The sequence below is a fragment of the Chenopodium album genome, chromosome 14 (assembly GCF_948465745.1).
Source record: "Chenopodium album chromosome 14, dcCheAlbu1.1, whole genome shotgun sequence".
Lineage (NCBI taxonomy): Eukaryota > Viridiplantae > Streptophyta > Magnoliopsida > Caryophyllales > Amaranthaceae > Chenopodium > Chenopodium album.
Window position 1 is genome coordinate 43,307,039 of NC_137847.1, and position 71,776 is coordinate 43,378,814.

The window sequence follows — 71,776 nt, forward strand, 5'->3', positions numbered from 1 at the left end:
TTGAAGTTTTTGGAGATTAAGGAGGAAATGAAGTCCATAAACACGCAAGACAAAGATCTAGAAAAATGAGAATGATTAGTTTCTTGATGAGCACTTAGTTAAATCACTTTGATTTTTGTTTAAATAACTTAAGTGATAAATTATTGTTGTTTTGACACTTTAAATAAAAATAGTAAATTTATCCATGTAGTATTTAATTTTGTCGTAAATTAAAGACTAAAAATATAATTAATTATTGTTTTATCACCCAAGAGATCTATCGGATTTTATTTATTTTATATATTGTCCCTTTTTCACGAATTTGAATAATAAAGAATAACGACATTCATTTCAATGTAGACTTTATGTGATCTTCGCTTGTGAATAAAATCAACTAATTTAGTTTCAGGTATCACGTTGCACATAATTTCCCAGTAATGAAATTGCAAATAACAAGAGCTAGTAAGTGCACCTTTAGGGCTAGAATGATCGCTTTGAAAAACTGACACCCTCGCTCCCAAATCCGACTTTGATTCAAAAGATTGTTGCTTGGGAAATCCTTGTAAAGGGTTACAAGGAAATCTCGTTCTTTATACTAACTTAGTTTTAGGTATCACGTTTCACATAATTGCCTAGTAACGAAATTACGAATAAGAAGAGCTAGTAAATGCACCTTTAGGGCTAAAATGATTGCTTTGAAAAACCGACGCCCTCGCTCCCAAATCCGACTTTGGTTCAAAAGATTGTTGCTTCGGCAATCCTTGTAAAGGGTTACAGGGAAATCTCGTTCTTTATACTAACTAGGGCTTGTTGTCATCATTTTTTGTTTTCAGTTTCCTGTTTTTTTTTAAAAAAACTAAAAACCAAAAATAGGAAACCAGAAAAAGGTGTTTCCATTATCCTTCATGCATGTTAACTTAATTTAGGGTAATTCACCGTACCTATTATGAAATTCAAACAAGAAAAATAATCTAGCTGTTATTATTCATTGTACTTTAAAAAAAAATACTAGCTTAATGTGGACACCTAAAAATGTCTCCCCAAAACCAAACCCGATGATGAACAACCTTTCACCGCCATTATTGGTCGGGTTGAGTATATAATCTTGGAATTCTTAATCCATATTTCCATTCAATACATTTCATAAACCAACCCAATTCTTAGCTTATTTCCCCAAGCCATTACTTATTTTCTTCTTTTCGTGTCCACATCACAAAACCGAGAGAAACTGATTTTGTGGCCCTATAATTTTGATCCAAATATTATTTGGTTGGATAGGCCTTTAAATAAGCTTTCCAATGATATATCAAAGCCCAATTCTGATTTAAAATTAAGAAGATATGAGCTAAATACTAAACTCAGTCCAAAACTGATACCCTTTCACTAAAACGGCCATATCTTAAAATATAAAAAATATTTTTACCTGATGCCAATCGGGTTGGAAAGTAGACTTGATAAGATTTCCAACGGATCAAAAGTTATCATAGTTTTAAAAACGCGTAAAAAAATGGAATTACTGCGCAGCAGCTTAAACACCGCGTCCCGATGCAAGATGACGTGTCAAGGTGCCTTGTACCTTAACATGGTACTCTTCACCGTGTCACGGTGCTTTCACGTGTCTTCTCCGCGTTTTTTCTCACGCGCTTATGAATCTGGACGCATTTTTAAACAAATTATACACCGCGACACGGTGTGCTTCACCGTGCCACGGTGGACAGTACCGTGTCACGGTGCCCAATTAGAATTATTCTGCGACTCTTATCTCTTCTAAGGTTCCGTGCATCCCCCTGTTCGTCTCCTCTATAAATACAAACCTGATTTCTGCAGTTTTGGGGCACCAAAAATCATTCTCTCTCCCTCTACACCATCAATAATTCTCTTCTCTCTCTCTCTCTCTCTCTCTCTCTCTCTCTCTTTCTCTCTCTCTCTCTCTCTCTCTCTCTCTCTCTCTCTCTCTCTCTCTCTCTCTTACTTTAGCCTAAACCCTAGCCACCTTATTCTTCCATACATCCCTTAAGCACTCCAAGGAGTCCATACTTGACCAGAGGTTTCTTCCTTAAACCAAGGCGTGAAAAGTATAATTAACTGAGGGTTTGGACCAAATTAACTCTTCTTTTTAATTTAATTGTTTCAATTTGATTTATATTTTTATTGAAGTTACTAACAATTTATTCATGATGTAGCAATTTAAAGGAGCGCGCGAAATGTGAGTAATTGATTAATTTAATTACCTATTTTATTTTAATATTGCTAGTATCATGATTAGGTTTATTATTATTTGATTTGACTAACAATTTATTGTTGAATTGCTTCCAATATTAATGTTGATTTTATTATATTTTTTATGATCACCATATTGCATGTTATAGGGAATATGTAATTGAATATCAGGACTAATAAGATAATTTGGACAACCAGTTTAGGTTCCTTTTTAATCTTGTTATTTAATCGAAGTGATCACAATATTTTAGAATTATATGCTGCATTAATATTCAACCAATTTAGCATAATAATAGTTTGGAGCAAATTGAATCTTTGTTTGTATGCCTTTGAGATCGCAGGAATCACTTTTCACTATAAGAATCGAGTAGAGGCCAATACGGGCGAATGTGACTCCATGACTCACTTCGTACCATCATCCCCAATCCTCTTTTCGTGGTTCCGAACCATATGGAGTTAGTAATCTCATGGATTGTGAATGGGGTGTAACCTTCACGGGTCAATCGTTGTCCCTTAATCGTGGTTACCTTTTATGATCCGTGAATGGTTTACAAATTCCTTAAAAACTTGTTGGCGGCTCCCTGCTTTCCTTGTCCCTAATCGTTGTCCCTAACCGTATATGTCAATTCCCACTTCCTAAGAGTGCCAAGAATATTCACACATGCTTAACGTAGATGCATTTCGAACGACGCCTACACTTAATCTTCATTAATTTAGAGTAAAACTCTTTTTTACTTGTGTATAACACCATTAATTAAAATACAATTAGTATCTTTTTTTTCAAATACATACTATATACATTATGTCTGGAAATTCTAAAATATCAAACAACATTGATTGGAAAAAAATTTGGTTTGAGAAAATTTTCGATAAGTCATATGAAGAAATAGGATGCTACCTACTAGAGCAATTACAAAATCCCCCTAGAGAGTATGTACCTCGTGATCGTGAAGGTGGTGCAAAAAATCTATATCAAGATTACTTCTGTACTAATCCTAAATACCCGGAGCAATTATTCCGTAGAAGATTTCGGATGAGGAGAGAATTATTTAACAATATTGTAGAGGCCCTTGGAAATCATTCAAAATATTTTAGACAGAGATTTGATACTACAAAAAGAATGGGATTGTCTCCCCTTCAGAAATGCACCACTGCTATTCGCATTTTCGCACATGGAACCCCTGCTGATGATGTTGATGAATACATTAAAGTTGGTGAAAGTACTGCAATAGATTGTTTATTCAAATTTTTTCATGTTGTTATCGAGGTATTTGGAGATGTTTACATGAGAAGATCTACAAATGAAGATATGCAGCGATTTCTTAGAATGCATGAGGAGTGTCATGCTTTTCCTGGAATGCTTGGTAGTCTTGATTTCATGCATTGGGCATGGAAAAATTGCCCAACCGCATGTAAACACCTGATTGTGTCTCCCCAAAAAATCAAACCCAGTGATGAGTAATTTTAATTTCACGTCATTAATTATCGAGTAGGGTGAAATTTTGAAGAGTCTCGTGAATTTCCCTTTTTCTAAAAATGTTTTCTAAAATGTTTTAATTCGAAATGATTTATTTTGTATTTCCATAATCATTCATTTTGTATTCTATTTATGAAAAACGACCAAACCAGTCTATTTCGGTCTATAATCTGCGACCAATAATTGTGTAGTTGGATGGGGTATGAAAAGAGCTTTCCAACAATATATTATAAGCCCAAATCTGAGTTACAACGAGGAAAAATTGGAATTTGGTACCTAAAAAATGGGGGCTGTTGAATTTTGGTACCCGTTTAAAACTTTATTTTATTTTGATACCCATTAAACTTTAAAACTATAGCTTTTGGTACCTCCGTCCATGTTCCGTTAAGTTTTCCGTTAGTGGGGTTCTGCCACCTTTCAGCCACCCCTTAGCCACCTTCTAGCCACCCCTAACCGTAGCAACCACGCACGCAACCACCTCATCTCGCCACCACACCGCTGCCACCAAAACTACCCTCTTGCACGTAGTCACCTCGTCTCGTCACCACACCACCGCCACCTAAACTACCCCCTTACGCGCAACCACACACCGCCGCACAGCTGCCCTCTAAAACAGCCACCAACACTACCCCCTTGCACGCAGTGACGCAGCCACCTCCAATTCGCCACCACACTACCGCCACCACAACTACCCCCTTGCACGCAGCCATCGCATCCCAGTCACCCAAGCCGCCGAACACACTCCAACCGCCACCACCACCATTCGAAGCTCCCATTCACCTCCAATTCGCGCATCACCCGCAAAATGATGAGTCTATTTTTTATATATTTTTATTCCCCGTACCGCGGTCATATTTATGCTTATTTGAGCTTTGCGGAGCTATTTTGATTACTAATATACGTTTTCTAGTGTTTTTGTAGAGTTGGTATTATTTTGCAGGAATTTGTAGAACTATGACAATTCCCGATGTTATTAGCCACTACAAAGATATTAGAGTCGGATGGTATTTTATGACCGTATATTTAAAGCTCAAGAAAGAGTCAAAGAAATTTAGTTCGGTGATTAAGAGCTTGTGAGAAGGATCAAGATTCCAAGTTACTAACACAGACCAACCAAGGAAGAAGAATTGGGCCTAAGTTAGAGGCCCAGTTACGTGCACACTCAATAGCTAGGCCGCGAGTTTACTCCAAGAAACTAGGCCCGATCGGATGAAGAGTACTACAGCTGGACACGCCTTATTCCTTGGGCCTTACTCTAGCTGTTTATCTTAATGTCGATTTTCGACTTTATTATAGCTTGATTCCAATTTACGCAGCTATATATATTTGAGGACTTAGATTAGCTGAGGGGAGGTTAGCTTACTACTTTTCTTTATTCTTAGTTTAACTTTTCCGTAACTTTGTTTCAGCTAGGATTTTAGTGGAAATCTTTTATGCTTTCTAGTTTTCTAAGTCGACTTTAGTTTTAATTTCTTTAGTTCTTGATGAGTTTTTAATTACACTACTTTTAGATTTCATTAGTTAGGTATATTTAGCTTTAGAATTATTGTTTTCATTCAACTTTGTCACTTTACAGTTTCTTCAGATTTAGTTTTACTCTTATTTCTTTATTTGATTTAGTTTATTTTTATTTATTTCTTTTATACTAGTTTTAATATTATTGCTTTTAATCATGCTTAATTTAATTGCTTTGTTTAGTGTAGATTTAATTATGTGTGAGTAGTTTAATTCTAGGGTTCTTTGGGATCTATAATTAATATGAAGGGATGATTTATTATGGTTGATTGTTAATGTTTTGGGTTAATTTCCTATTGATTGTTATAATGCTATGCAATTAGATTTTCTCAGGTTTAATTGTATGAGTTATGCAATATTGATTCGAGATTCGAGAGATAAAAATTGATGTTTAGGCTTAGTTTCAATAGGCAGGTTAATTTATAAATGGTTAAGTCAAGATTCGAGAGATGCGATTTAACACCGATAGATTAATTCTGTGATTATAATACGTAGCAAAAGCCCTTTATAATCTGGTTAATTATGCATTGATAATTGATTGTTATGTTTTATCCCAGAGTATTTATTATTGGTGAACCTATGACCCTAGATATTTTTATTATTGCTTATTCCCTTAGTTAAATTATTGTCGTAGTATAATTCTCACAATTCTTCCTCGTTTCTTGATAATTTAGATTATAATAATTAATTAGAAATAAAAGAACATTGTTTCCCTATGGATTCGACCCTACTTCCCTATCTATTTTAGTTAGTGGTTTTAGGAATTACTTTTGATTAGGTGATACGATTTTAGCCTGTCACAAAACCAACTTGAAACAACCCAGAAAACCACCCGTTTTCTGGGTTATTTAAAAACCCTAAACGGGTTTTGTTTTTCTATTTGTTTCGGGTGGGTTTTAGGGTTTCAAGGGACGGCGATAAGGGGAGGGAGGAGGTCGACGAACAGAGGAGGGGGTTGTTTTCGGCAAATGGGGGTTGTTTTAGAGGGCAATTATGGGGAGGTGTATGGTGGTTTAGCAGTTGTTGTGGCTGAGATCGGAGGAAGGAAAGGGAGGAGATGGGCTCGCAGGTGCTAAAGGAATATTTGGGCACCGGCAGCCATCACGAGGAAGGGGGGAGGGTGGCTGACGGGGAGCAGGAAGGGTGGCACTAGGTGGTAGTTTTTTTTAACAGTTATTTATTTATTTTTTTTAATTAAATTATTAAATAATTAGATAATGGGCCACACTAACGGAAAACTTAACGGAACATGGACGGAAGTACCAAAACCTATATTTTGTGACATTGATGGGTACCAAAATAAAATAAAGTTTTAAACGAGTACCAAAATTCAACAGCCCCCATTTTCGAGTTACCAAAATTCAATTTTTCCTTAAAACGAGGAAGTTATGGCCAAAATATTAAAAAGCGAGCTTTATATGCGGACCCAATGGTCATGTGAAGGATCCATTAATATTAATTATTTTTTTAAAACCATTAGGATTTATCTTAAGCTTCTAGAATTGTCTAGAAGGTTGTTTTGAAATCTAAAGGCATTAGGATTGTTTATTATCTTCTAGAAGGTTCTAATTTATCTTATTTTTGAAAAGATAATGATTAAGAATTTTATGACGGATAAAACAAGTATTTTTAATTGATTTAATTCTGATTTAATAAGGATAAGTACGGATATTCGACTAACCCAATTTGATTGGAAGTCGGATTCCGTACGAATCCTATCTTTTGAAAATCATCACACAGCAATAAATCTATCGCATAGCGATGGAAATATCGCGACGCGATGAATCCATCGCCCTCGCGATGAAACCTATTTTACTCCGGATAGAATTCGGATCATTTTTTGATCGTTTTCGGTCATTTTTTCCTATAAATAGGGTCTTTTTTCCTCTGTTTTTATTCACCAACAACCAACAATCATCATCTCTTTCTCTCTCTAAGCTAAATCTTATTCTTTCTTCCTCTCTCTTGATTTTCAAAATCTTTTTTCTAAATCTTTTCCTAAACACACACCATACGTCCTTTACGAGACTCGGATACATCTAGCCAAGCTCGAAATTGCCTTAAACCTCGACGTGAAAGGTTGATAATTCTGAGAGTTTGATTTCAAATCTATATTTCAATTAATATTATTTTGATTGTTTGATTTAATATTTTTGTTGAAGTTACTAACATGTGTATTCTTTTAATAGAAAGAGGTACAAGTCATCAAAGTGAGTAATTCAATTGCTTTATTCCTTTAGGAATCATGCTAAGATTATTATTTTAATTCCGATTATCATGTTAGGATGCTTTTATTGCTTTCTAGTATCATGCTAGGGATAAAGCTTTGATTTTTATTGTTTAGTGACATGCTAGGATTTGTTATTAATCTTGTTAGTATCATACCTAGGATCTTGCTAATATTATGCTTTAATGATGATATTATTATGATGATGATGATTTGTTGTGTCAATTATTATGATTATTATGTTTCTTGATTTATTATTATTATTGCTTGATCACGCCCTTTTTTGCAGGTTTAAAGGGAATTTGTACTTGAAATCACGCTTAATAATATAATTAATAATTTGATTTACGCCTAATATGATTTTAATTCAAGTGATCACCAATAATGGATTTATTTGTGCATTAATAATCAACCCAACATAGATTAAATATGCTTAGGGTTAATTTATTGATTATATGTTAATTGGAAAGCGCGCATGAATATGAGAAGAATAAAGTAAAGGCCTATTTAGGGCGGGTTCAATCTCAATCTTTTAGGTTGGATTCGTACCATCATCCCCGAATATCCAGTCATGGTACCGGTTCAGGAACACTATGGAGTTATTGATCTCTATGATTGTGAATGGGGTGTAACCTGCACACCCGTGGATGGTTTACAAGTTCCTAAAACTTGTTGGCGACTCTTTTGCTCTAGCTTCCTTCCCTTTGGATGCTACTATGCTTAAATGCATGATCACAGTGGGGCTCAAAGTTGATGTTTGAAATATTCCCTACATTATCTAAATTATGCTTGAAGCAGTTGCCTCAGTGAATCTTTGGATATGGCACACATATTTTGGTGTTGCGGGTTTAAATAATGACCTTAATTTTTTGAGTAGATCAAATTTATTCCAAGAGATGTTGCAAGGACGAGCTCTAGAGGTTCATTTTACCATTAACGAAATAGAGTACAACAAGGGGTATTATCTTACAGATGGTATATATCCCAAGTAGGCGGCATTTGTCAAGACATTCTCACATCCCTAAGACCCTAAGAGGCTACTATTTAAGCAAAAGCATGAGACTGCAAGGAAAGATGTTGAACGAGCTTTTGGAGTACTTCAATCTCATTTTGCAATAGTTCGTGGGCCTACACGATGTTGGCATAAATGCAAGCTCCATGATATAATGGACGCGTGTGTTATTTTGCATAACATGATTGTTAAAGATGAAAGACACGCATATGCTAGAAATTTTCCTCGATACAGTTTTACACCAATAATTGTTGGTGATGTTCTTCAAGGAAACCCTCTAGATTTTCAAGCATTTCTTGAAAGAGATGCAACCATTAGAGTAATGCATCATCAACTTAAGGCTGACCTAGTGGAATATATATGGAGTTGTTTTGGAGGCCAAACTCTTAATTAAGCATCGTTTATTATTATGTTCAATTTCTTAGTTTTCTTATTATGGAAGGTCTTGTATATCTTGTGTACACTATTGTTAGAATGTTGTTGTAGTTTTGCCTTCCAAAAAAATTATGTCATTGTTAATTCTTCTTGTTTTAAATCGAATAATGTATTTTGAAATAATTGAATGTTTAAATATTTTATTATACGAAATTATTAATTTGAAATTAGCAAAGTTATTGTTATGATACCCTACCTATATGAATTATATTAGAATAATTAAATTTTAATGCTTATATTGTACTGTATACACAAGTTAGTTTAACTAATACGACCAAAAAACATGTAAAATTTTATTGTACTGAAGCAGTTGGAATAGTATATACTAGTGATCCTAATATTAGCTCACCCGCGACATAGAAAGCTAAAAAAAACATACATGCTGGTGGAGTCATAGGAATCGGAATATTATTTCTATATAAAAGAAAGACCAAAATTAGCTAATATTTATTGTTATTCCCAGTTGCATTCATTAGACTAAATCCAATTGATTACATACCCAATAAAAATTAAGATAGTATAAAAAAATTAGCTAGTTTGTATAAAATAATAATAATAATAATAATAATAATAATAATAATAATAATAATAATAAATAAATAAATAAATAATACTTGTAGGAATTAAAAAAAATAAACAAATAAAAAAAAATTGGAAATTAGCTTAACCATTGTGGAATAAATCAGTTAAAAGGTAGAATACTTTGCAATCCTAGGTGGTATAATTAGCTTGCTATTGGAGTTGCTCTTAGGCTAATAGCCAATGAGCCCGACCTTAGGGGTGCTAACCGAGTTGAGCTGCTCCTGAGCAACTCGGACTCGACTCGGACAAAGCTCGGTCAAAAATCGATTCGAGTTGGCTCGACTCGACTCAAGATGTTAATGAGAACGAGTTGAGCAAGCTCTAACTTGACTCGATAAGCTCGTGAGCAGCTCGATAATGTATTTTATTAATATAAAATTTACAAACAAAGTTATTACCATGAACAAATTTGACACTTAATAAGAGTTTATTTATATTATCAAAAAAGAAAGAGTAATCTTTAATAATAATAATAATAATAATAATAATAATAATAATAATAATAATATATAATAAATAAAAAAAAATATGTAAAAAAAAAAAAAAAAAAAAAAAAAAAAAAAAAAAACTATATAAAGTGAAAAAAAAAAAAAAAAACAATAAAGGCCTAGAATTTTAGAAGGGCCAAAATTTTAATGAGCAAATCGTGAGCTACTCGACTCCAATAGGTCTAAGATGCACCCTTGTGCACCTATTTTAGATGCAACACCAGCCCACAAGCCCAATTTCAAACGCGCCCCATTAAAAAAACCCCCAAACCAAAATGAGCCCATCCAAAACTGAACATATTTTTAAAATACAGCCCACTCAACCATCACTTTCAACAGCTATTATTTTTTAAATATATTTTTTTTTTTTAAAAAAAAAGAAAAAAAAAACATCACTCTTAAATTTGAATTTCTGAAATTTATTACTCCTCACTTTGATTTTCTCTCTCTAACAATCAAACAACTCTCTCTCTTCAAAAACAACCATGAATATTTGAGATGAGATGAAAATCAAATGGCCTGGATTCTCCCAAATAAAGGCAATTTTATGTAAATTTCACTTAATTTTGTTTGAATTTATATGATTATCAATTAATTTTGTTTGAATATTGTTTGATACTCTATTGTTCGAAATTTTTTATTAGAATTGTCAAAAAAATTAGTTTAATCAAACGGATACCTTATGTTCACATTCTGAAATGCATATGTTCATATTTTGAATTCTCATGTTCATATTTTGAATACTTATGTTCACTTTCTAAAATGCATATGTTCATATTTTTTTATGCATATGTCCACTTTCTTAAATGCTTATGTTCATATTTTGAATCCTTTTGTAAACTTTCTGAAATGCATATATTCACTTTCTAAATCCATATGTTCATATTTTTTATGTATATGTTCACCTTCTGAAATGCTTAATTATGTTCATACGCATTCAAAAATGAACCAATGCATATGTTCATATTTTGAATGCGTATGTCCATTTTCTAAAATGCATATGTTCATATTTTTAATACTTATAATGCATATGTTACATAATCATATTATTTTTTATTTCTTCAATTTTTTAGGAAAAATTGTCATTAATAATAAAACCTTCGGGCCTTTTTTTTTTTTTTTAATAATACAACCTTTGGATTATACCTGAATAATACAACCTTTAGGGGTCCTAATTTTAAACAAGACAAAATCGGATGCAACCGGATAAACAAGTTAACCGTGCCATGTGTCGTTATATGATTGGCTTAAAAAAAATTATTTTCTCTCTCCTTCCCCAAACTCCACCACTACTCCACCCCCTGTCTCCATCACCACCACTACTGCAGCCAATCACCACCATCAAAAGCTCCCACACAACCCACCAATCGGCCTAGATTCCACCCCCACCCTTCTGCAACCCTGTTTCCACCCTTCCCGACCACTACAGCCAACCACCGCCACCAAAAACTGCCACACACCCCACCAACGAGCCGGAACTCCCCACCTCACCCAACCACAACTCTCTTCTCCCTCACGAACAATAGCCACCAGCAGCTGTACCTTCTCCTCACACCAACAATATCAACCCCGCATCACCAATTCCCCAATTGCACACCAAATCATATCCAACACCACCAATTACCACCAATCCGCCACCCCCATTCAACAATTAAATCAACATCAATTGGTAATCCAAATTAAATCAATATCAACACCAATTGCAAATCAACATCAGCAGCAACAATCGCAAATCAACACTTCAACATCAATTGGAGGGAGAAAAAAAAGGCTAAGGAAGATAGCGGTAGGTGGTGGGTTTCATCAGGGTTTCGACAGAGAAGGGATAGTGGCGAGCTCGCAGGGGCAGGGAGATGGGTTGGGGCGGGGATGTGGAAAAGGGAGATGGGCTGGGGCGGGGATGTAGGAAAGCTAGGGAAGGAGGTGGGCAGGGGCAGGGGGTGGCCGGAAAAGGGAAGTGCAGCGGGGAGGCGAAGGTGGCCAGAAGTATGGAGGGGAAAGAGAATGGAAAGAAAAAAAAAAGAAGTCACCAATTATATGATGCCACGTGTTATAGCCAACCTGTTTAACCGGTTATAAGTTTTTCGTCTTGTTTAAAATTGAGACCCCCTAAAGGTTGTATTATTCAGATATAATCAAAAGGTTGTATTATTAAAAATAAAAAATAAAAAAAAACGGCCCAAAGGTTGTATTATTTATGACAATTTTTCCAATTTTTAATGTTCATAATTAAATGCCTTATATTCATAATAATATTTTATATGTTCATAATGTAAATATTCATAGTAAATATTTGTTGTTCATGAAACATTCTCATTAAGTCTGTTTATGCATATGTTCTCTTTCTTAAATGCATATGTTCATATTTTTTACGCATATGTTCATCTTTTAAATACTTATATTCACTTAAAGGAAACCAATGTTTACGTTCATATTTTGAATTGTTATATTTACTTTCTGAAATGTATATGTTCATATTTTTTATGCCTATATTCACTTTCTGAAAACCTAATGTTCACATTTAAAGGAACCTATGCATATGTTCATATTTTGCAAAATTATGTTCATTGATAAAAAAAAAATGCAGAAAATCAGATGAAATTCATACACAGATGAAGTTGCTCGAAGCTAAAAAAATTTCAATTCGTATGAATTCAAAAAATCAGATAAACTTAATCAATCGAAATTAAGCACAAATTCATCACATAATAAATTCAATTGAAAAGTTGAATCTAAAAATTGAAACAAAAGTGAAAAATTAAAAAAAAAGAAAAATAGAGGAGAGAGAAATTAAAGAAGGAAGGAGAAAAAACAAGGGAAAAGAAAATCATAATGAAATTTTTTGATTGAAAATTTTGATGAGAATTAGGAAAGAGAAGAGAGAGAATTGGGAAGGAGGAAACCAAAAATTGTTGATCGAAAAGAGAAGAGAAAAAATTGGGAAGAAGGAAATGTGTTGGCGCGAAGAACGTTGATCGAATTCAAAAGAATAGGGCTGCGTTTTGCTGCGTTTCATTCAGTGAAACATGCGTTTTGGGTTATTGTAACTACATCTACATGCATAAGCACGCAGCTAAGTATATGCGACTTGATTCGACTCCAAAATTTAAAGGACATGAGTTGAGCAAATTTTATTGGCTCAGAAAATTAACAAACATAAATTGGGCACATAAAAAAAAAAAATCGAGTCGAGTCGAGTCGAGCCAAGCATCACTCTCGCTCCATTAACACCCCTACACCGAAAACAAACCCAAGTACGTGTAAACAAAAACCACCTTCTCTATTCGCCACGTCATTTCTCTCTTCCTCTTTTCCATTTTCAACTACTTTTCTTTCCTTTCACCATTTTCCATTTTTCATTTTTCTGCCCAACAACAAACAAACAAACAAACAAACAATCTTCATTATTTACAAATTTCATTTCATTCCTTCCTATTCATTTCCACTGTTTTCCAGAAATTTAGAGCATCAGAAACCATGAATATCTTCAGATTTGCCGGTGATATGACTCATTTAATCAGTATTATTGTCTTACTTCTCAAAATTTATGCTACTAAATCATGCTCAGGTCTTCATTCTTCCTCTCTTTTTCGTTAATTTTTCACTTTATTCCTACTTATTTTCGTCTGATTTTTGTATTTTTATTCGAATTTTGAATTCAAAAATTGTGCATTATCTGCTATAGATTTTTGACGGTTCGATATATAATTGAGCATTAACTGAATTTATTCGTAAATTTGTGGTTAAATAATTATTCAAAATGAGTAATTTTATAAGATTAGGGTTTGTTTGAAGTTGAAATGATGGAGTTGTTGAATGTCGGAAGTTTTCGTCATTTTTTTATATTGACTTAATTTTGACTAAGAATTACACAAAAATATACTTGAAAGTGAAAGAAATTTGTCATTTTCGTGATGAGTTTTGAAGTCTAGAATGTTTGAAATAATTGAGGTTTTGTAATTATTGTTTGACTTTTCCGTTGATTGTGTATAACTAATTGGAATTTTGCGCTAACTTTCTATTATTAGATAATTGAATTTTGTTATTGCATTATTATTTTATTGAATGATTTGATTGTTATTGGATGGATGATGAAAGTAACGTAGTGGACTTCACTTTCACTTGATGTATGCTTCAATTGGGTGGCATTAGTTGTTAATATGGAGAATGAGACGTTTATTTGAGGATGAGGGTTAATGTGATGTTTTAGCGCGACGTCTTTGAGTCCGAATGAAAGGGAGAATGTGATTTTGAAGCCGAATATGCGATGAGACTTATGAATGGCGGTTTGAGTACCAAACTACCAATGTATTGGTATCTGTAATTTGGTGCTGTAACTTTCACAGTTTGTTCGTATGTTTAAGAAGAATAACTTAATAATTTCAGATAGCAGTTTTCTGTAGTTTAATAGCTGGTGCTTGATGAGTTAATTAGAGTGTTATTTGAAATTCTGAAGTATGTGTGGGATCATTGTTGCCAGGCATTTCATTGAAGACACAAGAGCTGTATGCGCTGGTATTTTTGGCTCGCTACCTTGATTTGTTCACAGATTTCATATCTGTCTATAACACTATGATGAAGGTTGTGTTCATTGTTAGCTCCTTGGCTATTGTTTGGTTTATGAGGTTGCACCCTGTCATCAAGCGTTCATATGACAAAGAGCTTGACACATTTCGTTATTATCTTCTCGTCCTTGGGAGCTTCGTGTTGGCGCTGCTAATTCATGAGAAGTTCACTGTGCAAGAGGTAAAAGCTAGTACCTTATATATTTTAGCATTTGCATTTAGAAATTTGTGTTTGTTGTGATGAAAATTTGTGCTCGTAACCTTCAATTAGAGCCTGGAAAGAAATCTTATTGTGTTTTTTCTGTTAGTTCGTGAGAAAAACTTCTGATGGTGCATATATCCATGCTTATACTTTTGCTGTGTTTAAATGGAAATCTGATTTTGTAATCCTGTATCTGTCCAACCTAGATAACTCTTCCCAGGGATTTATTCATCTTTGAGGCTATGAGCTGCACTCTCTATTCCCTGGAAGAGGATTAAGAGATTTATAGTAATTTATGTTCATGAAAACGTGAAATCTTTGCTGGTAGAGGAAATTATTCTTTTGCATTATAACTCATATTCTCATCCTCATATGATACTGGTTGCTTTTTGAGCTGCCGCATGGTAATATGTTGTCATTTGACTTTTATAGCACTTCTATGACATGGATGTATAATTGCTGAGCATCAGACCTGCGCAAGTTTGTAAAGAATGTTTTAAGCACTTTGATCTGCTTATTTCCATAATTTCAAGGGGATTTCTATTAATGTCTACCTGCTGTGAATAAACAATGAAATTGGAAATTTGAAACATGTCAATGTACAAGTCTCTTCCTTACTTTTTATGGAGTAATATTTAGTAAGCAATATGTTCCTCATCCTAACCCTGAATCAATGATAACATTTCTTCTCTTTGTAAATCCTTTATTCTAGCTAAAGATGAGCAAGAACTGTGCATATGGCGTCCCCACAAAATAATGTAGGCATAGTTGGTAGTTTTTGGTGCTTCCCCAATGTATCCTTGATTTTTCTTTTTATTTTTTTATTTATCTGTGTCTTCTCGTTTGTTTATATTATTGAATTTTCAACTGTAGTCTAGTGCTTGCCTGCTTGTTGATCTAGGTCCCTCTATGTTAAACTTATTCTTGACTTATTTCAGACAAAATAAGCTCAAATAAGTTCATACAAAGTAAGTTCGGTCCAATTAAGATATGCCACAATGAATTCAAGTTCAAACACACTCACAAATACTACTCAACAGTATTAAACTAAAAATGAAATAATTTCTGCTATGGTGAAAGTAAATTCTGATACATTTTACAATATAAGTCAACTTTACAAAGCCTTATAATCTTACAATATAAGTCAAATTTATAAAGCCTTACAATATAAGTCCAAATAAGACGTTTTACAATATAAGATAAGTTCAAATAATATACATTTAGACAATATAAGTCAAATTTTACAAAGCCTTATTACCCTAATGCTTTGCAAACATATTTCCTGTTCTGGGGCAATTCTCTTTGCTAATGTGTTGTCCTTCCAATGCTCTACTGATTGCTCCAACAAATCAATTAGCTTGAATTCTCACTTTCAAGCTACAAGTTTGCTTAAATTAAAGAGCATAACTTTTCCAGCATCTGATGAAAAAAACATTTCTGAGTTGTTTTGTAGTAATGTTGCTTTTGGCTTCCTTAGGCATTACACTGCAATATAAGAGTATATGCCATAGTTTTAATTAGGTTGTGAAATGGTAATGTTCATGGTTCCATCTAATCCTCATTCATTTCTTCATTAGTACTTTGTACTAGTTGAATTTTTGGAGGGGATTCTTTTGGATTTTATTTGTTTCTTTTCTAAGTATTGTTTGTTATTCTAGAACTTAGACTCATGTGTGGACTGTAGACTCATTCAATTACACTTATTTAGTTCACTTGACAATTTTATTTTATTTTTTCAGGTTTTCTGGGTATTTTCTATATACTTGGAAGCTGTTGCTATTCTTCCTCAGCTTTTCCTGCTACAAAGAAGTGGAAACGTTGACAACTTGGCAGCTCAATATGTTTTCTTTCTTGGGTACGTCCTAAATTCATCTCATTTGTTTCTTGTTTATAACTTTAGTGGCGCAAACGTCCCACCTTGAAACATATCTTGAGGATCTATGGATGTGCCATTCTTGCCTGATTGAACTCTTGTAACCTCCGGATTGCTAAACCAGAAGCTGAAGAAGGGGACAAAGCTAATAAAGAAAATCATTGCTGATTCAGATCTACATTTAACTGTAAATTTATCAAACCGATATTCAGATGTATAAAGAAAGTTGGTTGTGCTAGACTAGATTGAGATTGTAGCAATAACTAAAACACAACTATTTAATTTTAAGATATGCCTACAACTAGGAATAGTCATAGTACCGTTTTAACATCTAGTTAATCAGAATTAGTATCTGCTTGTTTTCAAGTGCAAATCAGTTTCCATTTTATGCTTAGTGATTGTTTTCTTAGGGACTATTTAGAATTTGACTTCTACGTGATCCCGTAGATTTGACTTATGAGTACTATATTACTGTGTCTTCAACATCCACATTCCTTTGTTTGGGTCAAAATCACCTCATGGTCCTGTGATTTTAATGGTCCATTTAAAAACATCCATGTAACAAGATTTCTTGTTTTTTACAGGGCATACAGGGCATTCTACATTTTCAACTGGATTTATCGCTACTTCACAGAACCATATTTCACTCGATGGATAGGTAAGGGTTTTCCTAGAGCAAAACAATGTTATCACCAAGATAATAATGTCTGACATGTGATTCCCGTCAACTTTCCAGCTTGCGTCTCTGGCCTTGTTCAGACTGCCCTTTATGCAGATTTCTTTTACTACTACTTTATCAGGTAAGTAAATAAGAATTTTATCAATTCATGTTGGTGCTGCCTTTCAGATGTGTATGAAATAAGTAAGTTTATTTTCTTTTATTTCAGCTGGAAAAACAATTCGAATCTTAAGTTGCCAGCTTGAGCCCATAAAGAACAGATATTAATGTTGAAGACTGGTCTGTTAACACCTTTGGCATGATTGGCGGTCGAGGTTTTGTGATTTTGGTTTCAGTCCCATGATGCCATTTCTGTTGGTAGTGGACACTGATGAGTTTAGGTGGTCTTGTATAGGGAACTCTTTTCCTTAACACTGATCAGATTAAACTCTATTTGATGTGTCATCATATAAAGCATCTTTACACGTGTAAAAATTAGGATGTGTTACATCATACATTGGATGCCAAGTGGAGATGTGGAGATGTTTGTTAGTTGCACAATTAAGGATCTAGGTTATACACATTCTATGAAATTTGCAAAAACTTCAAATCTTCAATACATGTTTTCTCAGTGATTTGAGGTTCAATTATCTTAGTGGGGGTAGTTTTGGGAGATTGGTTCTCAGACCCTTGGTAGTTGAAATTTGTGTACATAATTATCTGTATTATGATCCATATAGAAGGGTAGCAATTGAAGGAACATTTCCTTTTAGCAATTCTGATGATTGAGAGGTGTGTTTCGGGTCTTAGAATTGTTTTGGGGGTTGGATCTCAGAGAAAGTCGTCGTGCAAAGAACTTGTATTGCTGTGGGAACTTATTACTGGTCAGTGTGTAATTTGCGATGACCTCCAATTTAATTAAGGGTTGGCATGTTATAGTGATCACAGGGCAGGTGATATATAATAGAGGCTTTGTATTTTGTCCATGTGGACAAGAATTATGTTGGTTCTTATGAAGCAATTAAATTGGAGTTGATGAATAAAATTTTGGAACTCCAACATAGAACGTATAATGAACCTTGGATCAAAATTGAATGTGAAGTCATTTGGAGCTATAGAACTGAAGCTTTTTTACCTGAATTGCCATGGTCGACTGGTCGAGCCAGAGTTTAGATTTCCTGCATTTTCAATATGGTATGAAAATCCATAGAAGTGGAGTTCATCTTCATCATGTACTATATATATGGGTGTTGAGCAATCATCTTTTGACAATGACTTGAATAGCTGAATTAATGAATATGATCTTGTCCTCTTTACCTTATTTTGCTGAATTGAAATTATTTTTACTAAACTTATTTATTTTTATTTTTTTTACTACTGAAATATACTGAAATTATGTCTTGATAAGCAGAATTTATTTTTACAAAACTGGAAAATCATGCAACTAGTTTGTGAGTTTGGAAAACATGCAGTGTACATATCTTATATCTCCCAGCCATCACAACTCCATATCTTATATCTCCCAGCCATTACAACTCCCACAAATAAAGGCATTGGGAGTTGAGACTACAATCGAGCTTGAAAATTCTCTTTACACGGTGCAAAGAAACTTCAGAATCCTCTTGTACAGCCTAAATATGGGTAAATAAACTCTAAAAGAGTCTAGACCAACGGTATACGTAGTAACTTGAAAATTTCACTTGATATAACCTCTCCCTCTCACCATCATCATTCCTGCAAAGACCTGCAATGACAGATTTGCATGGTCAATAATATCATGTACATAGACTTCTAGAGGTTGACAGTAGAGAGAACTGTAAAAAAGCTTAGTAATACAACCCGATCAAAAGGTTACTGCTTCCAATAATACCGCAAGTGCTACTTCAAAACATCAAAACCATTTGTATTGCTTATGCAACATGAGAAACCAACATAAGAAATATTCAACTGCAAGACAATGTACTAAAACCTCATCAGGCTGACAATAAGATAGCAAATACACTTAATTTATAATCTTAAAAATGCTACATTACCACTGGCAATAGGATAAGGAGCAGCAGGAATAATTATGTGTGAACTCTCTTTGAAAGGAACCAAGACAACTAACTATCTTAAATATTCATTATTAAAAAAATCTGACCTATAAAGCCTGCAATTTAGCCCTGTTACTTTATAGCAAATTCAAATGAATGAGGGTCCGGCTCACAAATACCCGACCACATTCCAACTCTTCGCTTCACAAATTATATAGCTTTAGGTCCTCAATGTTCACCTTACCCCTAAACCCAACACAGATTATATTCTGTTCACTAAACTCCTTTTATATACTCTTTAGCTTAAGCTTTGTACATAAGGCCCCAAGAATGAGACCTATGCCAAGCAACAGGAATCATACCATAATTAGCACTAATAGTTTAAATAAGAGGTGTTAGTGCTGATAGTCACACAAGGAGTCACTCCTGCAGCCCTAATGCTACTGAGGCCTATAGCACGTATTTATGTACTCAATATCTTCATCTACTTTCTTTGATATTTTCAAAACTCGGTGTTTTAGATTTTGTTTTCATGAATGTGATTCGCTAATCAATACAAAATCCTCGGGATATCTTACTTTAACTACTGGTGGAAGCTATACATTATGGTGTAAAAAAGTTCTAACCGTTGTAATTTTATGTTAGTGACCAAGGATTCTATGAGTTAATTGCCTAATTGGCACTATATTGCCTACAGACACTGAACCAAGTTGACTTTGTAAGTGGCGAATTTTCACTGAACCTAGGTTAAGATCACAAGGGAATCTAGCTTTAACGCTTTTAGCACTGATAAGTTAGCCTAAGAGGTTGATTCTACTCAGGGAAGGTGAGGATTGTAGTTGCTTCTCACATTACACTCTTTACAGAAACCTCCATGCATTTAATCCTCAGAAAAAATGACAGCTGTCATCAGCATATAAAGAACTTAACACTATCAAAATTTTAAACAAATTTACAAAAAAAAAAAACAAAGAGATCTCAAATGAGGAAAATAATGATGCAATCAACCATCTGATATCTATTATATGAATGTAGACAACAAACGAAGAAGCTGGAAATGTTAGCTAAACAAGTAGAAGAATCAACAAAAAAAATTTCAGTCAAAAGTTTAGAAACAAAATGAAGATACAAAATGAAATGTAGTTTGACAAGTGAATTTAAATCCAAATCACAAGATGCAAAGATCATTAGAGAAGTTATTAGAGATCATACCTGTGAATTGACCGCACAAAAGGGTTAGAGAAACCCATCTCAACTGTGGTGAAACATCTCCATCGCACTTGCTTTAGAGCTTGCGTCAAGTGCTAACTGAGATACAATCATCTTGGTGTTTACAATATTATCAAACTTGGTCTCAACTCTCAAGTACTTCATTTTTCTATTCAAGTCCCTTCAATTTGCTTACTAAGCAATATCACCATTGATAATTTAGCTTTCAAGTTCGACACTTATAGAACTTACAATAGGCTGCACATTAGTTAATTAAAACTACAATCAGGATCTTTTATCCTAGACTTGGAAGACATAGTTTAAACAGGTTTCTTTAACCTTGCATTTACTGTGAAAGAATTACCAAATGTTGGCAAGGTAATGTGCCACCTTTAATGCTTTCATCCTTCTTGGCATACACTGATTCATAAGACTCCAATTAGATTAACTCCCTTTTATTTTTCTCCCTCTCCCTGTAACAGGGTCCACTTTTCTAGCAAAGTTAATATCAACCCTTGTTCATTCAAATTTTAAAAGTCAGCATAAGTGGCTGGCAAGGAATCATACTAGATAAACTACTCTATAAGCAAAGCACATAGCACTGATGTAGTTCACATTATCCAGAAAGTCAATCAGAAGAAAATGAAATTAAAAGAGAACTTAAAAGTATATATTAGATTTTATACAGTACTTCATTCTCCATCCTACTGCATTGGAGTGCAACCAAGATTTCTAATAAAGGAGAGTTTCCATCATTTAACTTAAAATATGATAAGTACAAGCAAATGTAAGGATTTAATCTACAGAATAGCTAATGTAACACCTAATTCAAGCAATTTCCCACCAACAGCTCAATATTCATTGATAGAATCAGCGAACAAACCGTTTATTTGTCATTTAACAGTAATATAGTTGAATAAATGCCAAACAAAGACAAGCTAAAACTGACCAAGTTGTCATCAATCCCACCCACCCCCCTTCCAAGTGCAGCACACACAAAATTGTAGCTAGAAATGACTAAACGTGTTGTGAAAATGTCTTTTCCCGTGTGAATTAGACAAGTAAAGAAAACACTAGGTACATAACAGGACACTGTAAAAAGAAAACATTAACAATGTCTAAACCATCAACTTGCCAACAAACTAAAATAAACCAATTGCCCAGCTATTGACTTCAGCGATAAGCTACTCATGTGTAAACATGAGTCAGGAGAAAATATTTCAGTGTAAACCATGTGACAAGAAGTAGCCTTATCAGAGAAAGGTAAGAGAATAAGCGTTAGCACAAAGCAAGACTAATGTATATATATTATACGAAGTATAGCTTAAAGAATAAAGGCAAACAGATCTTCAGAAAGTTCAATTATACTGATATATTTCCAAAAACCAATTGATAAAACATATTGAAGAGAGTAAGACACATAGGCAAAGTGATATTAGAACAGCATCAGCAGCATAAACAAACTCTGACGTATACGACAACTTGCCGTCTTGCCTAGTGCCTGGTTCAGTTAAATCCTTATCAGTAACACAACGGTAGTGCCTAGTTTTTTCTTAGTAACTAAGTGTCAATGTGCACCCTCTAACTCCACAAATTCAATCCAAGTATGATGCTAAGACATGCTAATTTCCAATAAGAGATTCACAATACAAAGTTACTGCACATACTAAGAAAACTTCATGATATGGAAGTTCCAAGCAACTAAATCTTCACCAGTAGTCCCCACATGAACATTTTCCATCCTTGAAATGATGGAAACGCTTGTTGTCCCTGACAATCAACTCCCTTCCAACAATCTTGGACATGATCTTAATAGCATTGTGACAATCACCACAAATTCGAAGGTTCTTAATGATCCTAAGGGGTGTCCTCGGCGGGGTACTGATCAAGCCATAAGCTATAGCTAATCTCTCACTGTGGTAAAGCAGGGCCTGCTCCTTAGCTTCCTGATCAATGTCATGAAGAACATATCTAGTGTCTGGCACATAACCTTGTTCCTTAAGAGCAGCCTTGTATTTCTCATCGTCTTTGTAAAGAGACGGATTCTTAAACTCGGGAAGTCTATTCCTTCCTTCCATAAGATTCTCTGCCATTCGCTTTTTCGGAGGTGGAGTTGGGAGTTTGTCAGCAACAGCCTTCGAGGGATCAAGATCAACTATCAACTCATTTATATGGTCCTCAAGATCCAAATCCCCATGATACCTAGCATAATCCCTCAATGACTCCCAAGCAGCCACATTCGGCTGCATTGGCAACTTTTCGATATACTCCCGAGCTTCAATAAGATGCCCAGACGCTCCAAGCACATCCAGAACCAACAAATAATGCTCCAACTGCGGCTCAATACCATACTCTGTTCTCATCTTCTCCAAATAGATAAACCCTTCTTCCACAGCCTCCGCCCCGGCACAAGCATACAAAACAGCCATAAACGTCTCGCTATTCGGCCTCAATCCCAGCTCCTTCATCTTCTCAAACAACTGCAACCCCTCATCTCCAAGCGAGTTACTAGCATACCCTCTAATCATCAAATGCCAAGAATCAATACTTCGTTCAGGCATATGATCGAACACCCGGCGTGCATCCACCATACTCCCACATTTCGCATACATTTCAATCACTCTATTGATCAATCTAAGATCACCCCTAAACGTAGACCTAAGAAAGAAATCATGCACTTTCTTCGCATTCTCCAGCAATTTAGGGTTCCCACATTTATCAAACAACACATAAAAACACTCCCCATCAGCCTTTGCTCCTTTCTCCATCAACTCAATTATCTCCTTCACCTTCCCCTCCATAGCCATACTCCTTAAGTCCACATTCAGGGCCTCAACCGGGCCACTCTGCACCTGTACCGGGCCCTGATTGTTCCACTGATTAGGGTTCCTCGGAGGCACTTGCGACGGCTGTTGTTGACGAACATATCTTTGATCGGGAAATTGACCTTGTGGGTATCCATGATTAGGGTTTCTACGAACTGGGTATCCTTGATTTTGCTGATTCCACTGACCCTGTTGCTGCTGCGGCGGCGGCGGCGGTTGTTGCGGGCGAAAATTGGGGGTGTAATTAGGGTTTATCGGCGAAGGAGCACTTCCGGCGGCGTGAGGTGGAGGGTACCAGCCTTGATTGTGGTTGTCGGGTTGAGGGTGACGATGGTAGTCGTTGGGGGCGGCGAAGGTGGAGAGAGAACGAGAGAGAAGAGGGGAGTTTAGGGTTTTGGGGAAAGGGTTTAAGGGTGGGAGAGAAGATGGGTTGAATTGGGAACGTACTTTGAGGAGAGAGGAGAGATAGAATGGAAGAGGAGGACGAACTGCGATGAAGGACGCCATTGATGAAGTGATTTGAAGGTTTGAGTAGCAGGAATAGGTGGTGATAGAGTTGAGCAGAGTATTATCTTTTCGATTGTAGTAGGGGTTTGGGTGGTAGGGTTTAACGGTTCAAGGAAATGACTAGATTTTAAAAAATAAAAATAAAAAAAAATAAAAAAAATATAAAGTGTTACTTCCTCCGTGTTTTAATAAGTGTTACACTTACCAAATTCGGTCGTGTTTTAATAAATGTTACACTTACTTTTTTTTGGCAAAAAGCTAAGTTAAAATATTATATTTCTGTCCTCTCATGGTCCTCACCCAAATCCACTACTACTTTTTTTATTATATTTTTCATCTCACATTCATTAATTTTCAATAAACTATTAACCCAACTATTTTCTTTTATAATTTTTTAATACTCCAACTACCCCATTTACCTCTTATTTTATTTAAGTCAATTAAATTGCCAAAAATTATATACCTGTCAAACTGTAACACTTAAAAAACACGGAGGGAGTATATGTGGTTGACCACACGGTGTGGTCATCCAATATATGGGTTACTCGGGCCTGTTCACATTTACTGAACTGAGCTAACTGAACTGAACTGAATTGATTGGAGCTGAACTGAACTGAGCTAACTGAACTGAACTGAATTGATTAGAACTGAAATGAATATTTTATGAGAGAAGGAAATTAAGAGCTTAACTGAACTGAATTGAATTGAACTGAACTGAAATTAAGCTGAAGTGAACAGGCCTTTCGTTAGTGTAATAGGGGTTACTTGGTCAGTGTTAAAGGGGTTACTTCGTCAGTGTTATAGGAGTTACTCGATCAGTGTTACAGGGTTACTTGGTCAGTATTATAGGAGTTACTTTATTTTTTTATAAGTAGTCACACGATGGGATCAGCCACACACAAGACGGGCTAAAAAAAAATTAGTATAACTTCTAAAACAACAACAATCAGTCAATACTATTTACGAAAAGACACACCAGCAATGACACGTGTCATTTCCTGGTGTGTCCTTTGTATTTTAAACTAGTTAATGCCCGAGCTATGCTCAGGTTTTTCAATTAATATATAGTTGGATTATATTTATACATAACATGAAATGATTTACTTAGTTGTCAGTAACTGAAATTATCAATATGTAACAGACCTTTTTTTTTATTCAATCAAATTGAAAGCAGGATAACGTATGTTAATATTAAATTTTCTATCTTATCTTTAATCTTGCTAAAATTATTATTTATTTTCTTATGAAAAAAATGACAAAAATAAATAAATAAATAAACTTTTTGGAGGGAAAATTTTTAATATGGTGTTGACACGTGTAATCTAAGAATTATTTTGGAATCACTTTATTATATAAGTATAGATAGATTTTTTTTTTTTTTTTTTTTTTTTTTTTTTTTTGGAAAATTGTAATCTAATAATCCTACCATTAGTTGGTCTTCCACAAACAATCACACCTTTTGAAATTTCAGAAACAATTCCACCTTTTGCCCCTATCTTCCATTAACAATCCCTGACCGGTTGGATTATTGTGGTAACCAATTTTCTTAAGTTATAAGACATGTGCCAGATTTTAATAGGTTTAGTCTAATTTTTAATAATTAAAAAAAAACAAATCTAATTAAAAAAAAATAAAAAATAAAATCCCCAGCTCCGCCACTAGCCTAGCCCTGCCACTGCACTCCTCTCCCCATCCCCGCCCTTGCATTCCCCAGCAACCCCTACAACCACCACCCTCAAGCCCGAAAACACCACCAGTCGCACACCCCCCTTCCACGACCATCAATTTCGCACAATCCCGAAGTTCAACGATGATATAATTCGAACACCCTACTAGGCATCCTCGCGACCAGAAATCGGCAAATGGGGAGTGGGAGCGGCGGAGAGAGGGGTGTGGGATTCCGTCGAGGCTGGAGGTGGAGTTTTGAGGGCTAAACTAGGCGGGTTTTTCGGGGCTGGGGCTTGAGTTTTGAGATTTTCGTGGGGTGGGATTTTGTCGGGGTGGTGCTTAGGTTTTGTGGGGCAGTAGGCCTAAGTTTCGTGGGGGTGGTGGGTTTTGTATAGATGGGTTTCATGGGGTGGGTTTTGTATAGATGGGTTTCATGGGGTGGTTTTTGTGGAGTTTTTTAGGCCGAGGGTTGAGTTTTTAGGGCCAAGAGGAGTTTTTGGGGCTGTGGGTGGTGTTTTCGGGGCTGTCAATGGTGTTTTTGGGGCTGTGGGTGGTGTTTTCGGGCTAAGGTGGTTGAGTTTTCAAGGTTGGTGGGGATTTTCGGGGCTGTGGGTGGAGTTTTTGGGGCGGGGTTTTGGTTTTGGGGGTTGTGATGGTTTTCCGGCGTGGTTGGAGCTTCGTAGTGGCCTAATGGGTGGAGGTGGCGGTAAAGGGTGAGGGTTGAGGTTGCCATGGTGGTTACTGGTGGTTGGAGAAGAGATTAAGTTTAAATAAAAAAAAGGAAAATTTTTTAACCTGTTTAGCAGGTTGTAGGTCAAGGGAATTGTTAGTGAAGATACCTATCAAAGGTGGGATTGTTTTTTGAATTTCAAAAGGTGAGATTGTTTATGGAAGACCGACTAAAGGTGGGATTATTAGATTACATTTTTCCTTTTTTTTTTAAAAAAAATCCGTATAAAAAACATATTTTGTACATAAGTAAAAAATTTGATGCGTCCTTAAACTTAAGCATAAAACGAAATTTCTTATTTACATAAGTAAAATATTTAATGTATGCATGTATAATACAGTACATAGTCAAATGCATATTTTAAAAAATTTGTTTGGCAGATAGACTATTTTATAATCCATTATAATATTTACATAAATTTACTTATACAATGTTAATTTAAAATTAATTATCAAAAATTTCTGTGCATGGTACGAGATATAACCTAGTTGTAGCCTTATACATCGTAGGTGGTAACTAGATAAAGTCTGTGCGATGCACAGTTTGTTTGTATTTTTTTTCAAATAAAATATTTTATTAAATATATATATTTATTAAATAAACTTTGTAATATTCGCTTGCTTACTGCTTGAATTTTTTATTGTACCTGCGCATTTCGCTATGAAGGAAACCTTATCTTCTAGATGGATGTCTACGTAAACAACCTATCGCACAAATCAATTTTACTTTTAACAAACTTTTTTTACTTGATAATTTTGAGGTTAACTAATCAAGTCCTTTTTTTTTCTAGTACATGATGGAGCTCAAGGAATAAAGTATTGAGCTATTTCTCAAGGGAAAAGAGAAGGGTCTAGGGTTAGTGTTAATTAATAAGCCGGACCAACTTCGTAAATATATCTTTGACAGAAAAATCGAAAGGATAAAAAAAAAGTTTCAAATCCCAAAGGAAAATTGTTTATTGGAATTGCTAAAACCTTTTCGTTAATATGATAATTATATATATCGTCGGTAATTATATATATCGTCGGGAATCTGACGTCCGTATAATTCTATTCTTTGATAGAACGAAATAACAAAAAGGGCATGTTGCTGTCATTTTTGAAAGTATTCCTAATCAATGAAACAATGTCTAAACCCAATGATTCAAAAAAAAAAAAAAGATAAAGATTTTCGGAACAAGAAAATTCCTTTCTAAAAGTTAATAAATAAAAAATACTTGTAGATGAAGCTCGTGCGATGCACAATTTATTTATATTTTTTTAAAAAAATATTTTACTAAATATATATTTATCTAATAAACATTGTGATATTCGCTTTTATTACTACTTGATTTTTTTTATTATAAAATGAATTATTAACGTTTTTTCTCATATTTAGATAAAATTCGTAATATAAATAGATATTATTTTATTTTACAAAGTTTCGTATGTGGCTAGTTACCCTGTGTGGTCGGGATTACTAATGTTTAGGTGTCTCATCCAGCTACACGATATGACCAGGCACATAAAAAATGCGCTGATTTTATTTTTATAATTAATATAAAAATTTTGATCTAAAATAAATTGCAATTCTTATTTTTTTTTTCATTGGCTAAAATATAACATTTTTATATGTGACGCTCTAAAATTAATCTTACGTGGCATAATCATATTATAGCGTTTTAATATTATTAATCCTACGTGGCGCTTTTTAATTATAATCCAACGTGGAGATTTTTAAAAACTAATCTTACGTGGCATAATCCGATTGTAGCATTTTAAAAATATTAATCCTAAGTGGCACTCTAATAATTTTTTTAAAAAATAAAATCCTACGTGAAGCCCGTGTGAGGCACGGTTTATTTGTATTTTTTCAAATAAAGTATTTTACTAAATATATATTTATCTAATAAACCTGTGATATTTGCTTGCTTACTACTTGAATTTTTATTATAAAATTAATTATTAACTTTGTTTCTCATTTTAGATAAAATTCTTAATATAAAAAGATAAGTTTTTATTTCACAAAATTTTATATGTGGCTGGTCACACCAAAAGTTACTTGGTTGATAAAGGGTTACTCAATCAGGGGTTACTTGGACGGTTAGGGGTTACTTGGTAAATTTTTGGGTGTGTCTCAGTCGGACACACAATATGGCTAGCTAAACAAAAAACGCGATGATTTTATTTTTATAATTAATATAAAATTTTTGATCTAAAATAAATTGCAATTCTTTTTTTCATTGGCTAAAATATAACATTTTCCTATTTGACGTTCTAAAATTAATCTTACGTGGCATAATCCTATTGTAGCGTTTTAAAATTATTAATCCTACGTGGATTTTTTTTTTATTATAATCCTACGTAGCGCTTTAAAAAAACAACTAATTTAATCTTACGTTGCATAATCCGATTGTAGTGTTTTAAAAATATTAATCCTAAGTAGCGCTCTAACAATTTTTTAAAAAATAAATTCCTTTATGGCGCTTGTAGGGAATATTTCAAGCATCCCACACTTGAGCCCCACTGTGCTCATACACTTAAGTATGGTGGCGTCTAAAGGGAAGGAAGCTAGAGTAAAAGAGTCGCCAACAAGTTTTAGGAACTTGTAAACCGTTCAAAGGGTGAAGGTTACATCCCTTCACGATCCATGAGATCGCTAACTCCATAGTGGTCCTGAACCATGACTGGATATTCTGGGATGAAGGTACAAATCCAACCTAAAAGAGATTGAACCTGCCCTAAAAATAGCCTCTACTTTATTCTTCTCATATTCGTGTGCGCTTTCTGACTAACATGCAATCAATATATTAATCCTAAACCTGTTTATCTATGTTGGTTGATAATTAGTGCACAAACAAAACCTATTATTGGCGATCACTTGAATTAAAATCATATTAGCCTAAACAAGATTATTAATTATCTTATTAAGCGTGATTACAAGTACAAATTCCCTTTAAACCTGCAAGAGAGGGCGTGATCAAGCAATAACAATAATAATATCAAGCAACATAATAACAACAATCATCATCATAATAATATTCTCATCAAAGCATAATAATAATAGCAATATCATAGGCATGATACCAACAAGATTAATAACAAATCCTAGCATGTCACTAAATTATAAAGATTAAAGCTTTTATCCCTAACATGATACTAACATGATAGAAGAAATAGGAAGGATGTCTAAACATGATACTAGGAATTAATATAGAATAGTAAACATGATTTCTACATCAAAAGAATAGTAATAATCGAATTACTTACTTTAATGCCTCGTATCTCTTTCTATCAAAACAATACACACATTAGTAACTTCAAGGAAAATATTAAACAGTAAATCTAATCAAAGAATTGAAATAAGATTTAGGACCAAACCCTCAAAAATTATCAACCTTTCACGTCGAGGACGAAGGCAACTTCGAACTTGGCTAGGTGTCTAGAACTTGTGAATGCGGTATTGTGTTTGTTAAAGCTAGCTAGAAAGCAAGAGGGAGAAAGAAAAGCTATTGCTTGAGAGAAAGAGAGAGAAAGAATAGAATTGATGACGATTCTTGAATGATTGTTGATGATTAAAAACGGGAAAACACAACCCTATTTATAGAGAAAGTAGTCCGGAAACGATAGAAAAGAATTAGAATCTGAATCGGGATAAAATTGGCTCCTGTCGCGAACGACAAGCACCAGCGCGACACGACAGGAATCACGCATGGCGACAGAGTCTGTCGTCGTGCGACAAGACTGTCGTTTGGCGCTGATTAAAAGATAAAACGCGATTTTGTACGGAATCCTTTTCCTAATATAATTAAGCAATTAAACTCCGTGTTTATTAATTTTAAATCAGATTTATCATAATAAAACACTTGTTTTATTTCAAATCAAATTCCATATTTCTCTAAAAGATATAATTATTAATTTTAACTCTATTAGAACTCAAAATAACCTTCTAGATTATTCTAGAAGATTAAAATCAATTCTAATAATTTTAGGAATATTAATTAATGGGCCCTCTACTAGATCATTGGGCCATAAAACCATTTCAGGCTCAATTTAGTATTTTGGCCATAACTTCCTCATTATTCATCGGAATTGGGCTTATAATATATCATTAGAAAGCTCTTTGCGAGACTGATCCAACTACACCATCATTGGACCCTTGTCATGAACCAAACTAAATTGGATTGGCTATTTTCATAAGTAGAGTAGATTTTTGAAAACAAAAGGAAAGATCTTTATTAAAACAAACTGCATCACGAGACTTTCCACACTTTCACTTCGTTCAATAATCAAATGACGTGAAAAGTATTTATCACTGGGTTTGGTTTTTGGGGAGACACAATTAGGTGTCTACAGCGCTACAAAATCTCGGGAAAAAAATTCCCTTTATATGTATATTGTCAAAAAATCCTTTTTTTTTTAATAAATAAACCTAATTATAGTTAATTTTAACTAATAATTTAATCAAATAAGGTTATAATTAGGATAAAATTCTTAAGTAAGGTCATCTTAACTATATACTAAAAGAGAATCAAGAATGACATGTGTCATCTCCTGATTAAATATTTTCCCACCTTTCTTTTTTTATTTTTTATTTTTGTTTTGGTCAAACTTCAACAACTATAACTAGTGTGGGCCCGGGCGTTGCACCGGGTTACCACTTTGATTAAATTGTTTCTTTATGAAATATATTATCATCTTTTTTGACATAATGAAATATATTATCATCGATTATGTATGTTATGCATAAATGTTAAAAATTATGTTCCTAATTGATAAAGAATATAGAAAGATATTTTTTTAACACTCTATTGTTTGTGAAATGTTGATTTTATTTCTCTTTTTTTTTTCAAAGTGCTTATCTCGTATTTTCTTTTTAATTGATGCATGTCATTTATAGTTATATTTATATGTATAGATGACATCAATTATTATTGGCTAAGATGGTAAGGAAGTAGATCTTGTTTCTTTAAGGTCTAATGTTCGAAACCCATCAAAAGCTTTTTAATAATAGTTGAAATGATTTGTTAATTGGTAATGACGTGTCATTAAGTGATGATGTGGCACAATGCTATGAGAGGGAATGACGTGGCATATAAACGATTTTAGGAACACTTTTTAATAATAAATAGGTTAGATCCCGTGCCATGCACGATGATCTATAGTTATAAACTAAATTAGCCCCGGCGATGCACGACATAATAAATTTCTTTGAAATAAATATATTTTATATATGTACCTCATATGAGAAAAAAAAATATAGAAACATAACCATTAATTGCAATGGTACTTAGATCTAAATAATTTTAAAGATAGTAAAAATTTAACCAAATTATACAATACAGAGTACTCTTAAACCGAGAGTAATTATATTTGGAATCCAGATAGTTTTTTATAAATCCATAATAATGTAAAAAAATAAATAGAAATAACATATTATAATAATTTTCTTAAAAAAAAATACACTCCGTGCATATAATTTAATAATTTAAGGTAAAAAAATAAGAAGGTTTCAAAAAATAAGTAAAAATAAAAGTAAGAATATGATCTCAGCAATTGATTTAGGCAAGAAATTTTTTTACCACAATTTGACATATGTGCAATTTAAATAGGGGATGATGTCAGCGGTTGTTACTTTAGTTATATTTATAGAAGTGTAGATATTTTCTTTCCATATTTAAAGTACTACTTCATCTGTTCTTTTTTACTTAACCCATTTCTTTTATTATGCTTGCCAATGTAGATCAATAACTTTAATTCTCTATTTATAAAAATTATAAAAGTTATATATTATGATAGTGTTAATTGAGACGAATTCAAAAAGATCTCACATGATTATGTTTTTCCCTTACATACTATTCACAAAAGATGCTCAAAGGAGATATGACGAATAGTGTAAAAGTCAAAATGAGTCAAGTAAAAAAGAATGGAGAAAGTATATAATTAGAATACTCCAGCTTTATTATTTTTGGCAATAAAGTCTATTTTGGCCAATTTTAATACAGAGTAACATATATAAATGTATATTCTTTACTTTTCTACTCTTCATTTTAATAATATCATGTGTCAAAATTATGTGCAAAAATATTTTCAATTAAAAAAATTCATAATAATGTAATACGTCAACAATCTTAACTAATCAATAAAAAAAAAAATATAATTTGTCGAAAATACAATTTTTTCTTCCCCACTTCAACCTAATAATGTTTGCTATAACCAATAAAAAAATTAATTAAATAAAAGTTATTATATTAATGAAAATTTATATATACTACTCATATATTATGTAAAATCCCTGACAACTCAATAACCCTAAAAAAATGGTTATTAATTATCACAAAGTAAAATAAAATCAAATAAATTTGCATAAAACATTGTGTCGAACAAAGTGTGTTAACAAATTAGGGACGAAGAGTGTATCCATGTATGTGTGTATCATATGGGTACTAATATAAAAGTTTCTCTGTTTTTTTTTTTATTATAATAAGGGGTAGTATAAAACTTCATAATCCATAAATTTATATCATTTTACTTTATTTGTTAAGTCTTTTGCATCAATAATCTTGACGTCTTTGGCGTGGGTATAAATTAAAATTCTAACTATTTTGTTATTGTTGCAATATAATTCACTATAAAATTTAGTAAAACCGTGCAGGGCACAGGACTTAAGCTAGTTTATTATAATTCAATTTCAAGAGGGTTACCATTGTTGAATTCTGCAAACTCAGCAGAATTTCTTCAACTAACTCAGTTTTTTAGCAGAATTCTAGAGAGAATTTAGAGAGAGAAATTTTGGGAAAGAATTTTTATTATTGAATGTATGAAGAAAAATACAACTCTAAGACTATTTATAGCTAAGTATATAAAATTATTACAGGAAATAATATTAGCTATAATACAGCAGAATTCTGTTACATGTTGTAATAGAATTCTGACCTAGCATTCTGTTGTAACAGAATGCTGAGTTGGACAATAGCTCGTAACAAACTAGGGAAGATTCTAGAACTATCTAGAGGCTTCTAGAACACTTGATAGGAGCATTGCAGAAAGTTCCTTAGCTAGGTGCTCCTTGAGCTCATGACTGTTGGTTGAACTGAAAGCAGCGGCAGTGTGAGCATGAGTATCACCATTACACCCCCCCCAAAGCTTGGTGTGGCTGAGAGATTAGTAAGACCAAGCTTGGACAATAAACTTCTGAATTGAGGACCACATAGAGCTTTAGTAAAGACATCAACCAACTGCTGGTGAGTAGGAAGGTAATGCAATTCTAGCAAACCTTCAAGCACTTTATCCCGAGTGAAATGTACATCAATTTCTATGTGCTTTGTGCGCTCATGATGTACTAGGTTCTTTGCAATGTGTATGGCAGATTGATTGTCACAATGCAAAGTAACAGGCTTGAGATTAGTAACTCCAAGTTCTTCTAGGAGCCTAACAGCCCATGTTACCTCTGAAGCAGCAGAAGAAGGTGCCCTGTATTCAGCCTCAGAAGAAGATTTTGAAATAGTGCCTTGTTTCTTGGATTTCCAAGAAGCACTATATATCCAGTTACAGAACGTCTGTTGTTAGGACATTCTACCCATCAGAGTCAGAGTATGCTCTCAAAACAAGAGAATTTGTAGCCTTGAGAAGAATACCTTGACTAAGAGTGCCTGCAACATATCTTAATACATGATGTAAAGCATTCATATGAGGAATCCGAGGTTGATGCATAAACTGACTTAGTGTTTGCACAGAGAAGGAAATATCAGGTCGAATATGAGTTAGAAAATTCAACTTCCTAACCAAAGACCTGTAGAGAGCTAGATCAAGACAGAAATCACCTTCATTAACAAAAAGCTTGAGGTTTATAGGCAGAGGTGTTGAAGCTGTCCTTGACATATCCATTCACAAAAGGAAATCAACTCCTTTTTCTGAGTTAAAACGATTCCAGTGTCAAGATGAGTCACCTATATGCCAAGAAAATAGCTGAGTAGTTCAAGATCCTTAATACTGAAGGTTTTATCCAAATGAGCTTTCACTTTGTGTATCTCTGAGGTATCACTGCCTGTGATGATGATGTCATCAACATAGACAGCCACAATAGTGATATGGCCATTGACTTTCTTTAAGAACAAAGAATAGTCATCTTTTGACTGATAATATCTCTGCAGGCTGCAATATAAGCTCATTGTGAAGTTTGGAGAACCACTGCCTGGAAGCTTGTTTAAGCCCATATAGTGACTTTCTTAGCTTGCAGACTTTATTTTCTGGATTTAGAATCCCTTAAGGCATCTTCATGTAAACTTCCTCATTCAAGTCACCATGCAAGAAAGCATTGTTTATGTCCAGTTGATGTAGAGACCACTTATGGGAAGCTGCAATGGCCAAAACACATCTAACTGTAAACATCTTGACAACTGGAGAGAATGTCTCCTCGAAATCAACTCCATATTCCTGAGTAAAACCCTTAGCAACCAGCCTTGCCTTGGATCTCTCCAGTGTCCCATCAGCCTTCAATTTCAGCTTGTATACCCATTTACATCCAATGGCTTTCTTTGAAGGAGGAAGATCAACTACTTCCCAAGTAGAATTCTTCTCAAGAGTCGTGATCTCATTTTGCATAGCTTGTACCCAGTTGGTATCTTGAGAAGCTTCAAGGTATGAGACTGGTTCCACTAAAGCAGCAGTGTAAGCTAGAAAAGCTCTAGAGACAAAAGGAAGAGAATCAAAAGAAACAAGATTACATCAGTGGTTTTGTGAAGCATAACACTTGTAATCTTTCATCCAAGAAGGTTGTTTTGTAGGTCTGGAAGACTGTCTGGTCTGACCTAGTGACTGTTGTGGAATAGTCAAAATTGGAGTGTTAGGTGAGCTAGGAACAAAAATATTGTCTGAGATGTTGTCCTCACTAGAAATAGATTCAGAATGAATAAGAGAGGAGGAAGAGGAAGGAGGAGATGGTGGAGGTTATGGGGTGGGAGTTTTTGTAGAATCAAAATCTTCTGAGTAATATGATATGTGTTTAGGGAGAAAAATATAAGGTGAAAGTTGATTTGATCCTTTGTAGTGAAAAGGAAAATGATGTTCATGGAACACTACATCCCTTGTAATATGAATTTTGTAAGTGCTTAGATCAAGCACCTTATAGCCTTTCTGATGCAAGATATAACCAATGAACACACCAAAAGTAGCTATGGCACCAAACTTGCTTCTGTGAACCTTTGAAGTTGAATAGAAGCAAAGACAACCGAAAAATCTCAGTCGATCAAAAGATGCTTGAATGTTATAATGTTCCCGAAAGGATGTGCAATAACTGATGCTTTTCAATGGCATTCTGTTCACCAAGTAGGCTGCACAAAGAACTATATCTCCCCAAAATCTCTTAGGAAGCTTAGACGGGAAACTAAGAGCTCTGCTAGTTTCCAACAAGTGTCTGTGTTTGTGTTCCACAATTCCATTCTTTTGTGGAGTGTCAGAGCAACTGGTCTGATGAACAATGCCATTACTGGTATAAAATTGCTTCATTGGATCTTCAGCCAGCTCCAAAGCATTATCATACCTCACACACAAAATTTTAGTGTTAAATTGAGTGTGAACATATTTGGCAAAGTTAACCATGACATTTACAACATCAGATTTAAATTTCAGTAAGTGAACCCATGTATGTCTAGTGTAACCATCAACAATAGTCAAGAATTGATTGTATCCATTGTAAGTTTTTTCCTTATAAGGACCCCATACATCAATATGAATAAGCTCAAAAGGCTTACAAGACTTTTTTGAACTCTTAGGAAAAGACTTCCTAGACTATCTAGCAACTGGACAAATTTTACACAATACAGTATCACTACAATCCTTAACATCCCAAGGTAGAATATGCTTGAAATTATGAAAAGGTAAATGGCCTAATCTAAGATGCCATAATTCTGCATTCTTAGTGGGATTACTAGATTGATTCCAACTAGTATTATTACAAGATTTAAGAACTTGACTAGACAAAACACTACTTGTTGATAATCTCTTATCTTCAATGAAATATAAACCACCATGCAAACTACCAAGAAGAATTGAACTCTGTGAAATGTCCAGAGCAAAACATGCAGTACTTGTGAATGAGACAGGACAATTCATATCCTTGCAAAACTTTGGAACTGACAGCAGATTAAATTTGAAAGCAAGAACATGTAATACATCAGTTAAATGTATAGTATTGTTTATGACAACATTTCCTATATGCAATACTTCAGTTTTACTCCCATTTGGAATGGTTATGGTATTATGTGAACTAGTCAGCCTTTTATAGGTTGAAAACATGCTCAGATTTGTGCATATGTGGTCTGTAGCACCACTATCTATTAACCATCCTATATTTAGAAAAGAAGAGAAGTAGAATTTACCTGCTAGATTAGCCTGAGTATCAACATCAGTATTGGATGTCTGATGAACTGTAGAATATGTGTTCGGCTTGTTAAGTAGCTTTAGAAGGTGGTTATATTGATCCATGGTTATGACAAGAGCATTAACTTGTTTAGTCTATCCTTCAAGACCTCCAGTTGAGGTACTTTCAGCTGTAGCTGCAACTCCCCTCCCTTTTTACCAGACATTTTTCTTCAAATCTTCTGGATAACCATGTAATCTAAAGCAATTGTCAATTGAATGACCTGGACGATTGCAATGATTGAAAAAAGTTGGTGCAGGATTCCTATTTCCTGACATGACTCTGAGATTGTTACTAAACTGACCACTAGATCTGGTTTCTTGAGGCCTAAAACCTCTATTCAGTAGCCTGTCATTGAACCTCCTAGTTGAAGCAAACACCATGGAGTCATTCGAGCCTTGATTAGCAATGTGCATAGTACTAAGCTCCTTGTGTCTTTATTCTTGGATAAAGAGTCTACAAGCTTGACTCAAGTTAGATAGAGGATTCATCATCAAGATATTGCCTCTGACAGCAGCATATTGTTCATTCAACTTCATTAAGAATTGTAGCAATCTTTGATCTTGTTAAAGTTTGAAGATCTTCTAAGTAAGATTGTAAGTGCACTGATTATAGATGCAACAAGGCAATGGACTAGCAACATTTAATTCATCCCATAGCATCTTCATTTAAGTGAAGAATAAAGCAATTGAATCAGCACCTTGATTGACTTCTGCCAGTTGTTGCTCGATTAAGTACAATTGAGGTCCAGAAGTATAGCCATATCTATCCTCTAGATCCTTCTAGATCTCTGCAGCAGTGTTGAAATACAGAACAGTACGTGCTATAGTAGTATCTAGGTTATACAAAATCCAAGAGATGATCATATCATTACATCTCTCCCATTTCTTGTAAGTAACATCATCTCGATTTGGTTTATGAACAATTCCAGTGACAAATCCTAGTTTATTTTTAGCTAAAAGAGCAATAGTCATGCTTCTTTTCCAATCAGTAAAACCTTCTCCATTGAATTTGTTCGTAACAAATTGCATAGAGTTCATATTAGAAGGATGAATGTAAAAAGGAGATGAAGGATCTTGTCCAATTGGAAGAGGAATTTGATTATGTGCTGCCATTGTTAACTATCTCAAGAATGTTTTGAACTCAAATTCCTGAAGAAACTTATATAATTCAGATGAAATACTCAAGAAGACTCGAAAGAATGACTGAAGTCCAGATTTACAGAACTACTATCAACGGTTCAAACAACAACAATTTGTAGAACAAAAAAAAAATCAAGAAGATTGTATAATACCTCAGAAATTGATTTCTGGATTGAAGAACAACAACGAAGATTAGCGGAAGATTGAATGTTATTAGAATCGAGCTAATTGTGCTCTGATACCATGTTGAATTCTGCAAACTCAGCATAATTTCTTCAACTAACTCAATTTTCTAGCAGAATTCTAGAGAGAATTTAGAGAGAGAAGTTTTGGGAAAGAATTTTTTATTTATTGAATGTATGAAGAAAAATACAGCTCTAAGACTATTTATAGCTAAGTATACAAAATTATTATAGCAAATAATATTAGCTATAATACAATAGAATTTTGTTGTAACAGAATTCTAACCTGGCATTCTGTTGTAACAAAATGCTGAGCTGGACAATAGCTCGTAACAAACTAGGGAAGATTCTAAAACTATCTAGAGGCTTCTAGAACACTTGATAGGAGCTTTGCAGAAAGTTCCTTAGCTAGGTGTTCCTTGAGCTCATGACTGTTGGTTGAACTGAAAGCAGTAGCAGTAGTGTGAGCATGAGTATCACCACTAACCATCTTCCTGTAGCATAAGTTAAGGGTCACCATTGACAATTTTCCTTTTTTATTTTAAAGTTACATTTATTTAAAAATATTTTTGTAAGGAAAAGATAAACCCACCTACTGTACCAACTCCTTTTCCCTTGGCCAACTACTGACATATACCTCCCTCACCGCAAACCCCCTCATCCCCCTGTTGCTCATTATAGATAAGCCCTTCTCCCCATTGGCCAAAAACTCCCCCACCTGACCACGTGAGAAAACTCGTTCATGGTGGTCTCATCTTCATCTTCCTCATCATCAGTCGTGTTCAAGTGATGTGATGGAAATTGGTGGTGGTTGTGGGTAGGGGCGGACCTTTTGTGAGGCGCACAGGGGCTTAGCCCAACATTTGTGAAAAAATTAGTTAAGTATATTATAAAATGCTTGTTAAACTTTAACTAAGCCCACTAGAGGATATGTGACAACACATAAAAGCTCTAAAAGGGAAATAATATATATATATATATATATATATATATATATATATATATATATATATATATATATATATATATATATATATATATATATATATATATATATATATATTTGTTTTATTTATCAATTTGAATATGTATATTTAAAATAAAATATTTCTAAGAGATTTAATTGATGATTTTAAATTAATAAAATTAAAAATCTACAAGCCTTACTTTAATTTTTAGTTAGATAATGAAAATGTGACATTGTGTTTTTCATTTTTGATGACATTTGTTAATAGCACTAGCACTATTGCGACAATTTTGTGTCAATAGTTTAAGTTGAGTCATGTTTTGTGTCAACTAGGGGGCTAGAGCGCGCTACGCGTGCTTTTAGTTTGTAAATCGTGTTTGTTCATCGTGTTTAGAAATGGGGCAATGTTGGGGGTTTTACCAATTTGATATTTATGTATGCTATGATTTTTAGATAAAATGCAAAGTGTGTAGTTGTGGATTGTAATGTAAGAAAGTAATTATTGTTAGAAAAAAAGCTAATATAAGTATAAGTAATATTATAACTTTGATTTTATGCATTAATTTTTTTCGGATATCATAAATTAAGTGGATTATATACATCATACATCATATATGATGTGTTACAATAACATTGACGTAAAAAGTGCACGTATATGTTATTCTAAAAGCATAGCTAATCTATAGTATATTATGAATTCAATAAACTTATTAAAGATTCTTTTAATTTTGATGGTTAATTTATAAATGAAGCAACGTAAATTACAAATTTTTTTAAAAAGAAATATTATTTTTGTTACTTAAAAGGATTTCAGTCTTACGTAGTTCAATAAATTGATTACTTAAAAGGTTTGTGAAAAATTATAACATGATCTAGTATAAGTGTTTTTTGTATGTGTGAAAAAAATGCATCTATTTTGGCATTATTTATATGTAGGCCTAAAAATGAATTGTTTACACGTACAAGTGTTTATCAATAACTCATAGTCTCATATAACCTAATATATAAGTCTATAATTTAATGTTTATGGTGGGAATATTAAGGAAGGAGATGAGAAACTGATGAAATTAAGGTCTATAAATAAGTATTTTAATGTGTTGTTTATTAGAGATAAGAATGCTAAGTATTGAATTAGTTTGGATAGTTATTGTTGACTTAGCTATATTTTTATTTATGGTAGATGTTAAAGTTTGTATATGTATTGAAAAAGATTAATTTGTGAAGGAGTTATGGGTGAGTAATGTGCAATTTTTAATGATATTAATTGTAATTTGACTTGAGTTTGAACTTTGTGTTGATGGTGTTCATTTGTGTATATATATTGGTAAAGCAATTGTGGTTTTGTGCATGAAAAAGTGAATAATTGATGTGGGATGGCGAGTAGAGGTGGTAGGCGTGGACGCAAGCCTTTTGTGCAAGGGTCTTGGGAAACAGTAGCCGAAACACATGCTTGGTTGAATGATATGGCAGCTGATTGGGAAGGGTTGTACTTTAAATTTGTGTTTTCTAAAGCATATCATTCAAGAGGAATTATTGTATGGTTTTTTTAAACTAAGTTTATATAGTGATTGTTTATTATGGATTAATTTTTTTTTGTTATGGTGTTAATTAATGTTTGAATTGATGTAGAATGTTCCGTTGGACTTCGCTAAAGCACAGTTTGGTTCGTTTCCAAAATTAACGGATGTTGTTGTGCAATTTTATGATACTCGGTTTGATGCTCAGTTGAAAATTAAGAGACGTGATGAAAAGCTTATTCAATGTTTTATCAAAAATGGAGTTGCTGCTGCGATTGACTATTATGAAATACAAATTGATGAAGGGGCGATTATTAGTTGTGACCATGGAAATCAAATAGTATTTGATGTTACATTACAATTGAGTGCTGATTTTTAATGTATTTGTGTTGGTGCAATAATAAGCTTTGATAGTGTGAATAAGAGTGCTATTATTAGTCTAATGTGTTATGAAACAATTGAAATAAGTTTAATGTTATGAAAAATAAGAATTGAAATAAGCTATGTATAGAATTTAAAAATTTTAGGTGCTTTACATTTTTGGTATTTTAATAATGTAAAATAATAAATCGATTCAAATATGATGGTACGGTTTCAAAAATTAATAAAATATAGTTTGTTTTGTTATTAGTTGCTCTTAGTTTTAAAATGAAATTGATTATTGATAATTTTTCGGAAAAATTATTACGTGACTTTAGTATCGCTAGTTAGGTTTCATGTGTAACCAAAAAAACTGAAGTGTTTCCGCATGCTACATGCGTTGTATGAAACAGTGCAACTCTTCTTTTTCTTCTGCATGGTATGATAGACAAATAAAAAGACACGATTTTAATAAGTGACGGTTTGCTCTTTAATAAAAGGAAGAAACTAATCATCATACATTTCCCCAAATTTGCTGTACTTTTCTTTGAAAGTTGAAAAGTTTTCCTTTCTCTTTCATCTTCTTCTTCCGTATTCTCAATTGAAATTCAAATCACCACCATGGCTGGAAATGAGGATGATGATACTATTTTTAATGATTGGTACCGAAATTTTTTAGAGAAGCACAAAGATAATTTACGCGGCCAATTTGTGGCAACCGCGGATGTTCGAACGGAAGCTACAAAGATGTTGGAAGAATTGATGGAGGCAATGAAAGACTGTGACGCACAATCAGCTAAGTGCGCTGAGGTTGCTCGTAGGAAGAGCAAGGGTAAGGAGGTCAAACTTGGAAGCAAGGGTAAGGAGGTCAAACCCGAAAGCAAGGGTGAAGAACCTAAACTTGGAAGCAACTATGATACACCAATTAAAGTTGAAAGCGATTCTGATGAAGAGCCAGTGAGAATGAGAAGATATGTAGGTTTCCAAGGTGAGCCATCTAAATTTAGGGGTCAATGCAGTGGTGGTAAGTTGGCTTTTGGTGCTGGGGCTGAAGGAGGGGAGGCTGATATGGATATCAGCGAGGATGAGGGCATAGTGAAGCATGTAATTGATTCAACGGTGGCTGCCTATGCTGAAGCAGAACAAGAGGAATCTGCTGTTGGGGTTGAGGGTGCTGGTGGAGTGCAGCAGGGGCAGCAACAGCCGCAAGTCAACCAGGAAGAGGAGCAAGAAGATGAGGAAGAAGAGGCTGAGGAGCAGGACGATTCCTCAGAGGCAGATAATGGTCATCCTTACCATTATCATTCTTCTGAGATGACTGAAAGCGACGAAAATTTATATATATATATATCTTTTGGTTCGGTTTAGTATATATGAATCTAGGGGTTTGTTAGTTATGTAAAGACAATTTATATATTTTGGATTAAAATTATGTATTAAAGTTTGATGAATTGATGTATGATTTGTCTTTTAAGTTAAGTATTCGAATTATTGATGATGATGTGTTTACAAAATGTTTACTGCCTCTGATGGTGGATATTGTGTGTGAGATTGAATGCATTTTGTCTAAATTTATTAATGCTTCTCATTGGTTTGATAGTAGCTGAATGAGATATATTAATTCATTTTCGAGTCATAAAGCCACAATGTATTTTAGCATAAAACCAAAGTATTCAATGTGGAAGAGAAGTGATGAATAAGGGGAATGTCATAGTATTTAGACTATTAAGTTAGGATAAGATATGAACTTATTTTTGGTCTTAGTTGTTCCCAGTACAGTGAGCGATGAAGTTGGGTTTAACAGAAGACGCGAACTGCTGAAACGTTCAGTTCTATACTTCTGTAACTTGGTGTTAGATATTAAGAGACAATCCTCTGCCTCTACTCTTGCTTTGCTTCCATTGTTGATTCGATTTAAAATGTATTGAGTCTTTTAATTACAAGAAACAAGCAAAAAACAATGAATGTGCTAAAGAGACTGAAAGAGTTCACCATATATCCAAAATGTTGACACTGGTGTTTATATACTAATCAGTACATAGTTACATATGTAGAGTCGTCAGTTTGATATTCATTGTCAAACTGATAGCGGCGTCTTACAGCCATGTAGGTTATTGTCTCCATATCGTTTTGCAAGTTGTGTAGTTGTTGTCATTTTCCATTCAAGCATCAATTTCTCCTTCCTATTACTAAATGATGTTGAGTCATCTATTGTGAACTAAATGATGTTTTCTTTCTTTTTATTTTATGTCCATTTTAGTGTGAGTGGGTCTGCTTGCTTGTTTGTGCCTAGATCCTAATGAGCAATGCAATATTGGGGGTTATATGTTAGGTGAAGGCTTGTGGGTTGGCTTTGAATCAGCCTGAAAATAGCAAACATTGACCTGTGTCTGATGGCCAAATCATAGTCCCTTGATTCCTTCAAAATATTTGCTTCGAAAACTAACTATCGATCTATCTATACTTTAGGATGACACCACAAAGTTTGGTCAGATAGCCAATAAGTTGCGGAACACATACTTTTTACTTAAGATTGGCCCGACAACTGCTCTGGAATAAAAAAAAAGTGCTGCAATGGGGTATAAAAGGTGTAGAGATGGAAGACACCATCACAGCTAATGTTGCAGGAAGAAGTTCTGTACATGTTCTGCAAAATCTGATGGCAAAAATGCAGAAGCAATTGCTGATACAGAACATGGTAAAGCTAAAGAGGGAAATGCATGTGTAGCCAAAGATAGCCAGCTCCTAAGCAAGACCATAAAAAAAGAAACAGTTCATGCCTATGACTTATCAATCTTCAGCCAGGAAGAGGAAGATGCTTGCTTATTGGCAGAATCAATGGCTGCAGCACAGAAAGCAGCTCAGTCAACCATAGGAGATTCTGGATCAAAAAGGAAAAGACTCAATGCTGATGATGAATCTGAAACTGCAATACCAGTGAAAGATGCCATTGAATACAAGAAGTGTATTGGCTTAGAGTTGTAGCATCTGATAATCAATATGACAGGCTTAAAGCGTATATAGGTTGTTCTTACTGTGGAAAGCGAACACAGTTCCCTCTTGGAACAGTCTATACTTGCATAGCCTGTGACAAAAAAGAAATATTTGCTACTCACCGGTAAATGGCATTCACTCTTTACATTAGCTGATACAGATAGTAAAGCATAATAGTTACTGAAAGCTAACACTAATTTCTCGAAAAGACAAGTATCTTCACATTACTTGTCTCAGAATAACACCACATATATAAGCACAATATCGGTTATGCTTAAGGCTTTTAAAGGCTATGGTCTTAGAAAGGAACAAGTTTCACAAAAATACCTGTTCCTAAACAACACCAATATGTAATCAGCCTAACTTTTGTTGTTTGATTGGTTACACTTAGCTACAAAATCAATCAAGCATTATGGTTTTATGTAGGAACAGGTCTCCCAGAATACTTGTTCCTACGTAACACTACTTCCTAGATTAATCCTTTGTTGACTGATTGCTTGACTAGAATTTCTCAAGCACTATGTATTTAGAACATCAAAGGAACTTAGCCCTTATGTTTCTCTTATTATAATCAGTGACTTTCTACTTATAAAATCAAGCTAATGTGATATATTAGTATGGTTTAGTACTTTGAATGTTTATTTATTTTCATGTACTTAAAATGCATCTATCAAATTAATTCCTGTTTTATATATTTGCATATATATTTTGAAATCAACAAATCTCTAAATTGCGATTGTAATGTTATGAATAATTGTACCTTAATTAATAAGTGCATTCAAAGAAGATATTACAATAAAAACCCACTTTTGCAAAATGAATTATCTAAAAGTGAAGCTATCTCACTTATTTTCTCCTTAATTTTAGAATCAACTACAGCATCATAAAATGATTTAGACAACAAATCCATGCAAAACTTATCTTCTTCAAATTTCCAAGATTTGATGAATCTTTTAATTTATACAAAGCATAACTATAAGCAGCATAACATAACGAATAAACAACCACACAAAACAAAAAATATATAATCGATTTCATATATTCTTCATATATAAACCAAAATTTTACTTTATACTAATTACAACCTACTATTCTGCTTTGCTAATTACATTAGTTATAATGCTAGCATCAACTAATTAGTTAAGGAGATCTAACACTCCGAAAATCCCACAAACAAACCTAAGATCAGCTAGATGTGCCTACATACTGTCCCATCATAACCTAACAAGCCAAAAAACCTCCAACAAAGCTTTTGTTAATCCTACCACTACTACAATTTAGCCCCAAAAAAAGCCTTCAACAGCAGACATAATGCAATTAGTCATAAATTTTCATACGAAGCATGGAAGAATCTTCGCTTGTTTCTTGATTTGCTCCATGGTCGTTCCCAAATCCAGAATCCGAACCAGTATCATCATCTTAATAGCTCTCGCCACTTGATTCAGATAATTCATCTGAATTGACAACAACTTCTTTCTCACTCTTAGTTTCTGAATCAGAATTCACATCGCTTTCTGGGTTCTCATCAGTCTCTTCGTCTTCCTCCGTCTCTTCATCTTTGTCAGTCTCATTTTCTTCTTCACTTTCCTTCATTTTCTCTTCTGCATCAACTCTTTCCTTAGGTTTCGTTTCAGCTTCATCATTGTCAGATTCGACAATGATAATTGGCCATTCTCCACAACCATCCCTTACCACTTCCCATTTTCTTTTATTGCTTGTTTCTCCTTTATCTTTTTTGCTCTCAACCTTTGAAAGCCCCTGTTCCAGAAATTCCAGGTGACTATTCATCTTCTTCTTCATTTCTATAACATACAAACGAAAACTTGCAACGTTTTCTTCTTTTGATTTTGTTTCATTTGGCCTCCAGATTGGTGGCGAAAAGGTTTTACCAGAGGTGGCGGTACTGTCCGTACTTGCCATTGTTATGGGTTACAAATTAAAATTCAAGCAAGAAAAAAGTTAAACTTTTAAGACAAAAAAAAATGATTACAATTGGAGATGAAAGACAGAACAGCAACAAAGCAAACATTATATACCATGCAATATAAGTACACACATTGACCAATCAAAAGCAAGTGAAACAATCATGACATAAATCTTGAAAGAGGAAACACTTTATGACTTCCTAGATTCTAGCACTGACATATACATTAAAAAATACAAAAATAGAAAGTCGCTTTTTGTAAATTTCCTTATTTGCACAATATCAAAAGGAAAAAGATCCAGCTTATCGTGCAGCACTTAAAGGAAAGGGTGTGGCCTTTGACACAGAGACTGCTGCTTCTAAGACAGAGCAGGATGTTAAGCAAGAGAAAGAAAACAAACGCTGAGCACTCGTGTTTGAAGATGATGACTCTGATGACCTTTGAAAAAGAAAAAGAACGTTTATGACAGATCAGTTGGGTAACAGCTTCACTTATTAAATCTTTTGCTATGTACATACTTATTAAGGCCATGCATTACAAGTAAATATTCTGTATCATGTGGGTGTTATAAAAGACAAGTATCTTCAGATTACTTGTCCCACAATAACACCACATATATAAGCAATATCGATTATGCTTAAGGCTTTTATAGGCTGTGGTCTTAGAAAGGAACAGGAACTTATAGAAATTTTTGTTCCTAGATAACACCATTAGTAGTGTAATCAGCCTACCTTTATACACCACACAAAAGAAGTACTTCAACTGACCAATGAAGAGGAAGTCCAACAATCATGACAAAATCTGGAAAGAATAAAAGAACTTATGACTTACAAATTACAACTTTTCAATTTCTTTAGATGATTATATCTTATATTCTATAAGTGAACGTCCATTTAAAATTCTAAAAATAGAAATTTGTCGTTCGTAACATTCCTTATATACACAATATCACACACGTGTGTTAGTCATATTTTCGATTTAAAATTTGTTCCGATAAATAAATTTTAAAAACAAAAAATCAATATTTTAGATTACTATGATACCGTACTCCACAAATTTATGACAACATACAATACATCCATATTCGTTACTTTTTAAAAATTTAAAAACTTAAAAGTTTTTTAAAGCTAAAAAATCAATTACTAAAGCAGATATTTAACCGATTTATTTAAAATAACACAAAGTTTTTTGCATTTTACTGCCGGCACCATAATCTAACTTAAGCAAATTTATACCCATTTTAAATACACATAGCATTTACACACACAAACTAAATTAAATTAGTACAACACATCTACTTAACAATATCATTACCCGCAATACCACTGTTCTCAAAGTCCGATTATTGTTTCCGAGAGATCATAGACATACTATTTGTTTCTCGGCCTTTGTGTACTTCTTAGTAGTTAGTAGCTTGTTTCTAACTCTGAGTAGATAAAGCTGTTAATGAAATTTTCTGGTTAGATATTTCTTCAATAGTCACATTTCGTAGCATTTTGAATATGTTTCTGGTTCTGATGGGTGGCTGTATCTTAACGGACTCAAGTAGAATAGAGAAAAGCGTTGTATATTGAAATCTAATTTCTTCACTTGCTACACAGCAAATCAGCTTATACTTATATTTAAAACGATGAATTTAGGGTTTTTTACACATTAAATTTCATTAAAACAATTGTTACAAATTCACTAAAATAAATTTTTAAGAAAGGAAACCAAAATCAGTGATGTAAAATAATGTGATATTGTGTGAATGACGATTGACCATTAGTAAGGAAATAAATCACAAAAACAATTGAAATGCAGATATGTTTTTAATTTGAACAGCTGATTCACACATTACAAGTATTTCCTTTTTTTTTAGTAATTTTCTTAAATTATTTCATCATATTAATGCGCAAGTTCAGGGTAGAGCAATAGAAGAAAAGCATCAGATTCATAAAAGATAGTTATGCTCAGATTACGAGCTACAAAGTTAAATGTTTCAGAACATAAAATAAAGCATCGGCAGCCGCCCACAAGCGGAAAATTACAGCTGCCGAAGTACGTACAAGGCAAAAAACTAAAATGTTTGTACACCAAGGCTAGCTGAAGCAAAATAGAGGCAAAAAATTCAGAAGCAGCAATTCAGAAGTTAAGCAAAAGTTGATCCGCAAGATTCTAAAGACGACTGCCCGAGTCCCTAAGCTTCAGCTGAAGGATCATCAGTTCCGGTTGCTGAAGAAGCGGGTTGAACTTGAGCTTGAGTTTCTCTCTCTTTGTTCTCAGCTTCCTCAGCTTCAGCATCCTCCATTTCCTCAGCTTGGAGACGGATCTCCAGATCTATCTCAGCCTAACTGGCGAACTCCATATGAGGATCTTTGGGGTCTTCAGCCCAAATTTCACATTGGTACCGGTCAAGGTCCAGAGCTGCATGAAGGGCCAGTCTTCGGGCCACCTTGTACCCGTTGTTGAAAGCCTTTGAGTACTGAGCCACGGTGTAAACCCTCTCAGCGAGCTGAGCCTCAGCATCGGCCAGCTTCTTTTGGGCTTCCTCCATGCTTTTCTGAGAAGCCTCCTGCTGATCCGCCAGTTTCCGCTTGGCCTCGTCCAGTTCCAGCTGAACTCTGTTGGCGGTATCATTGGTGTTCTTCAGCTGGTCCCGGACAAAGCCAATTGTAATGTCAGCCTGGGTCAGATCATCCTCTTTAGCCTTCAGCCGATTCTCCAGATCTTGAAGCTTCTGATTTTGGGCCTCAGCAGCAGCACTGGCCTGAGAGATCTGATCATCCTTGGCCTTAATTGCCTCTTCGGCAGCTTTCTCCTGGGCCTCCAGGACCTCTACCCTTGACAGCAGCTCTTGGGTTTGAAGGGCCACCCTTGTGTTGACCTCCTCAGCAATTCGGCGCTCTACATCAACCCTAAAGCCGGGGATGTCAACGACCCCATATTCATTGATGAGCTTCTCCCCTTCAAGTAGAGTGGGGAAGATTTCATTCTACATGGCCTTGCAGAAGTTCTGGAGAGCCTCGGCAGCCTGCTTCTCGTATCTCTGGGCCTCGGCTTGCTTCTCCTCGGCAGCCTTGACTTTCATCTCGGCCAGCGTTGCTTCAACTTGGGCAATCTCCAGCTTGTTCTGGAGATTGTCTATCAGCTCTACAGTAAGAGTCTAATTGTGCACGACCTGGCAACCAGGGCACAAGTTAGTGTAAAAAAAAATAAAAAACTTAACTGAAGAGCTAAAGTTGCAAGAAATAAATAAAGATGAGCAAGCACCTGCATCAGCAGTCGTTGGTTGTCTACTACAGGGTCAGGGACCCTTCTGCTGGACTCCCCCATTCCAGCAGTAGCCTTGAGCGACCACTCCCTTGCCCGTTCCACTTCGGACATGCCGGCAAAGTCGCCGAAGAAGGCCGCAGCTTCTTTTCGGCGGCCCCAAATTGTTTCCCGGACACTGTCCGAAACATTGATGAAGGGGGCGTGGAATCCCATGTCTTCAGACCTGAAGGTATGAAATGAAGGAATGGAGGACGAAGGGACTTCAGCGTTCTACTCCCTCGTCTCCTCAGCAGCGTCCTCCAAGTTAATCATCTCAGCCCCTCCTTCAGGCTGGTCCAAAAAAGCATCGACTTCTTGCTGAATTTCAGCAGTGAAGCCCTCATCAATAGTGGTTTCGGCCGCTTTTTCATTTGCAGCCGCCTCTTCAGCTTCGTCACCAGGGAGTTCAGCAACGCTCTCCTGGTTCGACACCTCCTCCTGGACCCCATCCTTTGGATCAGGAGTCTTCTAGTCTACCTTCATTTCTTGGATTTGGGAAGGTGGAGGGATATTCGAGGGAGACGGGATTGGTGGTGGTGGTTGAACTGGGGGTGGAGGACCCCTCGAACCTCTAGGAACCCTGCCTCTGTCTGCGACAGGTTCCCTTATAACTACGCCGAGCATCGACCTCAGCTCGAAGTCATCCAGGCCCACTACAGCTGGACCCGTTCTTCTCCTCTTCGTTTGGACAAGAGGTTGCTCATCCATGTCTTCAGAATCCGAAGACTCAGAAAGATCTTCGGGGCGTATAGGAGCCTTTCCCTCTCTCATGCTCTCTTCCTCAGGCTGCAGAAATGGGGGGCAAGAAGGGTTTGAGTAAAAAAAAAAACAAAACCCTAAATGCTGAAGAACTTACCAAGGTGCTCAGCCGAGCCTCGTCTGTTGCTGCTTCCTCTTCGGCAGCTCGGGAGGTCCCTTCGACTCCTTCTAAGGCTTCAATTGCCCTAGTAACTTCTTCAGTTGTCCGAGCGGCCTCCTCTTCTTCAGGTAACAAACGTCTCAGAGGATCCCGCTTAGCCCACCAAGGTTTTTGCTTCAGATAGTTTGCAGCAGCCTCAATCTGAAGGCCCGTCGAATGCAGGTGCAACGGATGGTCCTTTGGATCAGTGATCGCCGGGGCTCAGTCGAGTATTACCTTTTCGGCGTTTACCCCCAGGCGATTGTAGTCAATCCCTGAGTTGCTCTCGTTTATCTCTGAAAAGTAAAAAGAATAAATCAGTGCAACGAAGTGGACGCCAAAAAGCACTGAAATAAGTGCGAAACAAAATAAAAGCAAAGGAATGCTAGTCGTCGGCCCCAGCCGAATGTGCTTACCATCTCTAAACTTTCGGCTGAGGCCGACAGCGGCCAACATATTCTCTTAGAAAGCGTAATGGGAGTCAGGGAGCCAAGTCTCCGGTATGTGCTTCAGCTGGCCGATCCCTCTAGGATTTTCCTTCTTCCCGAAGATAAAAGCTTGCTAATAACTGGGATGGGTAGCAGCATCAACATCTTCGGGACCCAAGTCTAGCATGTCTGGGTCTGGGTCGGGCTCGGATAGGTAGCGTGGAGCGCCGAAGAAGTAAGGATGTTCGGGGTCTGCGGGTGCCCTAACCCAGAACCATTGACCTCTCCAGTCCTTATTCGAGGAATCGTTCGGCCACATGGTTAAATACTGTGGGTGATTCTCAATCCTCCACCAGCCAGAGCCGTGCTGACCATACCTGCTCTGAGTGTTCGGCACGAGCTTGTGCAGCTTTTAAAAACAGTGCAGATTCGGCTCATGACTGAAGAACCGGCACACCCAAAGATACGTCATCACCCTTCAGATGCTGACAGACGTTAACTGGCACAGGAAGATCTTGTACTTTCTTAGCAGATCCCTCACGAAGGGATTTAAGGGGAATCGCAGCCCGTATTGCAGTTGCCTAGTGTACACCCCCACATATCCAGGAGGTGGACGATGAATCCTATCTGTGGCCGTGGGAATTCGGCACCAATACCCATCCGCCTCCAAAATGCCGTAGTGCAACTCGAGTTGTTCGGCGAAGTGGTAGGCCTCAGCGTTCCGGACCCACTAGGAGTAAGGAATGTTCCCCATCATAGCCAAAATGGCTTCGGGATTCTGCCACTCATTGTACCCAGGAAGCAAGCTCCACGGTGCGGCAGCGGGAACTTCCTCCTGCCCAAAGACACCAGCCTCTCCCGTTCCTTGGGGAGGTGCCGAAGACAAAGGGGTTGCCCGGATACCCCCTTCAGGGTCAGCCCCGACTCTTTCCCCATTCCAAGTGTCGACTCGGTCCCTCGGATCCCGAGCCTGACCAGGTCGTCGGGGTTGACGCGCTCTACCTCTAACCATTGTCGGATTTTCGAAGGAAAAGTCGAAAGAAGGAGAGTACTTTCAAAATTCAAGAAAAATCGAAGAGAAATATAAGGAAATTACCTTGATCTGAAGCGGAATTTGCCGGACTACGAGTTTAGAACAACGAATTTCGATTTCAAGTTCTTAATCTCGGGAATTTAGTGAAGTTTTGAAGCGGAATCAGGGGTTTTTCGTGAGTTCGAGTGTGAATTCGTGAAGAAGTGAGGAGAGAGAGTGCGAAAACCGGCCTTATATTTTCCAGAAATGGGAAGTTCAAAGGTCCCTGCACTTAATTTCTCCTAAATACCTTACTAAGTAACCGTTAAACACTTTCTTCGATTAACTGCCCATTATCCGTCTAACTTCCCACTAATTATCCAAATGACAGTTATTTCGTTAATGACTGTTTAAAATTTTAAATCTTTTTTATTTAATTAAATCATTTATTTCCCTCCATTTTTATTAAATTCAAACCCGACTCGTCATTCTTCCAAATCGGGTCTGGGGGGCAAGTTGTTTGGGTCCAATTAAGCCTAATTGGGCTTGATTCATAAATGATTCAATTACAAGCCAAGGTCAAGGCCCAAGTTTGCAATCCTGCCAAGTCAGAGTCAAGTCAGCGGCCCAGTCAACATGGTCAGCCTGTACGACTACAAGCCCATTTCTCCTCATTATGCTAAGGTATAAAAACCTTCAGCATCGGAGGAGCCTTCCTCGGCACAACCCCCGAGGCCAATTTACGTGTGCTTGCTGTGCAGAAAACCCTTGGCCCAGCGTCATTTGGACCAAGCCAAGTCTTCACCACTTATCAGGACTTTCGGCAAGGTCCCATTGTGACCACCCGAAACAATTTGAGTTTATATTGCAAAGTTCACTATGCTTTTCAATTTTAAAGGTATTTTTTGAACTGGATTTCAAGGAAAGAGTAAATTTCTTTATTATTTAGTCAAATTACCAATAGTAGTTTTGATTGACCAAATCCAAATTGAGGGCTTAACATACTATGTTCAGATACAACTAAATTAGAAGATAATCATTTTACACATTAGAGAGAAAAGGAGAAGACTTTGAGGAGTCTAGATTGCAGATGGCAGAGATCATAATTTGGAGCCAAGAATACATTTAAATTAGCAGCAAATTATCAACTGCAGTGTTAGCTAAAATGGAAAACATTGAATGTACAACAATGGCAAATATCTCCCTGAGGTTTCTTACTCTGAGTAGATAAAGATGTTAATGAAATTTTCTGGTTAGATATTTCTTCAATAGTCACATTTCGTAGCATTTTGAATATGTTTCTGGTTTTGATGGGTGGTTGTATCTTAATGGACTCAAGTAGAATAGAGAAAAGAATTGTATATTGAAATCTAATTTCTTCACTTGCTACACAGCAAATCAGCTTATACTTATATTTAAAACGATGAATTTGGGGTTTTTTACACATTAAATTTCATTAAAACAATTGTTACAAATTCACTAAAATAAATTTTTAAGAAAGGAAACCAAAATCAGTGATGTAAAATAATGTGATATTGTGTGAATTTTGAAGGGAAAAAGCATCACGATTGACCATTAGTAAGGAAATAAATCACAGAAACAATTGAAATGCTGATATGTTTTTAATTTGAACAGCTGATTCACACATTACAAGTATTTCCTTTTTTTGGTAATTTTCTTAAATTATTTCATGATCTAGAGTGTCTGTATAGGGTAGTTATGCAAAGAATTAATTACATGAGTGAGTGTAATCTCAAGTAATAAGGGATAAACAATAGAATTATTAACAGATGCTTCTAATTGGCAGAGTGCATACATTGATTGTGAAACATTAGAGTATATTATATAAGGAATTGCTGAATTCATGTATTAGTTAAGCATGCAAAATAGACATTGTTTGTAAGCCTAAGTGAAAGTGCATGTAAGGCAAAAACAGTAAGTTGTCCATACAGCTATAGCAACTAAAGCAAGGTTCAAGTGCTAAGCAAAAGGAGTAATGTTTGGTAAATGGTCAGAGAAGAGCTAACATACTAACAGCAGTCAATAAGGTCTCAAACAAGAACACTACTCAAAATGATAAGCAATGCTTATCAGGAACGATGTGTTCTGATACGAGCCCTTAGATCAGTAGATCAGGTATTCAGGGGCGGGAAACTGACTGTACTACCCACCTAAGCACCCCTGCCCTGTTTAATGACTGTGCTGTGTGAAGTATGATGTGCATTGGTGTGGTTTTCAGAGCTGCAGCAAGGTGATCAAAGTCACTCCAATCATCCTGAGAGAAATAGAAGAAAGTGTCATTTCAAAAATAGATATAAATAGGAGATGGTACTGAATAAGGTATTTGTATGCTTAAATAGGAACCTTGATTTTCCTCTCAAAGATTTCTGATGTAGGCAGTTGGAGGATTTGTTCACGTACAGGGCCAAAGGCAGTTAGACGAAAAGTTCCGGTGTTGTCTGCAGCATCAAAGGTAAAATTGACTCTGCAATGTACCGGTGTCAGTGTATTTTAATTGGGAAGGGTCCTGGTTGCACAATATAAGGATGCTGAAAAAGAAAGTGTACCTTTCAGTGGAAGTGCATTTTTTGTTAGGGCAATGTGGGCAGAAAAATGGCACATTTGCAGCAACGCCACATCGTTTACCACAACCATCACAGCCAATATAAGCAATGATGTTGCTTAATTGTGCATCTGGAATTGTGACTGTGATTGTGTACACTTCTTCTTGGACAGTGTTGTCAACCTAGATGAATAGGTGTGAGATAACAAAGTAAGTATTGGTGGGAATGGGATAGGGAGTAGCTGACAGAGAGGCTCACAGTTTTACTGATGATTTGATCAAGTGTCGTAGGAACTGGTTCAGCACCAACAGTAATGAATTCAAGTTGCCTTGCCATGTAGTCAGCAATGACATCTGGATGTGTATGGGCCCTATTGACATAACAAAAGGGTAGAAAGAAGTTAGTTTAATCAAGGGAGCTTAAAATAAGTTTCTATGATGCAATGTAATTTGAGGAATGATCATGAGTACTTAGTTTGTTTATTTACCAAGCTCTTAAAGCCTCGACTTTTTCACCAACAGGGGCTGGGTCAATTGTTGTAGACATGCTTGATTGAAGAGAAAAGCCTGTGAAGATAGCATCAACAACTTGATTTGCCAGAACATATAAATTAATAGATAGTGTAAATGTGTATAACCTCTGTGAGTTGCAGGCTTTAGAGAAGTTAAGCTTACAACCAAGGGATTGGATGCCCAATCTTTGAGGAGTTCACAGTCTGAAGTTGTAAGTTAACCCCATGCTGAGATGATCATGGGTCTAGTACCAGTGCTGCAAATGCAAGGAATAGTAGATTAGTATATTGTTGCAGGTATATTGTTAGAGGTGTTAGTTTGGTAATAGATTTGTTACCTTTCATCAACAATGCTGATATCGTGCACATCAGCAACCCTACCTGACTTGTATGTCACTTGGCGCACATCTTCCATGTGGACTACCACACCTAGAAAATCTAGAAAACAACAACCATTGAGCTCATTATGCTTAAAGATGATATGTTTTGAGGCAGGAACATGTAATTTAGAAAATACAAGCAGCTTACCAAACCGGTCTTCTTGACCACTTGTCTTAGGAACATTAGCAATAGGAATGTATTCTGGCAAAACAGGCCCCTTGGTTCGATCAACAGCTTGGATCCTAGTCATGCCTCCAAAGGTCAGCTCACATTCTCCTAGGAATGAACTGAATTTGGGGTTCACTGTTCTGACTGGAGCATTAGCAATTTCATACTTTTTTTTGTATTCAAAGACTTTTTGGAAGTGGTCACATTCATCTCCAAACAAAGTAGCTATCATGCTGTGTCCCTGTAATGCAAGACAAATAAATTTATGTTAAGTAGCATTGAACCACAAATGTGAACAGAAGAAGTGTAAATGTTGGCATATACCTCTTCATCTTCAAAAACCAGTTTTTGGAAACTTTTTTTGTTAGGAGGAGATCGAATTGGAGACTTTTCTTTAACAGTGACTCGCACTTTGTATGCTTTTGTTATTGGTGAAAGCCTGTCCAAAGATGTGTAGTCGGGTTTCATCTATGGGGCATCAATGTAAAAAGAGTTGTTACATGTATTATAATTTTAATGAGGTTTTTTTCTTTTGTGTCACACTTTATGTATTGTTGGTTAGCAATAATGACCATCTTAAGATGTTGCACAACAGCTATATAATGTGTTATAATTGAGTAAAAGAAAAGTACAAACAACATGGGATGATATTTGTTCTATTTTATAAGTTTGTGTCATTAGTATTCGATGCTAAGGCACATGGGAAAATCTAGGTATGAATAAATAACTGCAGCAGGGCATAGTTTTAACTTCCAAGTAATAAAATGTGACCTAGTCATATATAAAAGGAAGTAAGTCTTCATAAAATCACAAGCTTTTCTTTCATTTTCTTTACCAGTATTTAATCTTAGTGTTTTCAAAACTAAGTAGATAACAATGGCCAGCAAAGGCAAGGCTAAGATGGAAAGCACTAAGCAAGCTGACCTTCCCAACCAGCCAAACTCAGAGTCTTTGGAGGAAAGGGTTGCTGCTCTTGAGAAAAAGGTGGAGAATTTAGAAGCAGTGGTGCAGATAAGTAGCCAAGTCCAAAGAAAGAAACTCCAAAAGAGGGGACCAGCAAGTTTAACTTTAATTATACTTGTGATGATATCCACCGCCATTCAAGCCCTTCATATTCACCAGAGAATGATGCTTCCTATGGTGGTTCTTTCTAAGGGAACAATCAATTTATATCCACACTTGTTCTAGGCTTCTAAGCTTATTATAGTTAGTTCTTAAGTAATAGCACTTTGATGTTGTTATGTATTACCAACTATAAGTTGGATTTTCAAAGTAGTAGCAGTTATCTATTGCTATGTTATCAATTTGTACTTTATCTTTGGATTTTTTAAGTAGTAATTATTATTGTTGTAAGCTGTATTCTGTAAGTAGTAGTAGCTATGTATTTGGTGTTGTGTGAATCTATCTATTGTCTTTATGTTTGGTAAGCATTAGTTCTTTCTTTTTCACTATATATGTTAAACTAATCTGTTTTGTGAATTCTTTTCCACTTTATATGAAAAACTAAGCTATTCAGTATAAGGTTGAAGAAAAACGCATGCTTACCATGTGAAATTGAAAATAAAGATAACCCTGACTATTACAAGGCATTGTGCTGTAACTCAAATAAGTCAGACTTAATATGGGTAGCTGATATTGAGCACAAATTAAGCAGTTCATGTAAAGTCCATGAACTATTAGCATCTTAGCAACCAAGTCTAGTATAAAATAAATTTGTAGCCTTGGTAAAACAAAGCTCTACAACTAAGTGTACCAAAATGAGCTTCTTTTTTAAGGATAGCATTTATATTAGAGAATACAAGGTACTATCAAGAGTTAGTGTAAAGGGTACAAATTTGCATTTTAATATAATGTATGGTGAATGGTCTGTAAAATGTGACATTCGAATCTAGAAAGCTATGCAATGCACATTGTTCAAATTCAGTATTTGATCAACCTGAAAAAAAAATTCAGATTGCTATGCTAATTATATTTACGTGCCATATAATTTAAAACATGGTATTTAGCTAAGATGGTATGATAATGGTTCTAGCAAGTAAGCAGGAGCTAGTGTCTGTGGTCTACTATTGCCATTTGACTATAGAATCCAGCATGCCATTGTTAAGCTGAAAATATTTTTAAAAAACAATGAAAAAGCTGGAGTTAAATTGAAGACCAAAAGCATATATGGACGTACCTTGTTAAGGTGGACTTGCAAGCAGTTATTGCTAGCACACAGCAACAGAGAATCAAAGTGACAAAGAGTAAAGTGTGAAGTAAATGTTCACTCTGAAATGTTAGCATCTTTAATAGAAGAAGAGTCTTTTAGATTTAACATGAGGTTCCTTGTAATGTCCAATGTATTCTACTATGCTTTGAAGTGTTTTATTGTCCAACAGATAATGAAGTGTATAAAGTAAGAAAATGGCAGGGAACCTGCTGTGTAGGAATTCTAAATTTTTTAGTAGATTAAGGTGTAATATAGTATTGACCAGCAGTTAATAAGGTGTGTGCAGGAAAAGTAAATAAGGACATTTATTTTGTGGATAATAGAATGAATGAGGTTTTGCTGCAATACAACTGTAATAGTAAAGGTGTAATCCAAAAAGTAAAGATAAGATTTGCCTTTTATAAAATCAGAAACAATTTTTTGGGCTATATGGTTGGAAAACCTAGGATTTTGCTATTTTTGTGTTACCAATTTCAAGTTACCTAGGATGGCATAAGTATATTGAATAGTGCATAAAACAATTACATGCAAAAGTTACATAAGTAATATAGTACATAATATAACCATAGTAATTAGCAATAAATAGTTGCACTTTCAACAAAATCTAAATGTGTGCTTAACCGAAAAGGCGTTACAAAGATTTAGAACAATTAACCTTGTCCGTTTAGTTACAAAGATATATAAAGCGCATTCCCCTGCATTTATAACATGTTTAAGATTATATTAGTTAAGATATGGAGAATAATTAACTGAAAATTAACTGGTAGATTTAGTAGATAGGGAGTTATACCTTTAAATTGATAGATCATGTTATGCCAGATAATTGCAAAACATCGTACGCTACAACGTTTTTCAGTATCGGTGATGTGTGGTGCTCAGCAGGCTGTGGTGTGATTACAGTCACTTTATCTGATTTCTTTGCTTTTGATAGTGCAACATATAGCTGTCCATGGGAAAAGCATGGCCGTGGGAGGTAAACTATCACTTGGCTTAATGTCTGGCCTTGAGATTTGTTTATTGTCATTGCAAAGCTGAGCTTAAGAGGGAATTGTATTCGCTCAAACTGAATAGGATATTTTGTTGATGATGGAGGTCGGAGATTAACACGATGAATTAATACAAGTTCTCCTTGGCGATGACCAGTAGCTATAGAACAAACAATCACATTCCTTCTGAAAGACTTGCATATAAGACGTGTTTCATTGCACAAGCCATCTGCTTGATCAATAATTCTGAGCAATATTACAGGACTGTTTATTTTTAGAACAAGTTCATGTGGTGTCATACCACCAAGGGCAAGCTGGTTTAGGAACTCGGTTGGGTAAATTGCACAGTTATCATCTAGCATGTTGTCAAAGCTCTTGTAAACAACAGGGTTTCCTGGGAATTTATTAATGAGAAATGTGTTGATGGAGTCAACTGCATCATTTAATGGTGTGAGAATGGCCCTCTTTGCGAAGATATCTGGTGTAAAAGTTGCATGCTCTAACTTTGGGAATGCAGTAGCAGCTAGGTGATTGATAGGATCATCGCCTTCATGATAATAGCTCACAATGTGAGGAGGAACTTGAACATAAGCATTTCCAGTAGACTGTAGTTGGCCATTGCCCAAACTTAGTAAAAATGATGCATATGGGAGATCCTCTCTTGCTCTGATGTTTTCAGTAAGGTGTAACTTTTCTAGCCAAGGCCAGATATGTCAGTTTACCAGGCTTGCTACAACAGCTTCTCTTTGAGTTTTGCGAGGAACAACCGGCAGAACCTGCCTAAAATCTCCCCCAAATACTACAACCTTCCCACCAAATTGCTGTTCTGAGTCACAAAAATCACGTAGCAAAAGCTCAACTGATTCAATGTTTTCTTTTTTCGCCATTGAAGCTTCATCCCAAATAATCAGAGTTGTTTCTTTGATTAAAGCAGCTAAGTTGCCTTGTTTAGGAACGACACAAGCAAGAGGTGTTTCTAAATCTAGAGGAATTTTAAACCTCGAGTGCGCTGTCCTCCCAGAAGGTATGTTTGTTGCAACAATGCCTGATGTTGCTGTTGGGAGAACAATCTTCCCTGCCATGCGCACTTCTGCGTATAAGGCATTGTATAAAAATGTCTTACCAGTTCCTCCAGGATCGTCAACGAAGAAACAGCCAGGCTTTCCTGATTCAACTTGAGAAATAATTCTGTTAAATGCAATTTGTTGAGCTGAGTTAAGTTTGCCTCTACAATCAATACACTCTTGAGGAATAGGTGCATCTAAAGCATTAATGATGTCTTTAGTTCTGGTGAGCTCTTCTGGCACCTCTTCATGTAAGTGGTCAAGTTGGAAATGAGCTAATGATTTTCCCATAGACTCTAAATGGCGTTCGATTGACTGTATAGTTTGCAACCTAACACAGACTTCATTCAGAGGATTGGCATGTCTGTAATCATTAGATAGATCATTGTAGAATCGCTGCCAAAGTCTATTGGGGTCACTGGGGGTGCAGAATACACAAACAACTGCAAATAAGAGGCGTAAGGCAGTTGGCAAGTGAATTTCTGCTGCTTCAGCCAAACATGCATGAACTACATTGTCTTCCTCACATAGACCTCTTTTAATAGCTGCTTCTTGAAAAGTGGCACAAAGTAATCCATTAACAGTTCGAAGATTAGTAAATGATTTAGGACTGCGTACATTTATCAGCAGTAGTCGCAGGAATAATCGTTCTCCTTCTACTGGTGTAACACTTGCCAGCCGACCAACCACAAGTTTCTTATTTTGCCTCTGAAACCATGCTTTCTTACTAGCATCCTATCTGTTGTGCTCCATAAATTCACTGTAAAGGTATCCTATACCTTGAGGAGAGGCTGCATTTGCCTTGAAAAATTCTGTCAATTGAGTTTTGGATCTACGATCATTCAGAACAGCAGAATCTAGTTGTTCATGAGCCCGTAACTGAACTGTTTGCATGTTTTCCAAGTGCACAGCCAATTGTTGCAGAGGAGGGTGCATCTCAAAAAGATCAAAGGAAAAAATTCTCCAAGCTGCCTCACATGGCGACACCCATCGACCAGACTGAAACCTTTCTATTTCATCTTCAGAATTATTTTCTCTGCCAACAACATTGAAAGAAACTCTGTCATGGCCTTTGTAGACATACTTGTATAGATACTTCACAGCCTTAATAGATGAGCATACTTCTACATTCAAATGGCAATCAAATAACATAGAAAGGTATGGATTGTATGGAATGACCCAGCGGTTATCAAGGCTTGCACCCCGAATTTGGACACTTTCTCCCGTATTCCTTCTTTTGTACATGGGATATCCATCATCGTGGTTGGTTGTTTCTTGCAAAAAAAATTTTGGATAGCCATATTTACAAGACAAAGGACTATTTTGCTTTGCAGTCATACATGCACAATCAGGATTAATTTCTCCACATGGCCCATGCATCATATGCCAGACTACAATTTTCCAGAGTGCTGGAGAGCTGTGGGGGGGTAATTCTGCAGAGACAAAGCGATCGAAATCTGATGGGTTTTTGATTTTGCAACTTGGTTTTAAGATAATAAGGAAGTGTGCATGAGGAAGACCCCTTTTTTGAAATTCAACCACATATATCATAGCTCCAACTTTTCCAAAGATATGTTTCTTCATTATTGCTTTTTCAAGCAGATCAGTTTAGACCGGAAAATACGAGCAACAAGATCTGGTCGGTTTTGAGTTGCTTCCTTAGGAGCCAATTCTGCTTTGATCTATGGCTAGTTTGCATTGCAGGTCATTGTGACAAACAAATCAGGCTTACCAAAGCGCTGCACTAAAGCCATTGCATTTAAGTAACGGCGCTTCATGTCACGTGGACCACTAATAAAAGTCGGTGGTAATATAACTCGCCGCCCTACATTTATGGCATTAGTTTCACCATTCTCAATCGAGTCTAAGATCCCTTGGTACAAAACAGCTCTGATTGCCTGCTGATTGTGTCGGAAAAAGTCTAGTCGAGTATTTTCGATTTTCACATACATATCGACTATATATTGCTGAAGACATCGGCCTGCCCAGAGCAGCATGTTATTTGGACGGTACTGCAGCTTGTAAGCATAATATTCACGAGGCGAAGTATGCCTATCTGAACTACCGCTTGCATCTGCTAAGCCTGAAATCAGTGTGGTTGCAATGTATGTCAGGCAAGGCATATAGTGAAGGGCAAAAAGTTATGATTAAAAGAAGCAAATTTGTTACTGAGTTTTGAAGCTTACGGCTTGCTTCTTGTTCAAGCACATCTTCCTCTGTATGTATTGCAGAAGACATAGCAGTGTTTATTTGCTCCTGAGATGCACAGTTGTTTTTTGTCATACCTTGACTCCAACCACAATCACCATAAGGAAATAAGAGCGGGTACTGCAGAGGATCATAGCATCGTAATTATGGTATATACGATGAGAATCGTTGATCTTCCTCTTACAACAATGTATGGGCTCTTGGACTTGCTTGATGATATATTATCAGGCCAGATTACAGCTACTTCATCTGTTGTAGGAGCATTATAAACTCGCTGATCTACAACAGTGTTTTTGTTAATGAGAATTTATGTGTCTTCCTGGATATCAATTTTTCTCAAAGATCTGAAAAACCGAGCGTATGGATTATGCTCCGTCACCTCCATAAGTATGTTGATAATATGTTGTCTGATTTGTTTAAAGCAGTCTGCCCTAGCAGCTGCTTCAAATTGGCCATCATAAAAATAAAGTTGCAAATATTTAGGGCCTTCATCACCAGGGATTAAATCAAGCAAGTTATGATAAATTTGACCATGCAATTTAAAGACATAAATTCCTTTTTGTGTATCTGAATCATATTTTCCACCCAAAGAGCTAAATGCAAATAAGTTATTATATAAACGGATATATTGTCTAAAGTGCAGTGCATCATCGTCATCAGTTGTTAAAAGTCTATATAATGCAGGAGGATAATCATTAGTGACTAATGCAATAGATCCATTTCCACAACAGAAATGAAGTGATTTGTGTTGGAATTTTTTTGCATTACAGTGCTTACAATAATGAGGTGGTTTGAGCTTCAAAGAAGCAGCAGGTAATTTTAAGCCTACCATAGCAGCAGGGGGTTTTGCTATCCATCCAGTGAAAGCCGCAGCAATTTATTAGTATGTTACAATGCAAAACAAGAGTTTAAGCAAATATGGTCAGCAAAGCTTACTTGTTTTTTTAGCAGTAGGTTGTTTCGTCACCCGCTTTTGAGAAGGACCAGTAGCTGCTTCTATGACATGAGAATTTTGAAATCAATCTTTAAGAGTTCAACCATTAAGAACTAACTCAGCAGGCAGTATATCATTAGACACAAATGCTTATTCATAATTTGATTGATAAGTTTATTATAGGTAAAAAAAATTCACTAAGTCAAGTTTCATTTTTATGTTTCTATACAATTTTGTTGGTAAGCTAGCATTAATTAGTGGTCACTGCTTATACATAGTATTTATGTGCCAACCTTTTGTCTTATGGACAATGAGTACTGAAGTGTTTATTACTTTCTTTCTCTTGCAATAAATACTTGGCACCTTACTTTTAAAACAAACCTGTGAAATAAGCACTTCCTCCCATTCTCAATTCTTAGCTTTTAAAAATTAAAAAAAATGTGAAATAATCACATGCTACAAAAAAAGATTCTGATGTTCTTAGCTTTTAGCATCTAATATAGGTTTCATTGTTGTTGAGTAACTGTATGTTAAATATTGCCTAGCCTTTTTTTTCCCTATTTAACAAGATAGTTACAATTTTAGACGACAGGAGGCCAACTCATTATAAAAGGGAAAAGGCCATTGTGATTTGTAGTTTTTAAGGAGATGGTAAGAGTAATATTGTAAATTAGCCTAAACCTTTTGATTATTTTACAGGTTTCGCTTTTTCTTAAAAGTAAAAATTAAATATGGGAGGAAATAGGGATAAATTTTCAGCAGTGCAAAAGCGCGATATTCAAGCTAGACTTCGAGTGCTAGAGCTAAGGGAAGCTAATTTACAGGGAAAATTAGCTAATGCAATGTCTATTCATTCTGATGTAGGGAAGAGGATTACCAAGCTAAAGAGGAAATTAGATGATCTGTCAAATGAGATTTTGGAAATCAGGAGTTTTGGTGAAGGAAAAAGAGTTAGAAAGAATGTTGCAAGTGATGCTAGTGAGTTTGTGCCTGTGGTGCAGGCAGGGAAGACCAAAATGCTGAACACAGAACGTGATGAAGATGCTGTGATTACTGTTAATGGTGAAGGTGCTGGAGTAGCTAAGGAAGATGTGAAAAATGATATTGTTGAAGGCGAGAAAATGGAGAGTGATATAGTAATTCGTCACCTGTGGTGGGGATAATATACAAAAGACGAATCTAATGAGGATGCTCATGTTAATGGCTTGATTATGAAATTTGGTTGTAATGATACTGATGTTGCTAGGAAATTGTGTAGTCTGAATTTTATTTTCTGATTGTTATGCTGAAAGCTTTTTCAAATATTGCTAGTTTATATACATATGAATATTTTTAGTTTTAGATCTTGATGCAAAACTGATCTGGTTATAATTCAATCAAGATGATATGTTTTTCTGATTTATACCATGCACACTTACTAGTTTTCTTAGCTTGTGCTTTCTTCAAGTTTTGGTTTCTTATTCTGCCTTGCTCACTGGTTTCACCAATTTCCCTATATGTGCAGCAGCCAAAAATGTAAGTGAGCTATTGCTCTTAACCATTTAATAGAAATAAATAAGTGTTGTGGTCACAAAGGAAAGTGGAAACACCTTATAGGAGCAGGTGGTTCAGACATAGAAGAAATTGCTCGTTTGCGCTTGCTAGTTCTTGGGTGGTTCGTAGTCTTCTGATACAGCATGCACTGGTCTGAAAGTGGCCTTCCAATATCTTGGCCATCAACCTGTGTATTGTTCACTTCAACTGCATTGATAGGCAAGAAATTTGGGCTTGTAACCAAAATACTATTGTAGACACGGAAATTTTATGAGTGTTATACATTAAATTAAATAAATTAATTTGGGTTAAAATCATATGAATAATCCATTTTAATTATTTTTTGGCCCACCCAAATAAATAATCCGAATTAATCAAATATAATCCGGGTTATAAAATAAATTAAACGGACCACGTTAAAAGACTTCTAAGTCATAAAATAGGCCAGACCCAAACCTACTAAGTCCACTCAAGGGGTTCTTTTCTCTTATAAATACACCATTCCTCCATCAGTTGAAGAGATCCACAAATCATTATTCCAAGAGCTCATAAAACTCAAACGGAATTCTCTCTGAAGTAAGTCAACAAGCACATCAAACTCGTGCCGACTTGTTCAGATACACTCAAACACATTTGAACGGGATTAAGCTTCATAAGCCCTCGTTCAGGTGTATTCAAACAAAACCCCTGAATACAGGTTGACACCATCAAACGTCACCCTACAGGTTTCACACACGTGTCATCGTCAAGCTGCCGAACAGAATCAGAGGACTTAGTTTATTTTATTATAAACTTTTATACAGAGATTATACCCAAAATTCATATATTAATATAAATTCATTTGTTGCTTTATTTCCCGTCTTTATTTATTTAGACTCGAAATTTGTGTAAACAAATTTTGGCACGCTCGGTGGGACTATCTCTGCCTCTCATCTCTGTTTCCGTACGTTGAAAAAAAAAAAAAAAAAAAAAAAAAAAAAACCTTGAAATGGCCTCAAAGACCCCTGTCGACAAAAGGATCTCTACTACAGCTCAACAAAGGGTTGTTGAGTTGGCTGAAATGCTTAACAGCCAAACTGATGAGGGCATCGTTACTAGAGGGATGAAGCAAGTTGTTGTTGACTCCGCCGCAAGAAGCTTTCGTGCCGCGTCAATCCCAACCAAAGCACGAAAAAGTCGCGCTCGTCTTACTGCTTCTGTGAGGTCTCTCATGTCCTTCACTCGCAAATCACATGAGAGTCATGTGTTTGGTTCGTTCGACCTGTCACCCACACAAACTCATCCTTTGATCACTTTGATGAAGGACATGACAATGAGTTTAGTGTGATCTCACCTGAGCCTACTTTTGTTGTTGTTATGGTGACGCATACTAAGACGGTCAAACAACAACTGGCTAAAATGAGCAGTATCCTTAAACAGCTAAAGAAAGATGGGGAGGAAAAAGATGCTCAAATCAGACAACAAAATGAACAAATTGTTGCTTTGACAAAGAAGCTTGAGAAACAAACGATTGAGACTAAAAGTGATGACAGCTCAAATGGTAGCATTAAATCGATGGAATTAAAGCCAAATGGGTCACAAAATTGAATCACCGCTGAACAAGTTCAAGCTATGATAGCCAATGCTATCAAGAGCCAACTTGGAGGGGGAGGTTCATATAATAATCGGCGTTATGTGAAGCCTTACACTAGGAGGATAGATGAGCTGAAAATGCCGTTTGGATACCAACCTCCAAAATTTCAACTCTTCGATGGAAAGGGTAACCCAAAACAACATGTTGCACACTTCATAGAGACGTACAGCAATGGTGGTACCAAGGGTGACTTGCTTGTAAAACAATTCGTTCGTTCTCTTAAGGGAACCGCTTTTGACTGGTACACCAACTTAGAGGCTGAGTCCATTGACAGTTGGGATCAAATGGAAATGGAGTTTTTGGGGCGGTTCTTCAGCACTGAGCGTGTCGTTAGCATGACTGAGCTAACTCAAACTGCGCAATGGGATGAAGAGCCAGTCATTGATTACATCAACCGCTGGCGCACTCTAAGTTTGGAATGTAAGGATCGACTGACTGAAACCTCTGCCATAGAGATGTGCATTAATGGGATGAGTTAGGAACTACATTACATCCTAAAGGGTATCAAACCAGGATCTTTTCAAGAGTTGCCGACGAGAGCTCATGACATGGAACTCTCGATAACCTACAACAAGAAGAAGGGGCTTGCTTCGGAAGCCAAGAAAGAAAATAAGGAGTATTGTAAAAATGACAAGTCCTCCAAAAGTTCAACTAAGGAGACGTTGTCTGTGACTACCTCTTCTGCACCCATCAAGATTTCAGGAAAGAAGAAAGAAGAAAGTAAGGGTTCATCTTTGAGATTTTTCACGAAAGATAAACCCACTTTGAAAGAGCTTCAAGCTAAGAAGTACCCTTTCCCAAACTCTGACTTGTCTGGCATGCTAAACAAATTGCTTGAAAACAAAATCATCGAGTTGCCGGAGTCAAAGCGCCCTGAGCAAATGAACAAGACATCTGATCCCAATTATTGTCCGTATCATAGTTGATCAGTCATCCTATTGAAAAGTGTATAACACTTAAGGAGAAAATTATGCAATTGGCGAAGGATGGGACAATCGAGCTAGATGTCGACGAGCTAGTGACATCAAATCATGCCTCAGTAGCTACTGAACCATCATTTCAGGCTCAAACTTTGCAATTTGGAAGTTTGGAGCCACTGATCATACTTGTGGAGAGTCAACCCATTCAACATGAAGTCTCATTCCAAGTTGAACACCAAACACATGTTAACTCCCAAGATGAAGATGATGACGAAGGGTGGACACTGGTGACAAGGAGAAGGCCAAGGAAACAAGTGCATGCTCCTAAACCACAACCTTCATATCATAGAAAAAAGCAACAAAAAAAGAGAAAACCCAAGCCTTCAAAAGGAAAAAAGAAATCAAAGGAGGCCAGCAAGCACAAGGTCCTCCCTATAGATTTGCTTGATCAAGAGTTGTTGTCTCCCATGACTTTGAAGGAATATTTCCCAGAAGACTATTTTACTGTGGTTACGGCGAATACAGTTTCCTTTGTAGAGAGTGAAGAAGAATAAGTTGATGATGAAACATCAATAGAATCAACTTTACAACGATCTGAGGTGGTAGTAGACCCAAAAATATCTACTGTCTTAGATGCTCTTCCTTCACGCATGGGATGGAGGAAAATTTTTCATTTGCCTAAAGAGATGTGTGAACAGTTATCTCTTGCACTTCAACACCCAGAGTTGTATGCCGATAAGGTAAAAAATGCTGGAGAACCTGCGGAGGATACCACAAAATGTGTGTCATGCAACGCGGCCTTAGCTTTCACAGATGATGACTTGTTGATGGGGTCAAACCCCACAATAGACCCTTGTTTGTGTCGGGGTATGTTCGCGGACAAAAAGTGAGTCGCATTTTAGTTGATGGTGGATCTGTTGTCAACATCATGCCAAAATCCACTATGACAGAGTTAAGAATCAAGATGGATGAACTATCTAACAGTCGCATAGTGATCCAAGGATTTAACCTTGAAAGTCAGCGTGCAATAGGCATAATACGTCTAGAACTCACAATAGGAGAGTTAACTTCATCGACTCTCTTTCATATGATTGACACAAAGACTTCATACAAAATGTTGTTAGGACGCCCTTGGTTGCATGAGAATGGTGTTGTTGCATCGACCCTCCATCAATGTCTTAAGTACTATCGTGGAGGCGAAAAGAAGATAAATGGGGATGTCAAACCCTTTAGCAAAGCAGATTCTTACTTTGCTGACGCCAAGTTTTTTGAGGAAGAAGAGGTGTCAAGTGAGATACTACCTTCACAAGTCCTTTCAACGGGAAAAAGAGAAGTTAAGGAGAGCATTGCTTTGATTTCAAATGCCAAAGAGACATCTTCTGTTGAAATAAAGCCTCAACCAAAGGTAGAAGTAGACGAAAAGAGTGTCTCTCATCTTGTCATAAAAGAAAAGCCAAAGTTGTCAACTCCTATTTTGCGATACATTCCAAAATCACGTCGCAAAGAGGGAGAATCACCATTTGAGTATCGAGAGGTTAACCTTGATGCAAAGGTAGCAAAGCCAATTGATGACACTACACTCCAAAACTTGAAGAGTAAAACAACTGTACCATTGGGTAAAGGCGCGCAAAGCCAAATTTCTAAGTTATCAATAGAGTCGTCTAAGGCAAAAGAGCTTAACAAAGCAAAGTTCGGCCAAAATGCATACAAGCTATTGGCAAAGTCGGGATATGACTTTGAAAACCCAACACCCATAGGTAAGGTCATAGACATTAAACCCAACAGACTCAATGATACTCAGAAAAAACTGCTTGACTATGGTTCTAGTTATCAAGAATCTAAGGCAGACCTAGGGTTTCAGCGCCCCAAACCAATCAAAATTGGTGTATGGCATAAAGTGGACACTTCTTCCTCACAGTACATTACTGCCGAGGAACTCAGGGAAAGTGAGGGTGAGAACGATTTTCCCACTCCCAGAACTTCTGTATTTGATCGACTTCAACCATCTACTACGAGGAATCATATCTCAGTGTTCGATAGGCTTAGAGAATGTGACCATAGGGTGAAAGAAACTTCAAGTTCTCAACCCTTAAGGCGAAAATTATCTGTCTTTAACCGCGTAGGCATGAAAAATGCCTCTAGCAAAGAACAAAGACAGTCGGCTTTTAGTCGCATAAAGAAAAGGGAAGACAATGTCATGAAAAATGACGAGCCGAAAAGTGTTGTTCCCTCTCGCATGAAAAGAATGCAAGACATAGATATCACTGAGAAACAACCTTTAAAGGCAAGAGTTCGTATTGTGGTTTTCACTAACCAAAATGAGTCGTCAGACCATGCTATAGAGGAACATAAGGAGATTGTTTCCACGAACCTTGTGACGGCTGCAGAAGTGCCAAATCCCAATGAGGAAACAGAAACTGATGAAGCTCCCAAGACACTTGAAGACGGGGGACAAGCAACAGTAGATGAATTAAAAGAGTTAAACCTTGGCACTCTTAAAGACCCACGACCTATATACATCAGTGCCCTTCTTACCCAAGCGGAAGAACATGAGTACTTCAAATTACTCTCCGAGTACAAAGATGTCTTTGCATGGAGTTACAAAGAAATGCCAGGTCTCAACCCGAAAATCGTCGTTCATCAATTGGCAATAAAAAAGGTGTGAGTCCAAAGAAGCAATTCACAAAGGCGATTCAGGCCAGAGTTGATCTCGGATTTTGAATCTGAGGTGAACAAACTCATTGATGCAGGGTTCATTCGTGAAGTCAAATACCCTACATGGATAGCAAATATTGTCCCTGTGAGGAAGAAAAATGGACAACTGCGAATTTGTGTGGACTTCCACGATTTGAATGAAGCATGTCCCAAGGATGACTTCCCACTTCCAGTCACAGAAATCATGATCGATGCCACCACTGGACATGAAGCATTGTCATTCATGGATTGCACAGCTGGATACAATCAAATTCACATGGCGCCTGAAGATCAAGAAGCCACGGCGTTTCGCACCCCAAAAGGGATATTTTGCTACAAAGTTATGCCGTTCAGTTTAAAAAATGTTGGGGCTACGTATCAACGTGCAATGCAAAAAATCTTCGAAGATATGATGCACAAAATTGTAAAGTGTTATGTGGATGATTTAGTGGTTAAGTCTAAAAAGAGGGAGGATCACCTAGGTGACCTTCACAAAATCTTTGAAAGACTACGCAAATGTCAATTGAAAATGAATCCTCTCAAATGTGCGTTCGGTGTTACCTCATGAAAATTTTTAGGTTTCATCGTAAAACATAGGGGAATTGAAATTGACCAAACCAAAATTAAGGCAATTCAAGAAATGCCTGTACCACGAAATCTCAAAGAACTTCGCGGTCTCCAAGGGCGCCTTGCATATATTCGGAGGTTCATCTCCAATCTTACAGGCAAATGTCAACCATTTAGTCATCTCATGAAAAAGGATGCTCCATTCAAATGGGATGAGTCATGTCAAAAAGCGTTCGACAATATAAAGAAGTATTTGTCCTCTCCGCTGGTTTTGGGGGCACCAGTTAAAGGAAAACCTCTAATCCTTTACATTGCTGCTCAAGAAAGATCATTGGGGGAAATGTGTGCTCAAGAAATTGAAGATCTCAAGGAGATAGCTCTTTATTACTTGAGTCGAACATTGGTGGGTGCTGAGCTGAATTATTCACCAATTGAAAAAATTTGTCTTGCGTTAATTTTTGCCATTCAAAAGTTGAAGCATTACATGCAAGCTCATACAGTCCATGTCGTCTCTAAAGCCGACCCAATCAAGTACATCCTCTCAAGACCAGTGTTGTCAGGAAGACTAGCTAAATGGGTTGTACACATCAAACAGTAGTGTTCGTACCACAACAGTCTGTCAAAGGACAAGCCATCGCTGACTTCTTTGCCGACCACCCATACCACCTGAATGGGAGATGTCCGTTGATTTGCCTGGAGAAGATGTGTTTAACATCGAGATACTACCACCATGGGAAATGTATTTTGACAGGGCTGCTCGTCAAGATGGCGCAGGAGCAGAGGTAGTCTTTGTATTGCCAGAAAAGCACATTTTACCTTACTCATTTGTGTTAACTCAGTTGTGCTCAAACAACATGTCTGAGTACCAAGCTCTCATTATGGGTCTTCAAATGGCAGTTGAAATGGGAATTCAAGATCTTGATGTTTATGGAGATTCGCAACTCGTTATAAGTCAACTTTTAGGCGAATATGAAGTCAAGAAAGAGGATTTAATTCCTTATCACAAACATGCATCAAGATTGCTTGACAAGTTTGACATTGTCAAGCTCAGCCATGTTCCAAGGAGTGCCAACAAGATGGTTGACGCGCTTGCCGGTCTTGCAGCCACTTTGGCACTAGGGGCAGAGGAAACCATGTATGTGCCTGTTTGCAATTGTTGGGTAGTTGCACCCGAAGAATATGAAGTTGAAGATGACGAGGTCGAGGAGGTTGACATGATTACTGTCTGCCAAATTGACAAAGAAGACTGGCGTCAACCAATCATCGACTATTTGGACCATCAAAAGCTGCCTAATGATCCACGACATCGAACAGAAATCCGCCATCGAGCCTCTCGTTTTATTCTCTTCAAAGGGACTCTTTATAGACGATCTTTTGACAAGATATGGTCGAGATGTCTAGAAGATGAAGAGGCAGCCAAAACAATAGAGGAATTTCATTCAGGATTTTGTGGAGCTCATCAATCTGGTCCTAAGCTTCATGATCGTATCAAAAGGGCGGGGTATTACTGGCCCTCGATGGTCCAAGATTGCATGGAGTTCGTTAAAAAGTGTGATGCATGTCAATTTCATGCAAACTTCATTCACCAACCTCCAGAACCACTACATCCAACTGTGACATCATGGCCATTCGAAGGATGGGGTCTTGACGTGGTTGGTCCAATAACACCAAAGTCATCTGGTGGTCACGCTTACATCCTAGCTGCCACAAATTACTTTTCCAAGTGGGCTGAAGCTATTCCCCTTCGTGAGGTGAAAAAAGAAAATGTTGTCGATTTCATTCGCACCCATATCATTTAATGGTATGGAATACCTCAAAGAATCGTCACTGATAATGGAAAGCCATTCGTCAACAACTTGATGGATAGCCTTTTCCAAAAGTTCAAGTTCACGCAACATAAGTCATCCATGTACAATGCTCCTGCAAGTGGTCTAGCTGAAGCATTTAACAAAACACTTTGCAGTTTGCTAAGCAAGGTCGTTGCAAAGTCTAAGCGTGACTGGCATGAAAAGATAGGGGAAGCACTTTGGGCATATAGGACGACATACAAGAATGCAACACAATCTACCCCATACTCGTTGG

The 71,776-nt window shown here is 36.0% G+C and overlaps 7 protein-coding genes and 1 pseudogene across 7 annotated transcripts in view; 5 read left to right on the plus strand and 3 right to left on the minus strand.

Moving 5' to 3' along the window:
* The first annotated feature begins 3,001 nt into the window (after nt 1–3,001).
* LOC145578098 (uncharacterized) lies at nt 3,002–8,824 on the plus strand (annotated as a pseudogene).
* A 4,382-nt stretch (nt 8,825–13,206) lies between these two features.
* On the plus strand, nt 13,207–18,496 carry LOC145579277 (ER lumen protein-retaining receptor A-like). Its single transcript, XM_081636520.1, has 6 exons — nt 13,207–13,503; nt 14,416–14,681; nt 16,442–16,557; nt 17,160–17,233; nt 17,312–17,375; nt 17,463–18,496. The coding sequence occupies exons 1-6, from the start codon at nt 13,413–13,415 to the stop codon at nt 17,497–17,499; spliced, it is 648 nt and encodes a 215-aa protein (XP_081492646.1). The 5' UTR covers nt 13,207–13,412; the 3' UTR covers nt 17,500–18,496.
* A 3,327-nt stretch (nt 18,497–21,823) lies between these two features.
* Nucleotides 21,824–24,102, minus strand: LOC145579278 (pentatricopeptide repeat-containing protein At2g15690, mitochondrial-like). The gene has a single exon (XM_081636522.1). It carries the CDS (start codon nt 23,805–23,807, stop codon nt 22,185–22,187), a length of 1,623 nt encoding a protein of 540 aa, XP_081492648.1. The 5' UTR covers nt 23,808–24,102; the 3' UTR covers nt 21,824–22,184.
* A 26,642-nt stretch (nt 24,103–50,744) lies between these two features.
* LOC145578099 (replication factor A protein 1-like) lies at nt 50,745–55,414 on the minus strand. The gene is made up of 10 exons (XM_081635490.1): nt 55,271–55,414; nt 54,926–55,187; nt 54,736–54,835; nt 54,650–54,654; nt 54,374–54,452; nt 54,145–54,256; nt 53,890–54,068; nt 53,687–53,807; nt 53,502–53,597; nt 50,745–50,891 (listed from the first exon to the last, which is right to left on the minus strand). Exons 1-10 carry the CDS (start codon nt 55,412–55,414, stop codon nt 50,745–50,747), a joined length of 1,245 nt encoding a protein of 414 aa, XP_081491616.1.
* Nucleotides 55,415–57,960: 2,546 nt separating this feature from the next.
* Nucleotides 57,961–60,789, minus strand: LOC145578100 (uncharacterized). Its single transcript, XM_081635491.1, has 3 exons — nt 60,007–60,789; nt 58,864–59,913; nt 57,961–58,746 (listed from the first exon to the last, which is right to left on the minus strand). Exons 1-3 carry the CDS (start codon nt 60,787–60,789, stop codon nt 57,961–57,963), a joined length of 2,619 nt encoding a protein of 872 aa, XP_081491617.1.
* Nucleotides 60,790–67,119: 6,330 nt separating this feature from the next.
* LOC145578101 (uncharacterized) lies at nt 67,120–70,292 on the plus strand. The gene is made up of 4 exons (XM_081635492.1): nt 67,120–67,300; nt 67,384–69,048; nt 69,184–69,609; nt 69,706–70,292. Exons 1-4 carry the CDS (start codon nt 67,120–67,122, stop codon nt 70,290–70,292), a joined length of 2,859 nt encoding a protein of 952 aa, XP_081491618.1.
* A 79-nt stretch (nt 70,293–70,371) lies between these two features.
* On the plus strand, nt 70,372–71,493 carry LOC145578103 (uncharacterized). The gene has a single exon (XM_081635493.1). The coding sequence runs from the start codon at nt 70,372–70,374 to the stop codon at nt 71,491–71,493; it is 1,122 nt and encodes a 373-aa protein (XP_081491619.1).
* A 108-nt stretch (nt 71,494–71,601) lies between these two features.
* The window catches only part of LOC145578104 (uncharacterized), a 588-nt gene continuing 413 nt past the window's right edge, over nt 71,602–71,776 (plus strand). The window contains exon 1 of the mRNA XM_081635494.1: nt 71,602–71,776. This exon is cut by the window's right edge and continues 413 nt beyond it. Within this exon, the coding sequence (XP_081491620.1) occupies nt 71,602–71,776 (175 nt within the window).

Coding starts and splice junctions, on each gene's coding strand:
- LOC145578103 (XM_081635493.1), top strand. CDS start 70,372: ATGTCCGTTGATTTGCCTGGAGAAGATGTGTTTAACATCGAGATACTA.
- LOC145579278 (XM_081636522.1), bottom strand. CDS start 23,807: ATGGCGTCCTTCATCGCAGTTCGTCCTCCTCTTCCATTCTATCTCTCC.
- LOC145578101 (XM_081635492.1), top strand. CDS start 67,120: ATGTGTGAACAGTTATCTCTTGCACTTCAACACCCAGAGTTGTATGCC. Junction 69,049..69,183: donor GAGTTACAAAGAAATGCCAG/GTCTCAACCCGA, acceptor TCATTGATGCAG/GGTTCATTCGTGAAGTCAAA. Junction 69,610..69,705: donor AAAGAGGGAGGATCACCTAG/GTGACCTTCACA, acceptor GAAAATTTTTAG/GTTTCATCGTAAAACATAGG.
- LOC145579277 (XM_081636520.1), top strand. CDS start 13,413: ATGAATATCTTCAGATTTGCCGGTGATATGACTCATTTAATCAGTATT. Junction 16,558..17,159: donor CAATATGTTTTCTTTCTTGG/GTACGTCCTAAA, acceptor TGTTTTTTACAG/GGCATACAGGGCATTCTACA. Junction 17,234..17,311: donor ATATTTCACTCGATGGATAG/GTAAGGGTTTTC, acceptor TCAACTTTCCAG/CTTGCGTCTCTGGCCTTGTT.
- LOC145578100 (XM_081635491.1), bottom strand. CDS start 60,789: ATGAAGAAACATATCTTTGGAAAAGTTGGAGCTATGATATATGTGGTT. Junction 59,914..60,006: donor AATTGACAGAATTTTTCAAG/GCAAATGCAGCC, acceptor GCATGGTTTCAG/AGGCAAAATAAGAAACTTGT. Junction 58,747..58,863: donor AAGCTGTTGTAGCAAGCCTG/GTAAACTGACAT, acceptor GGCCAACTACAG/TCTACTGGAAATGCTTATGT.
- LOC145578099 (XM_081635490.1), bottom strand. CDS start 55,414: ATGAAACCCGACTACACATCTTTGGACAGGCTTTCACCAATAACAAAA. Junction 55,188..55,270: donor TGGTTTTTGAAGATGAAGAG/GTATATGCCAAC, acceptor CTTGCATTACAG/GGACACAGCATGATAGCTAC. Junction 50,892..53,501: donor AGTCATTAAACAGGGCAGGG/GTGCTTAGGTGG, acceptor GGTGTACACTAG/GCAACTGCAATACGGGCTGC.